This window comes from Notamacropus eugenii, chromosome 4, assembly GCF_028372415.1.
Source record: "Notamacropus eugenii isolate mMacEug1 chromosome 4, mMacEug1.pri_v2, whole genome shotgun sequence".
Lineage (NCBI taxonomy): Eukaryota > Metazoa > Chordata > Mammalia > Diprotodontia > Macropodidae > Notamacropus > Notamacropus eugenii.
Genome location: NC_092875.1, coordinates 227,777,682 through 227,849,770, shown reverse-complemented (window position 1 = coordinate 227,849,770; position 72,089 = coordinate 227,777,682). Strand labels below are relative to the sequence as shown.

The window sequence follows — 72,089 nt, the reverse complement described above, 5'->3', positions numbered from 1 at the left end:
GGACCCGAGTTCAAATCTCACCTCAGATATTTGGCACTCACCAGCTGTGTGACCTTGGGCAAGTCGCTTAACCCCAATTGCCCGTCCTTGGTCATCTCTAGTCATCCTAATGAATATCTGGTCACTGGATTCAGATAGCTCTGGAGGAGAAGTGAGGCTGGTGACCTGCACAGCCCTCCCTTATTCAAAAAAAGTCAAGTGCAAGTCATGTCATTATTTCTCTGATGGCATGGTCTTCTTAGGCAATGAAGGACGAACACACACACGCTAGATGTGTGAACCCCAGTGAATGTTTCTGATTCCGTTAAAGGAACTCTTTAAGATTTTAAGTTGCATTGGTTGCTTCTCTGTAGTAGCAGAAGGTGATGTCACTAGGCAAATACTCCAAAGAGGACAAAGACACAGGGAAACTAATAATATATACAAATATATCTAGAGAAATACTTTCTGTTGTAATAAAGAACTAGAAATAAAAGTTTCCCAACAAATATGCAATGATCGAACACATTGTCTTATATAAATGTAATGAAATGCTATTTTTCCATTAAAATTATGAACATGAAAAATTCAGAAAGAATTAGGAAGACTTAAATGAATTTGTGCAGAGGGAAATTATTAAGACCAGGAGAAAAATTTACATGTTAACCCTAATTCTTTAAAGAAAAACAACTTCGGAAAACTTTAGCATTCTGATTAATGCAGTGACCAGTCATAACTTCAGGGGACAAATGATGAAATTTGCCTGCTGTCTCTTGGAAAAGAGGTGATAGAGTGGAGGTATAGATATGATTAGTTGTTAATTTGCTTTGCTTAACTGTATTTATGTGTTAAGGAAGCAGCTAGGTGGCACAGTGGATAGAATCACGAAGACTCATCTTCATGAGTTCAAATCTAGCCCAGAATCAGGAAGACTCATTTTCATGAGTTCAAATCTAGCCTCAGATACTTACTTGCTGTGTGACCATGGGAAAATCATTGAATCCTACTTGTCTCAATTTCCTTATCTGTAAAATGAGCAGGAAAATGTAGTGGCAATCCACTTCAATATTTTTGCCAAGAAAATCCCAAATGGGATCATGCAGAGTTGGACATGGACAAAAACAATTAAAGAACAACAAAAAACTATGTTTTAAAAGATACGGTTTCTATGTTGGGAAGATAAATTAGTGGAAAGTGATGAAGATGTTAAACGAAAGAAAAAAGCATCAGTAAATATAAAGCAATATATAGAAGAAAATACAAAAAAGTCTAAGAAGGGAAAACAAATGAAAACACTTTGTTGGTATGCTATCAAATTTAATAAGCATTTCAAAAAACACCAACCCCACACATCATGTACATTAGAAAAGTTCACCATTTTATTTATAATCCTTTTGATCATTCTGTGCATATTGAAATTTTTGTATTTGTTAATGATTATTTAATTGATAATAAGAATTAAATATAAAAATAAGGAGAATTTCCTTTTTGGTAGTTCCATAAGGTATTCAAATCATATGTCTACAAACTTCCTTCCAAATACTCAAAAGTAAACCCCATTATCCCTTTTGTTTTTATTTCAGTACATGAATGATTAAAAATTCCATGGCATGTTCACTGACACATATTAAAAAATAAAACTCATGTTTTAGTGGATGGATTTCTACATTTAGGATGGGAGGGCAAATCAGCTACTTGGTGGGCAGTTCTCTGGTGATAAACTTCTCCATATTTACTGAAGCTAGACTTCAGGCACCAGGTATATTGTCCATCATTGACTTTGTGTTTAAAGCCTTTCCATCTTGTTAGTACTTGCCAGTGTCTGCCTTCTCTAGGGCCTTGGACCACTCATTGGATGAAATGAATCATAGAGCTTACTTGTTCATAAAATTTACAACTTGTGGAATGGCATAACCTTTAAAAAGTGGAGTTGGAGATTATAGCAGTGATTTTCTCCCTTGAAACCTAATGTGACCTCAATTTCAGAAAAATCTTCTTGACAAGTCATCTAAAACTGGCATGTGCTACCCCAATAGACACTGAATTCCTCTTTAAGGAAGGTCTTCATTCTGACGCTGGTTGATCACTTCTAGACTATGTTGTTGTTTCGATTCATGCTTCAGATGAGGATTGGAAGAGATGACCAATGAAGTACCTTCAAACTCTAAGGGTCTACAATTATATAAATTCTACAAGATAAAGACATAGAAATAAATAAATGATAGATAAACAAACTAGATAAAGGTATATGAAAAAATATATTATTAAAGAGATGGATAGATAGAAAGATACATAGACAGATTGGCTTATTAAGCACTTACTATGTGCCAGCTACTGAACATTAAAGATACAAATACAAGCATATTAAGCAATCTTACCCTCAAGGATCTTAGAAGTGGAGAAGCTGGAAAAGACATAGAAAAGGGAGTCCAGGAATGAGTGAAGAATGACTGGAATGTTTCATAAAATGGTGGTTCTGCAAAGGGATCCAATGAAGGGCTTGGAGTAGATGGCCTCTGAGGTCCTTTGCAGTTCTAAACCTACGGTTCTTTCGTATGATGCTGAATTCAGACAGACTGGCCTCATGCTATCTCACTGCTATGAATGGTCATTAGAAGAATGTCCTTCTCTAGAGTTTGCTGAAACTGAATGTTCTGATGACTGTGGAACTGCCCCTGAGTTACTAAAGGCAATCCGAAACAACTAGCACTTTCAACTTCAATGCAACCTTGGGCTGCAAGCCATTGCTTATATTCTTCAAAACATGAGGGATGACTTTAAGTAACCTCAGATAGATTAGATCAATAAACTCAGCATAATAAGAATGTGACATGCAAAGCTTGCATTTTCCAACAGAAATGCCAAGAACAAAATTGAAGCCATTGATTTGGTTGTCACCAGACTTAGCCAACAAACAAAATCTTCTGAGTAAGACATTTTCACAGATGACATAATAGAAAACTAAATCAATCAACAAGTGCATTTCACATAGGGGATTTTTGTTTATAGAGAACATGGCCAAGTCTTTGAAATAGATCAGAAGCTACAGAACATTTAATATTGCAAATGCTTCCATTGACATATATCAGGATGTTTAAGCAATGCTTTTTATAAAACAGAACAAATTGAGTTTCTTTAATATTGAAACATGGGCTTACCATCTGTCACCTTGATCTTACAAATGTAGAGACTTAAGGCGTCTGACTCAAACAGCAGATTTCAAATGAAATGATTGTTAATTATAGACCCTAACACAAACCAATAGATGTGAATTTCCTGGGGTGGCGGGGGCAAGGAGTGTTTCCTTTTTGTTTTTATATCACCAGGATCTAACATAATTCTGAGTAAAAAGTGTGAAGTTAATTCATGTTTACTGAACTGAATTCAGTGATCGTGTTTATTTATTTGCTGTCCATACCTTTGGGGAAAACTTACAGATCTATTACAATGCTTTAAAAATGAGTTGAGTCCAAAGGTTTGTCAAATATACTTTTTTATTTTGAAGAAAGCAGTTATTTATAGTGATGTATATTTATAGTTATTACTTTGAGCAAAAGAAGCTATTGCTCAGATAGATTATATCATCAAGAATGATTAGTGAGAAGGCAATTTTAACAACTCATGTACAATAGAGAGAAATTCTTTCACTACTGGCATTATTATAGAGGCAGGAATTTTCAAAGCAGATTTATGGAGTTAGGAATAGAGGATTTAAATGTGTGAATGTCTATACATACACATATATATGCATATATCCAAAATTGATACATATTTATGTATAAGCATATGCATGCATTCACTCTATTGCAAGAAACTTATTATGTGTTTACTGTACTCAAGCAATTATGTTAGGTTTCTGAAAACAGAAAATTAAAAAAAATAAAAATAGTCCTTGTAGAAGCTTCAAGGACACTGACAGTCTTAGCAAATACAGAGATAAGTGAATATAATTTAATTTGAAAAAAGGAGCACCAACAACATGTATATATGTATCACACATATGCTCTAAGCACCAGACTTTTATGTTCTAATCCTCTTACATTTTAAGCTCCAACCACTGATCTACTTGTTATTGCCCATACATGGCATTCCATCTTCAGCCTCTCTGCCTTTGCAGAAGCTCTCCCAATATCAGAAGTTCTTTCTCTCAGTGTTGGAAGCCCTAGCTCAATAAGGATCAAGCTCAAGCGCTACCTCCTTAAAGAGGTTATTCCTAATTCCTCCCGTATTTGGTACTTTGTTCCCCAAATCACTGTGTATTCTTTTTTTTCTTTTTTTGCACACAAAACTGTAAATCTATTATGTACAACTTTCAAATATGTAATAAAGCTATCATATGAATTTCTTTTCTTCCCTATTTTCTTCTCCCCCTCACTCTAGAGGTGACTATCATTAGACACAAAAATATGTATACAAACACACACACATAAAATCATTCTATGCATACTTCTATTTTTCAGGTATTTCTCTGGATGCAGAGATGCATATTCATTTTTTATAAATAACCTATATTTACTTGTCTGTAAAAATGCTGCATTTCCTTAATAGAATGTAATCTCCTTGTAGGCAGAGACTGTCTCCTTTTTCTTTGTATCTCTAGTGCCAGGCAAATTGCATGGTAAAAAAAGATGCTTAATAAATGTTTGTTTACGATTCATTGATTGATATATACATATGTGGTGCATCCACTCTGAGAAGTTAATTGAACACCTCTTGAAAAAAGGGAGGATATCTGAGTGCTCATGTGTAGGAGAAGTATAACTTTCTAAATTGGAGTCACCAGGTAGATAGAGAGGCAGAAGTTAGGACCATGTGGACAGAACTCCCTTTACCTGGAATGAGAGAGCAATAGGTGAAAGCTTTGAGGTGCTTTGGAGCTATGAGCACCATTCCTGCAGAAGATAATTGTTGGCAACAGAAGCAGACTAAGGGAGAATCTGGGTTCTGGGGTCAATGAAATTATCAGGATCCGGAATAGGATGCAGCTACTTCAGGCTACTGCCTGGCCCCTCTCTTGGCTATCATCGACTTTCCTCCAAAATGATCTTATATGGGTTAATTTTGTGACTTCTTTTTATAGCCCTCTAGATGTTGCCTTGACAGTTAGATTGTAAGTTTCTCAAGAGTATTGAAAAGATCAGTACTAACCCTGTACCATTTATTTATTGATCTTATTTACAATTAACTTTGTCCTGTAACTGATTAAGTCATGGTCCTCCGTTTCTGGACTTGGTTCAGAATTCAGTTGGCCTGTAATGGTTTATATTTATAAATACGTCTCTCCTGCTTATCACTGATTTATTCTTGTAAGGAATTTAGCTGACCTTGAGACAAGAGAATCAGATGTAGTATCTTTACACCATCAAAGATGTCTGGTTTACTGTCCAAAAGGTCAGGTCCATTATCTCTAAACCTTGCAGCTTCGCTCAAATAATGAGCAATTTCAGTCTCAGGACAGGAGGGGGTTGTTGCTAGCCACTGTTGTTAGACTTCCAGCCAATCATATTATTTTCTGTGCCTCAGCTCTGTAACCAATGATGTTGTCTTCAATCGATGATGCCATCTACCCTGTTCTATTCTTTGACCTGTAGTCCACCAAACTTTTAAAAGGGGAGCTTTCCTTCTGCTTGAGGTCTTTGGTATACATGGAAGCAAGCCATTGACCCATTTATTGGTAGGCAGTATGCACCTGTTAATAAATGTTATCTTACTCAGGGAAATGTGTCTCAGTTTACCTTTTTGTTAAATCTAACCTGCAACAGTAGGGATTTTTTTTTTTTTTGCTTTTGTGTCCTTGGGGCCTAACAGTGCCTGGCACGTGGTATCAACAAGCATCTTCTATGTGCCAAGCATGTGCTAGATATGGAGACACAAAAACAAAGGTAAAAACAGTCACTGGTCTTAAGGAGCTTAAAGTATACAGGGCTGTAGTGGGAGACAGAATAAGGATGACAATGTGCAGAGATGTGATAGTAAATGCTTAAGAAACCACTTCCAGCCAAGCCAAAAAAAAAAAAAAAAAGAATGCATACATACTTTTAAGCTTAATCTGCATTTTAAGCATTATCCCCAACACTTTCTTAAATCTAGAAAATCAACAAAATAATAAATCAAGAATTGATTTGTAGTGTTTACCAATTTCTAAGCTATAAATCCTCATGCTGAAAGTATAACAATTGACTCAATTAGACCTGGCTCCAGCATACACCACATGTCCTCCAAAAGTACTTTTTATCTACAAAATAAATGAAAAGCAATTTTTGGGAAAAGGCAGAATTAGATTGGGGCATGGGAAGAAGGATCTCAGGAAAACCTTTATGTTGAAGTGGGTACTTGAGCTGAGCCCAGAAGGAAAATACCTATGCATGCATGTATCTGCATGTATGTAAGGATATTTATGTATATATTTGAATGGACCTGTGATTTTCATAATCAGACTTGGAAACTGCACTTAAGGAAAATCCTGCCAATAAAGATTGACATTTGTTATACAACCTATAGTCTTAGAAATCTGCAAATAGATATGCAATACATATATATGTATACATATGAAATTAATACAACATATGCAAATTGATACACAAATTCTCTTCTGTCCAGGGTACAATTGAAAAGCTATCCTGTCTATGAATCTCTGATCTCTATCATCAAAAATGTCATGGCATGATACACTTTATCTCTTTTATATGCTTATTATTTATTTTATTATAGTTTACGTTCTGTATATTCACAAAGTTCTTTCTATTCACAAGAAGGCTGTGCCTAGAATATTGTGCAGTAGGTATCTAATAAATGTTGAGTTGAACTGAATTTAAAATGAACCACGCTGTGTATGAATCCATGTTCCACTTTGTAAAAAAAAAAAAAAATGCTGTGATTAAAATACACCAAAGCATTTCTAACCTTGCTTACAACTCTAAGGTAAATAGAGCTGTGATGACTTCTAGCCATTTTTAGGTATTTAAATACATGTAGATATTGGTAGTAATATTTAAGAAGGTTCACACCTGATTATAGAACTAAAAGGCTTGTGTTTAGATAGACTATTGTCTGATCTCTGCTTAATTACTCCCAAGGACTTTCTGGACTTTTGAGCAATTGGAATAGAACTTTCAACTGTTTTTTAAGGAAAACCTTGAGTTAAAGTGGAGAGAAACCCTCTTTTAATAATAACTCTGCCTTCCTTCTAATGTTCCTATGAAGCTTTGGGCCTTTCTAATATCTCTCTGAAATCAAAACGTTACGGGTTTTGTTTTTTCTTGTAAATGTAAAATTGACATTCATTCATGTATATAGCACAATATTTTAAGGTTAGCAAATTGCTTTTCTCACAACAGACCTATATGGATTTTAGGGGAAATATTTGTATCCCAATTGTACCAATTAGGAAGCTGAGGTTTGGGAGCTTAAATACATCTTGCATGTGACCATGCAAGATTCAAACAAGAGTCAGACGCTGCTCTTAAGGTTCCAAATCAGCCCTTAAACCAAGACATGACATTGCTTCTGGGCACAGGATTTGCCTATTAGCATCTTGGAAGTGAGTATCAGAGCTGAAGATAATGCCTTGGTTTGATTTTTGAATATTTTACTTCCCTTTGTTTCTGTCACAATAGTGGTCTTTTCAATAGTTCTGTCAAGTAATGTTTTTTTTTCTTGAAAGGGATGCAAATTTATTGAACAATAGCTACCAAGATTTCATCACTAAAGAGCTTTCTTTATAAATGTGTGGTATTATTATTTTTTTTATCAGCAAAATAATAACAGCAAAAGATTTATTTATTTATTTTGAGAACAAAAAGAAAATATCTCTGTACTCAGATTAACTGCTGGGTGATTACAAAACTACATCTGTCTGCTTGTTGGCATTTTGCTAGTTGTTAAAATATAACCTTATTTGTTCAGCATTTATTTGCATTAGTTTGAATGGAGAAACTAGAATTGATCATTGATACCACTGCCTGTAACATCAATGATAAACTGAAGGATCTAAATTGATGTAATATAACATCTATAGGAAGCTAGGCTTTTCTTTTTCCCTTCTCCAACTACATTTGAGTTTTCTTTCATCTTCATCTTAAAATTTTTAACATTCTCCTATTTCAAGGAATGTCAATCTCAACTTTTTTTCATGTTTTGAATGAGCCATATCTCCTCTCCAATGACAGAGAATATTTCTGCCGGGCACCTTTGAGGGCTTTGCTTTACTAGCAAGCATTGCTTCCCACACGTGTGTTTTCTCCGACACAGGAGACAAGTCTCATTTAACTTTGGCAGTAGTGTTTTTTGGTAAATGTTTTTGACAACTCACATTCACAAGGCTAAACAAGGCTAAAAATGGCTCAAACCTACAGATTTACACTGTAAGAGATGGTGTGGAAGAGAAGAGAGACAGACCTAGGAAAACTTGGGTTCTTGCTCTGCCTCAGCTACTTACTGACCGAGCGATCCTGGGTAAATCACTTACCTTCTGAGTGTCTCCAGGCGATTCTCTAAGACTTCATTTTGTTTCAAAGGCACTGGTCTATCTTGAAAGAAGAAGTTTTTTACCTGGAACTCCTTCTATGGGCCAAATCAGTGACCTGGTCAAGTAAAACAATGAATTAAACTAGATGTTGTATATTTTTTCTATTTATCCATGTTCATGATTTTCCTCCCATTAGAAAGTATGATCCTTTAGAGAAGGGACTGTTTTGTTTTCTTTCCATCTGCATTATCTAGCACACAGCCTGGAGTAGAGTAGAATCTATATAAATGCTTATTTAATTGAATTTATATATATGTATATCCATTTTATATATATATGTATACATATATGTATATAAAATGGATATATACATACATACATATATATGTATGTGTATATATATATATATATATATATATATACATATATAAAATGGAAACTTATGCTCAAAGACAAATACTTAAGTTATGGTTACCAAAGTAAGAATTAGCTCAATCAGATACCTACTTTGCATAAGGAATTCATCTTTAATAATTTCTGATAGGTACCTGCATTATAAGCAAAGAGGCATCTAACAAAGTGAAATAGGTAGAGCTATGTTCTATGATGAGAAATCACACATGCATGTATGTGCAGACTAAAAAAGGGCAATGGATGTGGAGCTGCCAGCTTGCTCGGAAAGTATCTCCAGAAAGAGTGAAAAGAGTCGTCAGCATCCTTTCTTAAGGCTTTATTGAGTAGGGGATGCTTTGAAATTCAGTTACACAAACAGAATGAGTGTCTTCTAGGTTCTTCTTCCTTACTCCTTACAAAGTGCAAGTTGTCATGTGGGGAAGTTCAAGGAAAAGGCAAAAAAGGGAGCTGAGAAAGATAGAAAGGAAGAGAAGAGAGAGAGAGAGAGAGAGAGAGACAGAGAGAGAGAGAGAGAGAGACAGAGACACAGAGAGAGAGAGAGAGAGAGAGAGAGAAAGGGAGAGAGACAGAGACAGACACAGAGACACAGAGACACAGAGACAGAGACAGACAGAGACAGAGACAGACAGACAGACAGAAAGAGAATCAAGCAGAGAATCAATTCTTTAGCTAAGTTTTGAAGCTAAAAACAAGACAGCTGTAAAAGCCCCTTCAGATATATAAGCCAAGCAGTCTCAGAAGCTCTCTCTCCAAGGTAACCATCCTGCACTTCCAAATCAATCAGCAAGCCACAAATATTAATATAGATGCACAGATATAGATCAAGATCTAGATGTAGATATAGATACAAAGTTATAAACTAGATGATTATGGTTATGGATATTATCAGCATACTTTGCTTCCATGGTAGGGAAACATTACCAATGTTTACTTGTGGTACAGAGGAAAAAGTGGTAGGCCTAGAATCAGAAAAGACCAGATTTTTAATTTTGCCTTTTCTACTTATTAGCCATTAACCACGAGCAAGTCACAACTACTCTTGAGCTTCAGTTTCTTCATCTGAAAAACTGGGGAAAAAATACTCTGTAGGACCTACTTCACAAGATTGTTGGGAGACTGATAGTGTCACCTGAGATAATGTGTGTATGGTGCTTCACAAACTCGAAAATCTTTAAATACCATTTATTGTTATTTGTTCTAACATTTCTTTTTGCTCCATCTTAACATTTGTTTCTTTTCTATGTATACAACTTTGTTAGCTGGATACAGGGGCATCATAAAGGAGTTGTCTGTAGTCTTTAGGGACACAAAAGATTCTCCATGAGATCCAGATAGATGATCTTGAGAGATATTTGGTTGACTGTCTTTTGCACCCTGCTGATTTGTGACTTCACATGTTTTGTTTTACTCTGAGTAAAGCTAACCTGTCACTCCTAAGCCCCTATTATCAATTTATGTTGTTTGATTCCATGCAGCGTGGCCTGTGGTCAACCAGGAGGGGACTATGCTTCTTTAGGAAGGAAAATAATAGGATTCTCTGTTAGTTGCATTTTAGCTTCATATTGTTTCATGCGACCACTTCTCTAGTCCTTCTCACTGCTTCTAGAGATCTACTGCAGATGAGCCTTTCGGGACTTTTATTATAGCTCCCTTATGTCTAGGCCTTTCTCTAGAAGGTAGGAGCTACGTCTTCATCAACCTTTTAACCTCCTCCAACAGCCTTGTACAGGACTCTAATTTTAATAACAGATTACTGAATTTAAATTCTATAAGTACCCCAGCATGCCAAGAAGCAGGTGCCTTTATGGACTTGTTGCATAATATAAGGTCTTCATCTCTCAACAAACCAATCACCTAGCATCTTGTCTGTGCATGCAATGTGCTAGGCAGTGATATAGTACCTTATATCAAGGAGCTGATAGTCTATCAAAGCAAATAACACACATCTTGTGGTTGAGGGTCAGAACATGCAGGAAAGGAATGGAATGTAGTGCTGGAATAAAGTCAAATTATAAAGTATAAAGGCCAAGGAATGTATGTATGTATGTATATACATATGTGTTTGTATGTAAGTAACTTCAATTACTTCTGAGTCACTGGGCCCTCCTAACTATATCTTCATCAATCTCCTTCTTACCTCCATCTCTTAGCACTGTACTACGTCCCCCACATGTCTTGATGAAGGTATAGGTAGTAGGGTCCACTGCCTCAAATGTGATTGAAGGTAGATAAGGACACCTAATGTAGCCCTGGGAAGGCAGTGAATACTTGGTGTTTCTGCTATTTATAGTGACAATGATGACGACCAAAGATATATTTTAAATTATCTAATAAATTCTGTATAAATATCCTTTAACTAATGTGGTTTTACCTCTTAGTTTCCCTAATTTCCTTCAAAGCACACCTCATACATGTAACAGCCACTAGTGCCTCCCCACAAAATCATCTTGTATTTATTTTTTATAGATCTTGTATTTACATACACATTCATATTTATGTACACACATGTATTCATGTATGCATGTGCATATGTGTGTGTATGTGTATATATGTATACGTATGCCTATATATACATGAATGCATCCATCCTATTCAATTGTGAGTCTTCAAATCAGTCAACTCTTCTCTGGTTGGCCAAAGAATATAGCTATAGTATGATTGTTTATGTGTTGTGGTTACATTCTTTTCTTGCACAAAATTAAAATGTCTTGGATAAGTCAGGAAAAATGCCAAGTACTGAATCAATTCTTCAACAGTGATTTATTATCTTCCAGCATCCTAAATACGACATGCCTCTCTCTTATAGACCCATAATATAAAGAATTATTAACACATAAGGCTTTCTAATAATCTTTTTTTAATTAAGAAAACCCACAAGTTCACCATCTCCCATTCATCACCTTCACTACATTTAAGATGTTCTATAATCTAGCAGAAATCAAGAAGGAAACTGAGAGCTTTAACCTTAGTTCTGTTAGGAGTACATAATACATTCAAGTTGTTCTATTCAAGAACATTAGAAAGCAAGTAGAGAGGGTTGGGTACATTAAACCAAGCTTAGATTCAAAAGTCCAAGTTTTAATTTCTTTTTAAATGAAAATCTATTAAATAGCAAGAAGCTGTAGATGAATCTAAATATGGACTCTCTCTGCATTTATTACTGACAATAAAATGTGAATGTCAAGTGTGAATTCTAAAATGAAATTTAAAGAAACGAGAAGCGAGGCAAATAGTCTTTCTACTGAACAGAGGAGAGTTTCACAGACGCAGACAGTAAAGGCAGTTGTCTGCATAGTCATCATGAGAAAAAGTATCATGGCAGAATGGAGGGTCAGAACATGCAGGAAAGGAATGGAATACAGTACTGAAATAGTCAAATGATAAGGTATAAAGGCCAGGGAAGAATGATAGAAAATGTTCTCACTGCAGGTTTTTCCCCTCATTACAAGAGACCAGTGAAAAGTCTAAATTGCCTATATTTGTGTGATCACTTTTAGACCCTCCTCTAATAGCTTCTCTTCCAAAGGCCAGTAGAAAAGAGGTCGGTTTTGAGTTGAAAACCTGAAGCCTTCCTTATAGAAACAGAGGTAGCACTTGGTAGGGAGAAGTGTATAGTGGATTTTAGTTGTGATACTTGAAATACTTTCCTTGTTTCCCAACTCCTTCATGTCCATGTGTGAAATCCAACCATCTGTCAAGAATTGGCTCCAATTCTTCCTCTTCCAAGAAGCCTTCACTGACACACTTCCTCCTCAACCCCCTCTTCCTTAATGTTCGCCACATTTAAGGTGATCTCTCCTTTCTTTGAATTCTCTTAGTTTTCCATTCTCTTAAGCACTTATATAGTCTATTATATGTATTTAAGTATATATCATGACTACCAGCTCCTTGTGGACAGTAATTACTGTCCTACTCAGCTTTGTTTTATCTTTTGAATACAGAACAATGCTTTGCACTCAGAAAATCCTCACTAAGTTTCAGTTAAATTGAACCAAAGATAATTTTTATTGTAGTTTGATCTGAATTCCAAAGACCTGAGTTCAAATTTGATTTCTGTGTTCATAACTCATGATCTTTGATAAGTTATTTAATCTTTGGGGGCGGAGCCAAGATGGCGTAGTAGAAAGACGCACATACACATAGCTCCGAACCCACAACCCACAGAACAACTACAAAGAAGTAACTCACGGCGAATTCTGCACCCAGAGGCCACAGAACATTGGAGCGAGGGAGATTTCTGTTCCGGAGAGACCTGCAAACCTCTCGTAAAAGGTCCTTCGTGCTGCGGACTGGGCGCCGGGACTGGGAGCTGAGTACAGCCCTGCCGTGGCCGCGGCACCGAGAGGAACAGATCCGAGCGGGCTTCAGGGATGGGATCTCCAGTGGCCGCACAAGTACCTCCACCCACAGGTGACGGGGGTCTGTGAGAGAGTCCCTTTGGTGGGTCGAGGGGGGAGTGGGGTGCCCCCATGGCTCGGGCCCCCTCGGGAGACAGAAGCTGAGGGGCAGCAGCAGACCAGGGCTCTCCAAGCAGGCAGGAGCCTGGATCCATTGTTGAAGGTCTGTGCATAAACTCCCTGAGGGAACTGTGCCTGAGAGGCAGCCCTGCCCTCACCTGAGCATCTGAATTTAATCTCACACTGAATAGCAGCCCTGCCCCCGCCCAAAGCCCTGAGGCTGGAAGCAGTATTTGAATCTCAGACCCCAAACACTGGCTGGGAGGATCAGGAGGTGAGATGGGTGTGAGGAGAATATTCAGAGGTCAAGTCACTGGCTGGGAAAATGCCCAGAAAAGGGAAAAGAAATAAGACTATAGAAGGTTACTTTCTTGGTGAACAGGCATTTCCTCCCTTCCTTTCTGATGAGGAAGAACAATGCTTACCATCAGGCAAAGACACAGAAATCAAGGCTTCTGTGTCCCAGCCCACTCAATGGGCACAGGCCATGGAAGAGCTCAAAAAGAATTTTGAAAATCAAGTTAGAGAGGTGGAGGAAAAGCTGGGAAGAGAAATGAGAGACATGAAGTCAAAGCATGAACAGCAAATCAGCTCCCTGCTAAAGGAGACCCAAAAAAATGTTGAAGAAAATAACACCTTGAAAACTAGCCTAACTCAATTGGCAAAAGAGGTTCAAAAAGCCAATGAGGAGAAGAATGCTTTCAAAAGCAGAATTAGCCAAATGGAAAAGGAGATTCAAAAGCTCACTGAAGAAAATAGTTCTTTCAAAATTAGAATGGAACAGATGGAGGCTAATGACTTTATGAGAAACCAAGAAATCACAAAACAAAACCAAAAGAATGAAAAAATGGAAGATAATGTGAAATATCTCATTGGAAAAACAACTGACCTGGAAAATAGAGCCAGGAGAGACAATTTAAAAATTATGGGACTGCCTGAAAGCCATGATCAGAAAAAGAGCCTAGACATCATCTTTCATGAAATTATCAAGGAAAACTGCCCTGAGATTCTAGAACCACAGGGCAAAATAAATATTCAAGGAATCCACAGAACACCGCATGAAAGAGATCCAAAAAGAGAAACTCCTAGGAACATTGTGGCCAAATTCCAGAACTCCCAGGTGAAAGAGAAAATATTGCAAGCAGCTAGAAAGAAACAATTCAAGTGTTGTGGAAATACAATCAGGATAACACAAGATCTAGCAGCTTCTACATTAAGGGATCGAAGGGCATGGAATAGGATATTCCAGAAGTCAAAGGAACTAGGACTAAAACCAAGAATCACCTACCCAGCAAAACTGACTATAATACTTCAGGGGAAAAATTGGTCTTTCAATGAAATAGAGGATTTTCAAGCATTCTTGATGAAAAGACCAGAGCTGAAAAGAAAATTTGACTTCCAAACACAAGAATGAAGAGAAGCATGAAAAGGTGAACAGCAAAGAGAAGTCATAAGGGACTTACTAAAGGTGAACTGTTTACATTCCTACATGGAAAGACAATATTTGTAACTCTTGAAACATTTCAGTATCTGGGTACTGGGTGGGATTACACACACACACATGCACACACGCCCACACACATAGAGACAGAGTGCACAGAGTGAATTGAAGAGGATAGGATCATATCTTAAAAAAAAAATGAAATCAAGCAGTGAGAGAGAAAGATATTGGGAGGAGAAAGGGAGAATTGAATGGGGCAAATTATCTCTCATAAAAGAGGCAAGCAAAAGACTCATTAGTGGAGGGATAAAGAGGGGAGGTGAGAGAAAAACATGAAGTCTACTCTCATCACATTCCACTAAAGGAAAGAATAAAATGCCTACTCATTTTGGTATGAAAACCTATCTTACAATACAGGAAAGTGGAGGATAAGGGGATAAGCAGAGTGGGGGGGGATGATAGAAGGGAGGGCATGGGGAGGAGAGTGCAATTTGAGGTCAACACTCATGGGGAGGGATAGGATCAAAAGAGAATAGAAGTAATGGGGGACAGGATAGGATGGAGGGAAATATAGTTAGTCCTATACAACACAACTATTATGGAAGTCATTTGCAAAACTACACAGATTTGGCCTATATTGAATTGCTTGCCTTCCAAAGGGAAGGGGTGGAGAGGGAGGGAGCTAAAGAAGTTGGAACTCAAAGTGTTAGGATCAACTGTAATGTTCTTACCACTAGGAAATAAGAAATACAGGTAAAGGGGTATAGAAAGCTATCTGGCCCTACAGGACAAAAGAGAAGACAGAGACAAGGGCAGAGAGGGATGATAGAAGAGAGAGCAGATTGGTCATAGGGGCAATTAGAATGCTTGGCGTTTGGGGGGGGAGGGGAGAAAAGGGGAAAAATTTGTAACCCAAAATTTTGTGAAAATGAATGTTAAAAGCTAAATAAAAAAAAAATAAAAAAAAATAAAAAAAAAAAGTTATTTAATCTTTGTGGGGCTCTGTTATTTTTTGTCTATAAAAGGGTTAATTTAGATCATCTTAAAGTGTTCATATTGCTCTAAATCTATGATTCTATCTTCTTTGGAGTTGAAAAATGTATTTAAAAGAGAAAGTCTTTGAACTGCATTGTTTAATGGAAAAAATCAGCTATGTTGCAATGGATTTTGTTTCTGTTTTCAGTGCCAGCCTAAGTCTTTTTACACTTTGGTGTTTTGTTCAGTTTCTGTTGCTAATCCTAGAAGACAACTAATCAGCAAGCTTTGAGTTTCAGGGAGCTACTGTGGTTTGAGAAAATCCTGGTTGATTTTATTAGGAATGTTGTATTAGAAGTCTTTTTTTATGCTTGTTACTTTAATTAGCATGTATATTTTCCTGAAAGTTGAATTTTTCACTTTGACTTTATTACACTGACTGTAGCATTAATTCTTTCTCACATTTTATTCATTATGTCACATATTTAGTTAGTGGTAAAAACTAAAAAGGCAAAAGAATATGTTTGAGCAAACAAATTGCCCCCCTTCTTCCTTCTTGAAAAATTATTCAACAAGGTCACTTTTCCATCAGATGACATCTTGGGACATAGCAAGTCACTTTTGGTGCACAGTGTTTGAATTTTAAAATGTTGTCTTGTTAAAGAAGGGATGCATGCTTTGTCTCTGTTAAGATTGTGTGTGTGTGTGTGTGTGTGTGTGTGTGTGTGTGTGTGTGTGTAATATATGAGATAACCAATTGGGATTGTTGGATCATTGTTGGCAACTATCCAGAGATTACTGAGAATAGGAGATATGTTGCAGAACTGGAGATAAGCAAGAATTTTCCCAGTTTTTGAAAAGGAGGAAGTAGGTGAGTACTATAAATTTTAGGATGATAAAAATGACATTAATTCTTGGCAAAAGTTTAGAATCTTTGACATTTTAGAGCATCTCATTGGCGAAGTAATTTCTCCATCATTGCAAACTATACCTGTCTATACCTTCTTATCTCACATGGGTTTTGTCCTTGACTTTTCATAAATGCATCACAGAGTGTACCCATGGCATGGTAGAGGCATTCTTCTGATTCTTTTATTATATCATTGATTTCCAGTGCAGCACTTCAGTTATCCATCTGTTACCCCTCACGCTGGAAATTTGATTGCTCTGTCCCTTTCCTAGCATGTGGGTCTTTGAAAATTCCGAAGCACTGGGACTCATTCCTTCATACTCTAGTTCTCCCATTTAAAATCTGATAAATCTCTATTAGCTACAATTTGGTCTTTTGTAAAATAAGGGGATGGTTTCCTGAGACCCCATTCAGCTCTAAATTCTGTTTCATACCATTTTCTAAACATAAGTCATCACTGTTAAACATATTGATTTCAGCCTTTCTAACATTGAGACTTTTGACTACTTTTCTCCCAGATGCTTTTATCTCCTTTAGATTTTGTGACACTGTTATCTTATGGTTCTTCTCCAATCTGCCCAACTGTTCTTTTTCTGTTTCCTTTGCTGAGTTCTTCATTTGTCTCCTACTCCCTAGCCATGCGGGTTTTCAAAGGCCCAGTCCTGAGTTCTTTTAACTGGTTGCATGATAGCATAATTCTTCCCTAATTGATATGCTAGTTTCCTCATTGAAAGTCTAGTTACTGGCAGCTAATGGTGGGGGGCAATAGACCAGTATCACAGCTTAAATCAACAGCATTAAAGAAGAAGCATCCCAAGTCTCTCAGTGATAATTATAGAACCCTCAGGGGGAAATGAGGCTAATCTTATTGTGGTAGAGTGAACCCAGAGACACTTGCAACAAGCCACACGTGCACACACACACACACACACATACCTAAGTATATACATATATACTATATATACCTATAAATACAGTCTTGAACTCCAAGCTCTCATTATACCACCAGTGAGACTGTTGTATGTCTCCAAATCTTTCTGTAAAAATTGAATTGATGGAAATTGGCTAATTGATATTTAGAGATCAATGAGTTAAAATGACATTTGAGCAGCAACCAACTGATTAGATAATATTGAGTATATGGTGACTGTTGATGATTATGGGAGAAACACACTCAATGGAGACTTGTGAATGATAGTGCCAGAGAAAACTGCCTCAGCCCTCAGGGTTATCTCCAGAACCCTTAGAAAAATGCAGCTGTACTCCGGAGACCCAACTTCCTAGCACCAAAGGGGTTGGGAGATTTAGCCCAGAGCTGATATGTATTATATGTAGGAATTCATCTGGTCTAAATATTGTATCCACTGCATATTCAAGGACTCACTAGAGAGGTTCAAAGCTTTAGATGCTGAATTCCCTAGTTTGCAAGTCATTGCAGTTTTGTGTACAGTACAGTGTTTAGCACAGGGCTTGGCACAGAGTACATACTTAATAAATTCTGGTAACCCAATGTGGTATCATATAAGATCTATCCTATGTTAACTGCTTCAAGACTCTATTTCCATGGCACTGGGGAAACAAGTAAAAGGTTAATGCTAAGAGCCTCCTCCCACCCTACCCCATATTCCAGAAGACTGTTCTACATTGGGAATGTAAGTAATATGTCCAAGATAGGCTTGGGTAATTTACCAAAAATGAAAGATTTTTAAATGTTGAGAAGAGTGTAACAATGGACTAAGCCAGTAAGAGCCCAATCCTGAAAGCATGTACAATATAATCTTCCTGGTATTAACTCACATGAAGGTTTTGGTGTGTTTGCTTCTAGAAATGAGTGTGTGTGCACATCCTTGTATGTGTGTGTGTGCACGTGTGCACTTGTGTGTGTGATATTGCATATACATGAAAGGCAAGCATGGTATATTGTATGGAGAATCAGTTTCTGAGCTGAGACACCAAGATTCAAATCTTGCCAGTGACATATTGGCTGATTGACTCTAGCTTAATTATTTAACTCCTCAGTGCTTTTCAAAACTTTCAAACTATATGTTATAGAACAGGTACCAGAATACATTGAAAGAGGAATTTCCTCAAAAGGAGCTCCTTATAGCAGGAACTCTCAGTTCTGCTCCCAAAATCAACAGTCCATTCAGCTGCTTATCATAATCTGAACAATTTATATTTTTGTTTTCCTTTAACTTTTACCCTACCTAGCATGCTTGGTCAGAACAGTCTTTCAGATGTCTGTGGAGTTCATGGAGGAGACTTGATTCTGGAACTTCATATATCACCATAATGTCATCTTTGAATCAAACCATCTAGAAAAATCTTACCATTGCTTGGAAACTGAAAGTGTGTTGATATCCAAAATGATCTTGATGGATTAGAATGATTTCAAGAAAATAATAAGAGAAATTTATAGAAATATTTCTAAACTTTGATTAATATATATCTATATCTACACATACACACACATACACACACACATATATCCATCCTTACATGGAGGGTGGGAAGGGCATGGCTAGAAAGTAGTTCATATGAGAAACACTTCAGAGTTCCAGTATTTCTCATGCTCAATATGGGCCAGCAGTGTGATGTGGCAACCAAAAAAAAAAAAAGTAATTTCAAGTAAGGATGGTTTTCCAAAGCACAGTGTACAAAATGACAGAGTTGAAAGTTACTCTGAACTCTGCCAATATTTGACCTGGTCAGGAGTGCTATGTTCAATTTTGAATGCCACATTTTAGAAACTTCATTGACAATATGTCCAGAGGTGAGGGAATTTGGAAGCTACAGGGAAGCAGGATTCATTTCAACATGAGGAAAAACTTCCTAGCAAATAAAGCTACCCTTAAATAATGCACATTAGTTTGGAAGGTAGTAAGTTACTATCATGGGAGGCATTCAAACTGAAGTTGGATGATCACTGATTGCATATGTTGTGTGTAGGATTCATGTTTTAGCAGATGACTGCATAAAGTCACATCCACTCTAGATACTTCCAAATAGACACACATCTTCCTTGAATGTAGTTGTAATTGAAAGCACAAACTTTGCCCTATAGCTTGCCTATCAATTTTTGAATGATTAATACCCTTATCTCATAGTTAATTCATTATTGTCATTTTTGTTTTTCTGCCATTATCCTTTGTTAGCTTTTCCTTGGAGATAATTTGTTTTTGTCTTTCAAAAAAATAAAATGACCAAGTGCTCTGTTGAGTGTGAAACCTTTTGCGTAGTGCTTGGGATACAGAAAAAGAAAAAGAAAAAAGGCAATACTTGTCCATTTTAAAAGGATGGTCATTCTTCTCATCTCTCTCTCTCTCCCATCCTCCCTCCTTCCACCATTTCTGCCTTTGTCCCTCTGTCTCTCCCTCTCTCTCTATTTGTCTGTCTGTCTGTCTCTCCCCCCAGATGTATCTATCTACCTATCTCTATTTCATCTATATCTATTCCTGTTCTATGAATTAGGGGAAGTGCTTTCAATAGTTCTAACAATTAAAGTCCATTTTGTTTCTCACTTTCATTTCAAAAAAGTATATCATCCAGGGAATGACAAGTGGGTCATTTACATCATTAGTCAGACAGATTCCATTCACACACATAAAGATGCACATCTATATATTTATCTGTGAATATATATATGATTTAAATTTAAAAATTGAAATTAAGACGATTGCATACATTTTTTGGATATAAAGTTTTTCTCACACTGCTCCTTTAGCAAAGAAATTAAAAATGCCCAAAATACCTGTTTAATTGTCAATTCTGGAAGAATTTAAATCCTTCAGCCAAATGAAACAAAACTTCCATTTAGACTGGCACTGCTGGATGAGGAATATGGAATACAGTATTAGTTTCCATAAGAATGAATTGGTTTCACTATGAAATAAGGCTTCTTTGGTCTCAGCCCTGCAGAAATATATTGGTTTCAGTTAAAATGTATTGCTATGCTTTCACTAAAACATACAGACATTATAAAACTGTATATTGGTTTCTGTAACAATGTATTCTTTCCAATGGATTCATGTGGCTTTCAGCAAAAATGTATTGATTTCATTAAAATGTGCTCCTTGAGATAAACAAAAATTCAGTTAAAATGCATTGGTTTCTGTTAAAGTTCATTGACTGAAGTGAAGAACATTACACTGTGTTATTGGGTAGCCTTAGGGTCTTTTAAGTATTGGATTGAGAAGTATACATAAGTAATAGTAAAGGTTACTGAACACAAAGTTATTATGAACTGCATAGAGATGTAAATACACAGCAAGCTACAGAATGTATTTTTTCACCTTCCCCACTGCCACGCTGGGTTATACAGGTGCAGGTTACTAAGAGTTTGAGCTACTTCCACTTGTATAAAGAGCAACATTGATAGTCTTTCAGCCTACAATGAATTACCATAGGTCCTGTTTCGTAGGCACCCAATCATCTATGACTATATCAAGTGAGGTTCTCCTGCTGTGTAAACTACTCTCTGGGAGTGAGGTGGGGGATTTAGGAAGCTTTCCAATAGCTTAGTGCCTTGTATTCCATTTATAAAATGACTCTGAAGAGTTAATACAGTTTTTCACCGAGACTTAAATCACTCCAAGAGAACAGTTAAAAAAAGCCAAACAAAACATTTCAACCTTTAGATGTCAAGAGATCTGCTGTCTTGGGAGGTAGTGCAACAGGAATTAGATGAACAATATTTTCTCTGCATCTGTTTTTACCTTACAGAGAATTCCTGGGAAAGTCTAATTCACCTTCTTGTAAATTCAGTCTCCTTTATACAGGTGTGGGGGAGGGAGAGGGAGAAAGAAGGAAGGGGATGGTTTAGATACTAGTTAAATAGCTGCTCACATTTATACAACCTGTTAATTCTCAAGGAAATGGAAGAACTCACAATTATTAGTTACCGACTTTATCTGACATACGAAAGTAGTAGCTTGGTTTCAAGTAAAAAATGAAGATGTACATTTCATTTATTTACCTTTCTGATATATTAAAGCAGCCAAAAGATTTATGTAGTACACTGATAACTTCCATCTCTGCCTCTTCTAACGCCTATCTTTACTTATTATCAGAAACATCCTTTCTACATCACAATAATTTTTGCTTCAGGTTCAAGAACTAGACACCTAACTTTCTTTCAGGTGCTACTGGTGGTGATGGTACAAGAAAAATGGGAAGTACAATTGTCACTATATTAAATGACAAGTCAAGTCAAATTAAGTCAATATGAATTTATTAAGAACTTACTATGTGCTAGACATTTTACTAAGTGCTTGGAATACAAATACATGCAAAAAGACAGTTCCTGCTCTCAAGTAGTTTACATCTTAATAAAGGGAGAAAATACATTAAAGGGAACTGAAAAAGATAGGGAGGGGAAGATCCAAAGAGTAACAATCAGAATGGAGAGAGAAGGAAGAAGTGAGCACAGGTAGTCTGTGGGCTTTCCCAAAACAGTGGTTCCAGGAGGAACTTTCCAATAAAAGAGGGACCTATAAGGCAGAGGTATCCTTTTGAGAGAGAAAGCCACCAGGGCAAAAACTTTCTAATCATAAACATTTCTGATAGTTTTTGAAGCTGATAAAACTGACTCAGAGGGAGAATATACTTAGGATGGGCAGTGGGGGGTGGGAATAGGGGAATACATTAACTATCATGCCATTCATTCATTTAATAAACATTTATTAAACATCTACTTTGAGGAGAAGAATGAGTCAGTCTGCCTAAGAATGCTGAGTGCCAGACCTGGAATCGGGAAGACCTGACTACAGATAATGTCTCTAACACTTGATACTTGATCACAGCCAAGCCATTTAAACTTTTGGACTTGGGGCAACTCTCTGAAAGCATAAGCTATAGTTGTGTGTTAAATATATAGTTATATACAAAACTATAGATTATATAAATTATTAGTTACTTATATACATAATATAAATTAAGTTATATTTAAAACTATAGATCTGTAAATTATGTATGCAAGTTATAGATTAGTTGCTATTTGCATTGATGAAGGGAATTCTCATACTAGCAGTTCCCTCACATTGAGGACATCAGAGGTCTTTGATATGCTAACGTGTGGTCAGTTCTATGTAGGGGCTAAGGAAGATCCAAAGTTTAAAGAAGACATTCCCTACTCTTATGAAGCTTGTTGTCTACTATGGGAATACCAATGATAAAGGTTTCATTCTGCTAAGAGAAGAGTAGATAATTAATTCCTGTGTATTCTTATTGCTGTTCTGGACCTGATTATGTATGAATAAGGAAAATGGAACTGTGAATGGAGTGACCGTACTATGTGATACATAAGGAGGTAATTATGGGGTATAATCTTACTTATGTTATAGCTTTGTTGTATCTTTATTTTAGCAACGTATTTGACAGGTTGTTAACGATATATTTATAAACACAATGATCATATCCCACTCAGGAAAGGCCGTCACATGAAAATCTTTGAGTGAGGAAAGGTGATCCGTCTCTGGGGTCAAGGATCAAAGACTGACTTGAGAGAAAGCCAGGCAGCAAAGCCAAGCAGCACTGGTACCAATGCGCCTATGGAGCAATAGAATCCTAGGAGCAAAAACAAGTAAGAAAATTGGAGTTTTCTTATTTGGATTATTAAGAATGGATATAATTCTCAGAAATTTGGGCAAAGTGGTGGTCTGGAAAAAGCAACATGATTGCTATTATCAGAGCATCTGATATTAACGAGCTTGCTAGTAACATGGAAACATGGAGAAGTGGTGGTAGAGACATTCCTCAATTCATTCCAGCATTTGTTGAGCCTGATGCCATCCAAATCTATCAGGAGCCAGCACTCAGAATGGTTTGGGGATTGGTCACAGAGTGCTGACAAGGCTAAACCTCAATAATTACATAGTTAATTTTGCTCAAGAAAGAGACATAATAGGAACTAGCAACAAAAGAATGACTGAACTTCAATAAAAAAAAAAAACATGAAAATCTAATAATATAGTATCAACTCAATATTCATGAAAATCTATAAAAATCTATAAAATCCATTAAAAAATCTCTTTATATAATAAACAATAATCCTACAATTATTCCTAGAAAAAGGACAGCATTAGAGAATCATTAATGTCTATCCTACTCTAAACAGGAGCTTCCATGACATGAGGCCACATAGAATTTCGATGCCTGGCAGGCACTCTCTCCTCTCCTCTGCCTCTTAGAATCACTAGTTTCCTTCAAAATGTTACCTTCTACATTAGGTCTTTCCTGATCCCCTTTGTTATTAGTGCCTCTCCCAATTATCTTTATTCATGGATTTTTGCATATTTTGAATATGCATATATGTGTGTAGTTTAGACTATTAGATTATTATATGAATAAAGATAATTTAAGTCTAAACTTGGTTCTACCCCAATGGAAGAAATTTAAAATATAGTCTATATCTTCTGTATATCTGTATATGTGTACATGTATACATGCGTATGTAACTGCATATATGTATGAGGGTATGTGTGTGTGTGTGTGTGTGTGTGTATGTGTGTGTGGAGAGAAAGAGAGAGAGAGATGCATATATTGTCTCCCACAATAATATCCTTGAGGGCAGGGATATTTGGGGGGGAATTATATATACCAAGTCTAGGATGACTGTCACATAGTAGGTACTTAGTATAAATACTTGTTAATTACTTGATTCATTGGCCAGAAAAAGAGAAGAGAGAAAAGGGAAAAAACAGACTTCTGATCTTCTTCTGTTCAATGGAAATCTCCATTTCTGACTACAGAGAAGTTGCCCATTGTATCATCCTTCAGAAGAGAAAGACCTCTAGGCCAGAGAGTTAGAAGCAGGACATCATCAGGCTGTTGTTTCCTCATGGCAAACTGGAATAGGAAAGACTGGAGCAATGGAGGGAAGTTATTGCTTTTATTGGCAGCCAGAAAAGATAGGCTAGGGAAAGTCAAATCAGAAGACTCAGCTAAAATCCCTTACTGACTACTTGGGTCCAAATTAAGACACATGCTCCTAGTTATGTATCTTCCTGCTAGTATGAAAGACTACCCTTCTGGTCTAATCAATAGCGAGGCAGCATCCTATCTATACACTAAGCTCTGTCATCTAGGTGATCAGTTTGAAATGAGGGATATGTGAACCTGTTTATTGCCTAGAAAACTGTCTTATTTGTTTTAGCCCTTGTTTGTGGGAGCAGTATAAATAAACAGACTCCTCACATAGAGTACAGTATATAGACTTACAAAGCTTACAGAAATTTTGCAAAATTTCTTGTTAAAATCAGGCTACTCCCTTAATCTGTGACCACCTGATCTGGGTTAACTAGAGCTAAGTGGGAATGGGCAGGTTGTTTTATAATATATCTTTATCCTAAAAAAAAAGATAGTTGGAGCTGAAAAGGCTTCTTTACGTTGAGTTTATATCTATCTCAGTCTACTTATTTTTAAAATTATCCTTTCAATTTATATTTGAATTCTTTATGAATTAGAAAATCATTAATGAACATGAACATTTCCATGTACAAAGTAAGCCATAAAAATCAGGATTATATATGACACACTGGGCACCTAGGTGGTGCAGTGGATAGAATGTCAGGCCTGGAGTCAGGAAGACTCATTTTTCTGAGTTCAAATCTGGCCTCAGAAACTTACTGTATATGTGACTCGGGGCAAGGCACTTAACCTTGCTTGCCTCCGTTTCCTCATCTATAAAATGAATTGGAGAAAAGAATGATAAATCACTCCAGTGTCTCTGCCAAAGAAACCTCAAATGGGGTCACAAGGAGTCAGACAGGAATGAAAACAACTGAACACATATGACACTATGAATCTATTGCATGTAGCTTGTTTTTAATATATTTATGCAATTTACATTTAGTGTATATAATCTGAAATTTGATTATATATCTGTATATATGTGTACATGGGTACATATGGATGTATATATATATATATTATGTATGTGTATGTACACATATACATTCAGTTATATATGTGAAATAATTTAATGTGGTAGTACCAAAATTGACCTGAATTTCTGTCTCTTTCAGAATTTCTGCTTTCTCCTACATATTTTTAAATGTCCTTAATATTTTTCTTTTGGGGGGGGGCAGCACTCCCAATAACTCTTTCCACAAAAATCTCCTCTTCCAAATAAAAAGTCTATTTTGCAACAAAAATATAGCCAAAGAACATTTGCATTATAACAGGTATGTCTGAAAATATCTCATTATGTACCTTTAGCTGATCACTTCCCAAGGAAAGGAAGGAGGCCAACTTATTTATTAAGCAAGTTATCTGATGTTATGAGTGATCATTATATAGATCTGAGTTCTTAAGTTTTTCAAAGCTGTTTCCCTTTGTGATGTTATGATCATATAATTAGTTCTGATTCTGCTCACCTCACTCTGTATAAGTACATTTAAGTCTTCCTGGTTTTTATAAATCTGTTCCTTTCATTATTTATGGTACAATAATATTCCATTAATTCATATGCGATGTTATTGTTGTTCAGTCATTTCAATCATGTCTGGCTCTTCATGACCCCATCTAGGGATTTCTTGGCAGAGATAATGGAATGATTTGCCATTTCCTTCTCCAGTTCATTTTATAGATAAGGAAACTGAGGCATATAGGGTTGAGTGATTTGCCCAGAATCACAAGTAAGTATCAGCTAGGATTTGAGCTCAAGTCTTCCTGACTCCAGACGTGCTGCTCTGTTCACTGTACCACCTAGTTATCCTGCATATACAATAATTTATTCAGTTGATAGATATTTTATTTCCAGTTCTCTGATACCACAAAAAGAACTGATATGAATACTTTTTTCACATTTCCCTCTTTATTTTCATGTCTTGTGGGTGAAGTGGCCTAATAATGAGCTATAGGTCCACATTGCTTTCCCAAATAATTGAAACACCTAAAAACGTTATCAATGATGTATCAATATTGTCATATCCTTGCAGTCTTTCCAACCATTGACATTTTCCTTCTTTGTCATCTTTGGTAATCTGATGGATGACCTCCTTATCCTTTTCTTTGAAGAATCTGAAATTGATTCTGTCCTCTGTCAGACGTTGCAGAATAAATTGGTTTCACGCCTCCTTTATAACCTTCTTATCACTTATCTTAACCCAGGTTGTTAATTGACCCCATACTCTGCTGTCTCCTAGGGTAGCATGTCTGGGTGCTATCTTATTGGTTATTGACCACTGTGGGCTAGTTCTATCCTGACTTCCATCAGATTGAGACCTGGGAAAGACCTTAGCTTAAAAAGACCAAGGTCTCCCACTGCATCCAGCAACATCTCCAGTCACCATGATTCATAGTTTGCCACTGGAAGCAAATGGTTCCAGAGGAGAAAGTGAGACTTTGCACAGTCCTCCTTTACTTAAATCCAATTTACTTGCAAGTCATAGTATCCCCCTTCTGATATCATGGTCCTCATTGAGGATGAAGGACAAACAACTACAACCTGGATTCTATCCCACACCTATGTGTGGCTAAGGCCAGAATCTTTCCTTAGATATCCGATTATTCAACTAGCTAGTGCTAGATAGATACAACTCAGCTTAGAGAACTCTCTTCGGGTTTATTTGCACTGCTTTCTTCCCAATTTCTGATTTCTGAGTTTACTTGTGTGCTCATCGTGATCTCCCTCATATGTTCTCCTGTAACTGCCACTCGTGGCTTTTGATTGTCCTTCTGCTCTGTTCTGGCCTAGATGGAAGTTTTTCTACTTCTTTTCAGATTTGTTTATCATTGATCTTCCTGGGGATTTAACTCTTTTCATGCTGGGGCAAATAAAGGAAGATAAAAATGTAGAAGCTTGACAAGCATCTCATCCAATAAAACATTTTTTTAAATAAACATTTATTAAATTGAAATTTTTAAAAAATTAAAACATTTATTAAGTTCCTACTAAATACCGGACATTCTACTAAGCACTGAGGATTCAATTAATAAAAAGAAAGACAGTCTCTAACTTCAAGGAGCTTGTGATCTAATGGGGAAGCCAACATACAAAAAGAGGGAGAAAAGCAAGGAGTGTGTGTGGGGGTGAGAACCAGGATATCAGTGGGTACCAGGAGTGGAAGTATTTTTTCTGTGGAGTTGAAACCAGGCAGAGCAGCAGAGGCAGCATGAAGAGGAATAAACCACACTAAGCCACATGCCATAGAAAGGTCATCTGGTACAGTGAAATAGCCCCCGTAATCAGAGGCAGAAGACCAGCCCCTTTACAAGCCCTGGTGCCATGTAGCCCCATCTTTACTTCAGACATCTTCCAGACTTCACTCCCGCTGCTGCTGGTTCCACCCTCCAAACTGTACCAAGAGGAGCTATCCACAAGAGGGGACAAGGCACCTGATTCAGCCTTCCCTCAAGATCATGAAGCCTCATTTTCACCATGGTTGCTTTCTGCCCTGATACCTTACAATTTTATCCATCACTCTTCCTACCTACACAACTCTTCTCTGAGAATTTTAATCAAATTAATATTAGCACAGTCTTTGGGAATGGAGTGCAAATCTTTGTAACTTCTTGGACTTTAACTCCCTTCCCTGGCCACCAATCCCATATATAGTCTTCTCCACTAGCCCATAAGGCCATTGAGACCAGAGACTGTTTTGATTTTGCATTTTTATTGCCAGAGTTTAACATAGTATTTGGCACATAGTTGGCATTTAATAAACATTTGTCATTCATTTCTTCATATATTCATTTTTTCTATGTGAGCTCTCTCAAGTTATTTTTACTTTCTGAGTCTCAGTTTCCTCAGATGTATAATTAAGAAACTGGCCTGTCTAATTCCCTACCTCCTTCACTGAATATGTAATTATGGTCTGACACATGTGCAGACACCATCAACTTGTGCATTGATGCAACTTAAGAAGATTCTGAAAATTACCTGGCAGAATAAAGCACTAGAAACTGAGGTCCATTCTCAAGTTGAACTACCAAGTATTCTAAGTCTACTGAAGAGAGCACAACTCTGGTGGTCTAGTCACATAGTTCAATGCCAAACACATTTACCTAAAAGACTATTTTCCAGAGCATTAACACAAGAGAAGTGCACCCATGGAAGTCAGATGAAGCAATACAAGGGACCTCTGAAATTCTCTCCTAACAACTTTAGTATCCCAAGTGAGACATGGAGGGTACTGGCACAGGACCACCCAGGATGGCATATCTACAGAAAGAAGGTGCCATGCTCTATGAGTAAAGCAAAATTGAAGTAGTTCAAAAAATGTGAGAAGCACAAATCTAGAGACATCTCTACTCCAAACATTCATATGGATTATTTGTGCCCAACCTGTGGTAGGATCTTCTGAGCTCATGTTGGACTCATCAACCACCATCAAACAAACTGTACCTTGACCCCAACATCATAAAGTCATTCTTAAAGTACAAAGGACCACCAAAAACAAGATGCAACCTTCATTACCTGGAGAATGTAGGAGTTTGTGTCCTGGAGAACTTTAATTATATATAGGAAGCATCTTGAGAGACTGTTGAGTGTTTTGTAGATGTTACTCATCTAGTTATGGTTGGCTAGCCAGGTGATGAAGAGACTATTTCATTGGTTACAGAGGTATTCAAAAAGACCTTTTAGCACCAGCCTCTTCCCATTTTGAGTCATTCACTTTTGGGGAATTTGGTGACTCTTACGGCATCTAGCGAATGATGAAATGCCTTGGGGCCTTCTTCTCTGAGACCATGTATCCTGGCAAAATGGTTTAAGTTGGTAGCTTTTAAATTTGTTCTTTTCAATTCTAGGTAAAAAAGACCAAGGATTCTAAGACTTTGTGAGTTCATAGATTCCAGAGCATGCCTTGTCAACCTGACATCCCAGAGTCTGAGTTCCATTCCAGTGCGGTATCAATACTTGAGGACTAAAGAATAGCCTTTGCTAACCAAGGCAAGTGGAAGGTAAGAATGAGACAAGGGCTCATCTTCAGTCATAACAAATCTGGGCATAATTTGATATAACTCTGATGCAATTCAGCTGTTATAAGAATTTAATCATGACTTTAAAAAAAAATTTGAATAGAAATGGTTCTCCTGCTCACACTAGAGTGATGCTCTGCTTCTGAAGAGGGCATGGTTTCAAATCATACCTTCCATGTTTACTCTTTGTGTAATCTTCAGCTTAATTCCTTGATCCTCAGTTTCCTCACATGTAAAATGAGGTTGAACTAAATACACTTGGAGTACCTTCTTTTTTCAAACCTCTGGTTCATGTTTTTCCATGTGATTTTCTCTTTTGTTTCCATCCTACAAAGAAAGATCAGGGAATTTTCTAACTCATTTACCTTTTATAAATACATAGCTTGAAAATTTCCAGTGAGATCCACAATGTCAGCCAGGCAAATTATTTTTTGCAGACTGTCACCTTGTACACTGTGGCTGTTAATGTCAGGAGATTAGAGGTGCCTGCTCTTTGTATTTCTACATAGAAAAACTTCACATTGTCACAGAAATATTTTTGTTTCTTAGGCCAAGCGGCCAAGGATAACTGTCATGGTTTTGCTCAGATTTGTGGCCAGAAAGTCGACAATATAGATAGTAGTATTTATCCACTCAGCTTATACAGACTTTCATGAGCCACAGATTCCAGGAAGGTTCAGCAGTTCATGCAAGAGAGCAGGGACATTCTGCCAGTCAAGTGAAACCATCAGGAAAAATTGTCTTTTGCTGCAAAAATATATGACTTATGGGTTAACACAATGAAGGACAGTAAAGTTCTTGGTGCTCTTCCCCTCTCCTTAGCATAAATGGGTCCCTGATCTGTTTTTGTGTAGTAGTTCTGGTGCAAAAAACCTGTCTGCAGTAAGGTGAATTACATACACTCAGTTAATAAGGGAAGAGCCAAAATGATTACCACAGAGGGCAGTGCCATGCTGATGAGAGCTCAAGCTGAGCTTCTCACAACTACCTTAGCCAGTTGTTGTTTATGCCTTGAACTATTAACTGTGAAGAATATGTCAATGATGGGCCATTCCAGTCGGAAAACTTCATCAGAGTCTAAATCCTCCTGAAGTTGACCCCACTTACAATTCTCTGTTTACCCCTAGAATCTTATTTGACAGTTAATTACAGTTTGCCTGAACTGCTGAACTTCATGCCTCACAGACCAGTACAAATTCACCAACAAAATAAATTTAGCTTTGCTTCTTCTGAATTAAAAGGTTGAAGCTTTCATGAGGAAGCTGGACTCTTTGCCCTCTACTTTGAAAAATGAAGGCTCTCCAATGCATGACTTCTCTGTTGAATACCCCCAGTTGTGACAGTGCTGGGAGAGTAGTGGAAAACACGCCTGGGAAAAAGAAACACACCACCAATTGCTCCATACCCTATTTTAAGTTTAAATTCCCAGAAAACTCTCGAAGGCCAGCATTCTTAATGTGAAACAAATTCTATTTGTAATCAGTAAGACATTTTTCCCCTTTAACTTGGGCCTAGAGTTTTTGGTTTTTTTTTTTTTTTAATATGGGATGGCTAGCAAGGTAAGAAGGGTGCTGACGCAGCATTATATTTCTGCTACCCTTTTTAGGTCCCAGGTTCTCATGGTCTAATTAGACTCTGCATGAGAGATGCCATTTGAACGTACTTTGAATTCTCCATTTGAAGGTATGTGGAGAAAAGAGAAAACCTGCTAACAGACATATAGTCCTCTTATAATTTTTGCCTTTAAGGACAGTATTTTTTTAAACTTTTTATCTTCATGGTGTACTTTGAAATTAAGCAAGAATTCAGATCCAGAGTTCAGAAAAAAGGAAATACTGTCACATGAGGCATTTAAAATGGCTTTAAAAGAGCACTTTTAAAAAAAATTGTGGAATGTCTAATTCATTTAGTTTAATCTTTAGATTTATTGCATAGTTCAATAACTTTGACAGTCTCATTATTAAATGTTTGCAACATTATTTGTAGTGTCAGATATGGTCAGGAGGTAAGAAAAAGGGAAGAGGAAACAGCACAGAGACTGTTATCAGGATTGGTACTTGAACCTTAAGTACTTACACTTATAAAAGGGAAGGGAGCAGAGGTAGAAAGGGAAGTATCTAAAATTTTCCTACTTTAAAATAATACAGCACTTTAAAGCTGAGCTCACCAAAAGAAATCTTTTAAATTAGAAGCTAATAAAACTGAAAAGGCCTCTCAAATTGCTCTCTTTTTTGTATAAGCTACAGGAGCTCTAGCTATTCATTTTCTTCCTTCTTTCTCCTCCTTCTTCCTCTTCCTTTTCTTCTTTTTCCTCACTCATTCTCTCCCCTTCCTCTTCTTTCTCTTCTTCCTTTTCTTCCTCCTTATTCTCCCCCTACTCCTTGTTATCCTCATCTTTCTCCTTCTCATTCCTCCTCTTCCTCTTCTCCTTTTTTTTCCTTATCTTCCTTCTCATTTTATTGTTTATTTTTTCTTTCCTTCCTTTCTTTGTTTCTTTGTTTTTTTCTTTCGCCATCAAGAGCCTCTCCTACACAAACCATACCTATTGTTACTGTATCTTTAAAGGACAAGAGTTGGAAAATACAATTATCATTCTCTGAGGAATATGAGTTTAACTGTTATTCTGGAGAGTTAACACTAATGTTTGATGGAATGAAAGAAAAAAAAGTAAAGAGAATGAAGTTCAAGCCATATGCTGTAAAAAAAATATGAAGATAATTCTTTTTTCATTGAATTATTTTATTTGTTTTCAGTGTTCGACAATCACTTCTACATATCTTAGTTTTTTTCCTTTCCCTCCGCCTGATTTCCCCCTCCCTCAGTGTATAGTCTAATTACGTGTTCTACACGTACATTCCTATTAAATGCATGTTGCATACAAGAATTAAAATGAATGAGAGAAACCATAAAACAAAACAAAACATAATACAAAAGAACATGGTCTGTTTCTATCTGTGATCCAATTCCATAGTTCTTTCTCTGGATGTGAAAGGCATTTTGCCTCAAGAGTCCACTGGAAATTTTTTAAGTCCATGTATTTCAATGAAGTACTAAGTCTACCAGAAAAATTCCTCACACATTGTGGTTGTTGCTGTGTACAAAGTTCTCCTGGTTCTGCTCCTTTCACTCAGCATCAGTTCATGTAAGTCTTTGACCAGGCCTCTCTGAAGTTTTCCTGTTCATCGTTTCTCATAGCACAACAGTATTCCATTATATTCATATACTATTGGTCAGCCATTCCCCAATTGATAGGCATGCCTTTGGTTTCCAGTTTTTGGCCACCACAGAGAGAGCTGCTATAAAAATTTTTGTACATGTGGGACTTTTCCATTTCTATGATCTCTTTGGGATAGTCCCAGAAGCAATATTGTTGGGTCAAAGGGTATGCACATTTTTGTAGTCCTTTGGGCATAGTACCAAATTGCTCTCCAGAATGACTGGATCAACTCACAGCTCTACCAACAATGAATCAGTGTTCCAACTCTCCCACATCTTCTCCAACATTTGCCATCTTCCTGTTTTGTCATGTTAGACAATCTGGTAGGTGTGACATGATGAAGATAATTCTTAAGAAGAGAAAAGCATGATAGATTTGCTTGAAATAATGAGCAAAATGAGCGGAACCAGAGAACATCATATACAGTAACAGAGATATTATTTTAAGAACAACTTGGAGTGATTAAGTCATTCTGATTATTATAATCACCCAAATTAACTACAAAGGATATATGATGGAAAACACTATCTGCATCCACAGAAAGAATGGATAAATAGTTGCATGTATCAATTGGTTTCACATATATTATATATATATATGTATATATATGTATATATATACATATATGTATATACATACCTATTGTCTAATGGTAGCTATCTCTAGGGTAGGGGAGGGAAGAAAAAGAAAAAAAGGAAATTTGCCTGATAGCTTTATTATATATTTAAAAGGAATAGCAAGTTGTACATAATAGATTTACAGTTTCATGTAAAATATTTTTTATTATATTACATTATTGAAATACTTGTTTTATTCCATAAATTAAAAAAAAATATTTTTTTTTAAAAAAGAAAAGGCCTTATAATCTTAAGAGTAGCAAGTTGTGAGACTGTTCCCAAAACTGAGCAGGAGTTAGTGGGCAGAATTATGTTTAAAGGTGACTTTGACTGTGATCTTTTCCACAGCTGGTGCCGTATAATCATTTATATATTTCTTTTATTGGTTGTTACCCTGTTAATAAGTAATATTACTAGTAACCCTTGATTTTTATTTAAGCCTGGGAGATTATGCACACTGTATATGTCTCTTATTAGGGATCTCCAATATCTATTTCCTTAGACTTAATCTATATCCTAGAAGAAGTATCATTTGAGGCAGTATAATCAGATTAGACAAATAACTCTCTCTGCTTTAAGGCCTCAAAGTTCTACACTGCAATAATGAAAATGTTGTGTTTATGCAACACCATGGAGGCATATGTGTTGTGTCCTGATGGAGGCCCAGATCTCATCACCATCTCAGACCACTTTACAAAGCTCGTCTATGTCTGGTATTTGTCTTCTTGCTGCAATGTATGTTGTTTTTTCTTCACATAAATAGAGAATAACTGTGTGTTGTAACTTAAGGGGCACTTGTAAGGATTTTTCCCACATAGATACTACAAATATGCCCCTTTACCTCTGTACCTGACATACCACTACTTAAAACCTATTCTTTTGGAGTGTCAGGTATTCTTTAGTGCCTTCAGGACTGGGAGCCTCCAGAAGTCACCTGTTAAAACAGGAAAATTACTGGAATAATGCATGCTATGCTATTATCAGTCAATGTCCCCTTAGAATGTGCTAGTTAATTGTAAATCTTCAAGGTATGGTGTATAAGAAAGACAACTTATGTTCAGAAAAAAAGGCAGAAGCATTTGAGTACAGTGCACTTTCTTAAACATTTGAAAAAAAGTAACAGAGTGTGTCTGGGCAGTGCAGTTGTGGTGGTGGGTAAGTAACAGGAAGGTATTTGACATCCAGTACGTGTATGGCAAAACTTCATGATAGATGTCACTGAAGACAGACCACTCATGTTTGCCTAGGGTGGGTCCTGGTCTTTAATATCAAAATTGTAGTTGAAGTGAAACTTTGGTAATTATTATTTGGGGAAGACCCTACATCAAATCCAATAGGATGGTCTCATATACACCAGGAGACTATTACTGTTGTTTTTTTACTACCAATTCCAAAAAGCTATTGAGTACCACAAAAGAAAAATAAAGTAGAATCACAGAATGTCAGAATTAGTCCAATCACCTTGTTTCATAGTTGAGGAAACTGAGGTCTAGAGAGGTTCAAAATGTCACCAAAGTAACATATCTAGCAAGTTATAGAACAAATGTCAGAAATTATGTGTTTTGACTCTGAAGCCCATATTCTTTCTCGTATAGCACTCTGTAGGCTCATTCATTTTGGCTATTGGCACATATTGTGACTTTCTGAGCAAATTTTACTTCCAAACTTTCTTGCTGTTTAAAATACACCTTTTTACAAGTGAATACCATAAATATGCATTAAGTTCCACCTAAGCAAGGAGAGCTGCAGTAGACCCTGAGGGAAGATACAACATTTACATTAGATTGATCTCTCATATCAAGAAACTATGAGTTTACAGATAGATAAGATAACACACAGTTTTCTTACACTTAATTCCTCTCCATTCACTCTAAGATCCAGCTACATTCATCTCACTGTTACTCCTACAGACACTCCACCTCTCCACTTAGTACTTATTAATTGACCATCCCCCAGGACTACATCTTACATATATAGTCATTTGTGTGTTATTTTCCCTACTGGAATGTGAATCTTTGAAGGCAAGGACTTGGTGTTTTTCTTTGTTTCCCTAATGCTTAACAACATGATGAACATATAATAACTGTTTAAAAAATACTTGTTGAAAAATTGACAAATTTAGATTATTAATGATAGTAGGTAATAAATATAAACCTTATTCTGAAACTACTCTTGTAATTAATTTGAATGTTTTTTCTTCCTCCACTAATGTATTCAAACAACTTTCAGAATAAGAACTAAAAGGGAGCTTGTTTAAAATTTTATTTTCTTCTTTCTCCATTCTCTGATTATTTTGTTGAGTCTATACATGTAGTTGTAAGAAATTTGTCTTTCTAATAGAATCTGTGCTTTCTCATATTTTGTTCCTAGAGGAGCTTGCCAAGGTATTCACAGTAATGGAGGAAGAACATAGAATCATAAACTTTGAGTACTTGTTGACAGATGTTTTCCCCTATGGCCTAAGGCCTAAATCTCAGTAATAACAATAATCATGTTTAAGGGGCAAAGTAATCTCCAAGAGTAAAACCAGTATTTTTTCATCTTAATGGACGCGGCTGTTAGGGAGAGATGTAATATCCCATTTCATTTTCGTGTACCACCTGGGCAATTTGTCTTCTATAAGAATGACCGAGGGTTACTGGCATGAGAAATAGCATGCAAGCATTAGTATGGAGGAATGGAGGAAGACTTACCATAAAAGAGGAAATATAATAAGTTTAAGGAAGAAACATGAAGTAATTTTTTAACTAAAATCTTTTTACAACCTCTGAGAATTGTGACCAGAGGACGTCGTTGAAGCAAATTTTCGAGTATGATTTGAAACAAGTTTCATAATGTGAGCTGACATTTCATAATATTTCCCAGAATGGGAAGCTACATAATAAGTATAAGATTAGTTCCAGAGAGTCAATAATTCTTTTCAATCTTTATATAAAGGGGAACAGGGGACAGTCCCATTGAACCTGATGAGCTTGCCAGGTAGTGAACCTTTGTTTCCAGTATCTCAAGACAGAGATACCCTACCACTATAGAGAGTGAAAGCATGCCCATTGGAACCCTGCTGAGTGGCCAGAAGAGAGCTATTGATTAGGATTCAGAGATCAGGGTTGCCCCCAGGATTATGTGATTTACCAGGATTATGGGCAGAATGGGCTCTGTTGCAAGGGCTGTTCCTCTGTTATAAACTGCAAAAGAGAGCTAGAAGACTGCTCTCATTCTGCTTTTTAAAATCTTTTTCCTTTTTCACTGTGTAGACCAGAAGAGGATGAATCTATGTTATTGTGGAGGTAGAGGAAAGAGAGGGAGGATACATATGCAAAGTATCCTCCTAGAAGAAGTTACTGATAGCTTTGAAAGAGAAGTACATGGGAGTTCCACAGCTTTTTCAGCATAAATCAGAAGCCTAGAAACTGAGAGTAGATTGTTCTGGTCAAAGAGATCATAGCAAATAGGATGATGGTTCATCAAAGCACATGGCAATCTGCCTGTGTCATGGGAGAGGGCAGTTTATGGGCAATATTCCTGATGCCTAGACATCTGTGTAGAGAAGGTAAATTTTTCTAAGTTTCTTAGAATCAGTCTTTTAGACAGATAAGATAAATGTTTTAGTATCAAAGTTGGCATTGTCTCATGACTAATTCCATGTTTGAGATTAGGCTCACATAGAATTAATTTCAGAAGCTGATTTTATTGACATGGAAAATTCCCAGATAAGGAAATTTCTCATACCAGTGCAGGTCAGCATCTTGCTTGCAACTTATAATGTTAGGAGGTTGCACAACTAGTACATGGTAGAGGCAAGATAAGGAGGAATAAAGAAATTACAATTAGAGCTAATCCAAATTGAAATGGACTATCCTTCCTAGAGTTCTTTAAGAAAGGGTGAATGAATAGGTGTATGGAGAGGTTTGTATGAGGTGGGGAGGTGGGGAAGGTTGTAATAGATATAGGTATACTGGATAGACTCTAGGTTTTCTTTCACCTCTGAGAGTCTATGATTCTGCAAATTTTCTCCATTAATTTCTGTATTGGAAAAAGCTTATCTTTCCCTGTGGAATCTATTGTGAGACATAGAAATATTAATCTAAAGAGGCAATATTTCTGAGTAGCAGAGGAAGGAGAGAAATCAAGAGTTTTATTCTAGATCTCTTTCTTACTCATTTTAGTGTGTAAGCCTGGGGGCATTTCTCTGACTGAGTTGTTTTCTTCATGTGTGAATGGGATTGAAGGACTCTGTAATCTTTCCTTGGTTTATAAGTGAGACTCATATATAAGGTGATCTTACTCTTCACAGAAGAGAAAATTTTAAAGTCACAAAATAAACTGAGGGTCACCTAAAGATCAATGGAGGAACACCTTTTGTGTGTGATCAGGCTGCAATACATCAATGATATCATCCAGAAAGGGCAGAAAGAAGTTAATTGGAGAGGACAACAGAAAAAGAAAAGATGGGCCTGCAATGTAATGAGAGTGAGACATATAGGCAATGGAAGCCTGTGTCTACTATTGGAATCCAGTGTTTAAAATTAATGTGAAATCTAGAAGTTTGCTTGCATGTTCCATAGGCTCCCTAACAAGGATGTAGATCATGAACAGGAGGAGCATGGGATGGGGAGGTGGAGGAGGCAGAGGCAAATTTTATTCTGTGTGATTGGAGAGACTACATACATGAAGAAAATCATAGGATATCATAGTATAAAATTAAACAAATGTACTCCATTCCACTATTTCTGTCCCTCAAGCTACCTGACTTTAAAGGAGAAAGAGGGAAGAGGATATTTGGTTTCTTTCCTCATCCTCCAGCTTTTCTATTTATCCTAAATATATGGAGACAATCTGCTACAAAAACAAAACAAAACAAAGAAACCAAACCAAACCAAACCAACCAACCAAACAACAACAAAAAAAACCCGTCTCCAAAGCAATAACCATGAACCAAAGATAAAGAAATTTTATCTGTTGCTGAAGTGACTGATCCTGGATGAGTCTATGATCTAGGATACATAGAATCTGTGACAAGGCAGAAAAATAAAACATGGAAAAAACATGAAAAAAACATAAATTGATGCTCACTGACCCTGAGTTCACTTTACACTCTTCCCCCACTTCCTATGCTATCAGTAGAGAGGCAGCACTAGCAGAGCAGAACCCCTATGACCCAATTCCCCTTCCTTTTCCAATGCTATGGAGATCTGAGCTCTGGAATATGGGAATTTGTACCCTGGCCATGACAGATAGGTGGCTGTAGGCCCTCAAGAACAAAAATCTACTGAGAGCAATAACCCTGTATCACCAGTGCTATAAAATTCTGAAGCACCAGTGCTAGACCAAAGAACTAAGCAAAAAAAAATGATCAGTGTGAAGAAAATATGAAAACAAGAAGACTGAATTTATCAATGATTTCAGAAAGACAAAGATCTTGAACATAAACAAATAGATCAACAGGAAAAACAACGATAACAGAAGGAATAAATCTTCCAGATCTAGTAAATAAATTCAGGTATCTATCAATAAATACTACAAAACAAAGGAAGAAGATCCAATACTTGATGAAGCAAGTGTATAATTTGAGGAGAATAAAGAGCCACAATATGTTGTTCCTAGTGGTTTAAAAGAGAAATGAGAATTATAGAAACAAAATTTATGATATTCATGAAAAAAAATAATAAAAAAGCCAAACAAATAGAAAAACTGGAATCTGCAATGGCAAGCCTAACAAAAGAAACAAATAAGTGAGTAGATTTGGAGCATAAATATACTAATGTGAAGGATAATCTAGAAAAAGAGAAGCAAAATGAAATAACATTAAATGAAAATATGCTGACTGGTAGAACCAAAATGGAAAAATAGTGCAAGCACTCAACCCAGGTCTCCCAACATTTCTCCTTGAACAACTTTGAAAACAATACCCCAAATAAAATTATGGAGTATCACAATTAACAAAAGATCAGAGTGAAACAATTTTTCCCATCCCAAAACAATTTAGGAGGTTAGAAGGAAAGGTCTGTGACACTGAGATAAGGACTGGCCTAGAGTCATGCAGCAGTAACACCAGCTGTGGCCATTGGAGGTAGTGGTAACAGCAGCAGTAATAGCTTTCAGAGCTCTCAACCCAGCTACAGAAGATTGGGCAACTAGTCAGAAAGAAACCCCAGTGTTAGCACTGAGCACAGGAATGGACACTGTTGGGCAACTCCATTGACCATAGCTACTTCTGGGCCTCAGTTCTAGGATAAAAATGCATGCTACTGCTTGCAATCGCAGTAAAGCAAGGCCTCTGTTGAACAACAGTGCTTGTAGTCACAAGAGAGCAGGGCCCCTGAGGAACAATAGTGATTGCATCTCTAAGAGATCAGGGCCTCTTCCTTCATAAGAATAAGATCACAGACCAAGAGAGTAGTGACTACACATCTCTCTGGGTCATGCCACCTTGGAAACACCAAAAACTGACAAACCACTAGAAGCAGGTTTGAAAATAGCAGTACCAATAAACATTGTTTGGAACATTGCCTTCACCCCTACATGAGTATAGCCCAACTTTAACATAAAATTCAAAGTCAAGAAATAGACAGGAAAAGTGAGTAGAAAAAGAACCTGTATATTAAAAAAAACTACTAGGTGACAGGGAAGCTCAAAACATAAACTCAGAAAATAACAATGATAGGAAAGCAGCTATAAGCAAAACCTCCAAAAAAAAAAAAAGGATTGGACATGAGCCTCAAAAGAATTTGTTAAAAATTAAAACAAGGAGCAAAAACGTGATTCAAAAAATCAGAGTAGAAGAGGAAAAATCTGGAAAGAAATGAGTATGATGAAAGAATATTGTGTAAAGAAAATGGATAGCTTGCTGAAATTCATAAAAAATGTTGAAGAAAATCACAACTTAAAAAACAGAATTGGCCCAATGGTAAAAGAGGTTCAATATAGATTGAAGAAAATAATTTCTTTCCAAAGCATAATAAGCCAAATTGGGGGTGGTGGAAGACATACAGAAAATCAGAGGAAAATTATTCCTTAAAAATTAGAATTGGGCAAATGAAATCTACTGACTATGAACCATCAGGAAACAATAAAGCAAAGTCAAAGCAATGAAAAATAGAAGGATACTGAAATATCTCATAAACAGAAAGACACACACAGTTAAAATAATGGGCTGAAACAGAATCTATTATATTTCAGTTAAAGTAAAAAAGGCAGGAGTACAAAGTAGGATATTAATGAAGCAAAAGCAAAAAAAATATACTCAATTGGAAGAGATAATTGGGGAAACTACATCTTGATAAAAGGTACAATAGACAATGAAATAACATTAACACAAAACAGATATGCGTCAAATGGCATAATACCCAAAATCTTAAATAAAAAGCTCAGTGAATTAAAGAGAAAATAGTATCTTCCCCTATCAGAACTAGATAAATCCAATCATAAAATAAATAAAAGAAAACTTAAGGAAATGAACAGAACTTTAGAAAAATTAGATATGATAAACAACTGGAGAATGAATGGGAATTTGAAGGAGTATCCCTTTTTCTCAACTATTTGTGGCACTTTGCAAAAACTAACCATATACTATGACATAAAACAAACACAGAAAAGAAGAAATATTAGATGTACCCTTTCAAAACCATAATGCAATAAAAATTATATTTGATAAAAAGCCTGAAAAGCATGGATTAAAATTAATTGGAAACTAAAATGACCTAATTCTAAAGAATAAGTCAAAGAGCAAATCATAGAAACAATAATGTCATTAAAAATAATGAGAATAATGGGACAACCTACCAAAATTTATGGAATGTAGGCAAAGAAGTACATGGGGGAAATTTCTATCTCTAAACACTAACAGCAATGAAAAAGAGAAAGAACAGATTGATTTGAATGGCATGAAACTAAAAAAAACTTTTAAAAAGCATATTAAAATGCTAAATTAAATACCAAAATGGAAATACTGAAAATTATTTTTGTTACTATATCAAGTTGTTCTAATAAATATCCAAAAATATTTGCTTTATTTTTAAGTAAACTATTTCTTTTGTATACGCTATTTTTCAAAAAAACTTTTGCTTAAATTTTTTGAGCCAAATTCTTTCCCTCTCCAATTCTTTCTCACCCATTGAGAATGTAAGCAATATCATATAAATTATACATGTGAAATCATGCAAAACATATTTTCATATTAGCCATGTTGCAAAAACACACAAGGAAGATTAAATGAAAAAAATACTTCAGTATGCACTCAGAGTTCATTAGTTCTCTCTCTGGAAGTGGAGAGTATTTTTCATCATGAGTCCTTCATTATAGTCTTGGATATTACATTGTTCACAACATTACTGTTTACTCTCTATAATGTTCCCCTGGTTCTGCTTACTTCACTTTTTATCAGTTCACATAAGTCTTGCGATGTTTTTTTTGAAGCCATCCTGCTAGTAATTTCTTACAGTGCAATACTATTTCAGCAAAATCATATGCCACAACTTGGTCTGCTATTCCTCAATTGATGGGCATCCTCTTAATTTTCAATTCTTTGCCCTTACAAAGAGAACTGCTATAAATAGTTTGGTGCATATATATCCATTTCTTTTTCCTTGTCTCTTTGGGATATAGACCTTGTAGTGATATTCCTGGGTGAAAGTGTATGTAAAGCTTTTTTGTCCTTTGATCATAGTTCCAAATTGTTCTCCAGAAGGGCTAAATCAGTTTATAACTTTATCAGCAGTGGATTTCTTTCCCAGTTCTTCCACATTCCCTTCTGCTTCTGTCATTTTCCTTTTCTATCATGTTAGACAATCTGATAGATGTGAAGATGTACCTCTTAATTTGCATTTCTCTAATAAAAAAAAATGATAGGGCTTTTTTTATATGACTACAGATAATGCAGTAGATAGTTCATAATAATTAAGGAAAAAATCAGAGCTATATGATTTATTCACAGAAAGGAATGAGAAAGAAGTCAATGGATTCTCCGAGCAATTTAAAGACTTTGAATACAAAGTGAGAGATTTTTATACATTAAAAACAATCAATTAAATTAAAACAATTAGTTAAAGGAAAAGTACAAAAGTAGGCAATCTGATTTGGAATTGGAGGAAAGAATAGGAATTTTTCAAGTTGGGAGAGGAAGAGCTAATATGTACAGCTCCCTGAAATAAGAAAAAGAGGTGCCCCAATCAATCAAATAAACATGGTAACAAAAACTGATTGACCAGTATAAGGCCAGTTTTCAGATAAAACAAATGAATTGCCTAAGACGCATAACTAATTAGTGATCCTTGTATCAATCTTCCTTCCTTCCTTCCTTCCTTCCTTCCTTCCTTCCTTCCTTCCTTCCTTCCTTCCTTCCTTCCTTCCTTCATCCTTCCTTGCTTCCTCCTGGAGTGTATAAAAAAGGAAGGGGAAGAGGAGAAGGAGGATAGAGAAAAGTGCATGTTTTGCCAGAGTCAAATCCAGGGCTAGTAGTGAGGAAATGTCATAGTAAAAAAAAAAAGAGCTTATAAGGAAATGTGTGAGAAAGACTGGAGAAGAATTATAAAGGGCAGAAGAAGGGAAGTCTTACCTTGATATTGGGAGGGGCTTCCATTGATGAATGCTCCCATGGATGAAGAGAGATTCTGGTTAGTGAAGAGAAATGGGGACCTTACACTAGATGTGACCTGTGGTGTTTGGTACTTGAAAAGCCTACTCATCCTACATGGAGGGGGGACCTGGAACCTCTAGGGTCAACTGGCACCTGAGTGAGTGGGAGATCATGGAATCAGGAGATTTCTGAGGCAAATGAGGAAAAGGTAATCAGGGAAAGGTTTATATGAGTGGTAGACTAAATAAACATGGACATGGTGGAGAATATGCCATCACATGGGACAGTGTCTTCTCTAATGCCTGTAGCAATTAACATTGTTCTAGGACTGAAGCACAATGGAAAAAAGAAAACCATGGTATCGAGCTCTACAAGGCAGTGTCAAAAATACCTAGGGAAGGAAAGTCTAGAATGGATACTTTGGGATCTTTCATTGCATGAGGATAACAGAGAAAATAGGTAGAACAAATAATTATAGGGGCCATTAATCATGCAATGAGAGTCTAAAGTAGGCAGTAAGAGAGGATGAAAAATGAAGAGAGTGAGAGAAATCCTTTGTGAAAAAGGGTGCAAAAATAAAATTAAAAAAATAATGAACAGGACTAGTTGAAGGGAAGGAGAATAAGGAGGAATTAATTTGATTAACTGAGAGGAGAAAAAGTAGGGGAGAGAGGCAAAGAAAGAAAGAGAGAGAGAGAGAGAGAGAGAGAGAGAGAGAGAGACTAAAAAAAATTCTAAAGAGAAATGGGTAACAAATGAGAGGAGGGAAGGAGGGGATTGGGGAAGAGGAATAAAAAATTGTACATAATAGATTTGCAGTTCACATACAATCATCTTTTTGTTTTTTATTCTACTATGTTATGAAAATGCTAAGGGGGTTGGGCACCTCATCAGAGAGAGCGAGTACAATTGACCCTTTGTTGACATTGGGCATAGGAGACACTGACTGGATGCCTATGTACAGTTTAGAGTCATAATTCCAGGGCAGAAAGGAGCACTGAGGGTAAGACCAAGGTAGTAGGGGCCCTGGACATAGTACCAAAGCAAGAAGGACTACTAATGCTTGTATCTATAGGATAGTGAGGCCTTTCTTCTGTAAAGACCAAGGTACAGATTAGAAGAGCAGTGACCATACCTCTCTCCAAATCACACCAACTTGAATACACCAAAAGCTTGCAGATTCTAAGAAATAGTTCCGAACAGCAGTACCAAAAAACCTGAAGACTTGAGACAGTGTTTCCATGCCCCCAACCAGGTGAGCAGAGCACATCTTTAACATCAAGTTCAAGGTCAAAAATAGACCAAAAAATAAGAAAAAAAAAACAAAAAATAATTTGATCATAAAAAGCTACCACAGTGGCTGGAAAGACTAAGACAGACTCAGAAGAACACAACAATGTAAATGCAGGTACAAAGCCTCAAAGAAAGGTGGTAATTGGGCAAGCCTAGTAAGTATTCCTTGAAGAGTTAAAGAAAGAGATAAGAGTGGTGGAAGAAAAACTGTGAAAAGAAATGAGAGTGGTGCAACAAAATTATGAAAAGTGAATTAAATAGTTTGGTAAAAGAGGCACAAAAATTCACTGAAGAAAAAAACTACTTAAAAAACAGAAATAACTAATCAATCTATCAGAAAAATATTTTCTACAGGTAGAAAAAATAATTTGAAAATTAATCTGGAAGAACAAAAGGTACAGAATATCAAGGGAATTAATGAAAAAAAAAATGATAGGGAAGGTGACCTAGCCCTACCAGATCTCACATTGTATCATAAAGCAGCAATCATCAAAACCACTTGGTACTGGCTAAGAAACAGAGACGTAGAACAGTGGAATAGGTTAGGTACTCAAGACACAGTAGTCAATGAATATAGCAGTCTACTATTTGATAAACCCAAGAACTCTAGCTTCTGGGATAAGCGCTCACTGTTTGACAAAAATTACTGAGAAAACTGGATAACAGTATGGCAGAAACTGGGCATAGACCAATGCCTGACACCATACACAAGAATGAAGCCCAAAGGGATACATGATCTAGGTATAAAGACTGATACTATAAACAAATTAAGGGAGCAAGGAATAGTGTATTTGTCAGATTTATGAAGAATGTAGAAATTTATGACCAAACAAGAGATATAGAACATTATGAAATGCAAAATAAATAATTTTGATTTCATTAAATTGAAAAGGTTTTGCACAAAGTCAATGCAACCAAGATTAGGAGGGAAGCAGAAAACTGGGAAAGAATTTTTGCAACTAGTGTCTGTGATAAAGGCCTCATTTCTAAAACATATAGAGAATTGAGTCAAATGTACAAGAATACAAATAATTCCCCAATTGATAAATAGTCAAAGGATATAACCAGGCAGTTTTCAGAGGAAGAAATTAAAGCTAACTATAGTCATATAAAAAAATACTCTAAATCACAATTGATTAGATAGATGCAAATCAAAACAACTCTGAGGGACCACATCACACCTATCAGATTGGCTAACATGACAAAACAGAAGAATGAGAAATGTTGGAGAAGATGTGAGAAAACTGGAACACTAATTCATTGTTGGTGGAGCTGTGACCAGATCCAATCATTCTGGAGAGCAATTTGGAACTATGCCCAAAGGGCTACAAAAATGTGCATACCCTTTGACCTAGCAATCACTTCTAGGACTGTATCCCAAAGAAATCGTAGAAATGGGAAAAGGTCCCACATGTACAAAAACATTTATATCAGCTCTCTTCGTGGTGGCCAAGAACTGGAAATTGAGGGGATACCCATCAATTGGAGAATAGCTGAGCAACTTGTGGTATATAAATGTAATGTAATATTATTGTGCTGTAAGAAATGATGAACAGAAAGACTTCAGAGAAGCCTGGAAGGACTTATATGAACTGATGCTAAGTGCAAGCAGCAGAACCAGGAGATCATAGTATATACTAACAACCACAGTGTGCAAGGAATTTTTCTGGTAGACTTAGCCTTCACAGCTATGCAAGGACCTAAAACCTTCCCAAAGCACTCCTGAAGCAAAATGCTGTCCACATTCAGAGAAATAACTATGGAATAGGAATGCAGAATGAAGCAGAATATTTTCTCTTGTGTTATGTTATATTTTGTTTGGGTTTTTGTCATGGTTTCTCCCATTCATTTTAATTTTTTAATGCAACATGACAAAGGTGAAAATGTGTTTAATAAGAATGTATGTGTAGAATCCATATAAGATTACATGTCATCTCAGGGAGGGAGAGAAGAGGGAAGGATACAAAATCTAAGACTTATGGAAGTGACTGCAGAAAACTGAAAACTAATAAATTAATAATAAAAACAAAACAAAGCAAAACAGAAATGGTCAAATGGAAAGAGATGTACAAAATCTCACTGAAGAAAATAATTCCTTAAAAATTAGGTTTGGGCAAGTGAAAGCTTATGATTCTATGAGAATCAATAAAAAATAAAACAAGTCAAAAGAATGAAAGAACAGAAGAAAATGCGAAATATCTCATCAATAAATCAGTGGTGGTGGCTGTCCTTCATTCTCAGTGAGTACCAAAGTGACTTCATTTTACTAGAGTCAAATTTCAGTGTCTGACTATGTCTAATTAGACCATTACAAGCTCAGAATTCTCTACCATAGGTTGGGCACAGATAGTCTGTGTGAAAATTTAGGTTGATTTTCTAGATTTGCACATCTTCTGTTTCCTTTGAGGTGTTTCAGTTCTGGTTCACTCATGGATCATAGCACCTTCTCTGATGTGGGCATAAATTGTCCTGTGTCAGTGAATCATGTCATACAATCAATTCCAAAGTTCTTAAGAGAGACCTTGATAGTGTCCTTGTATCACTTCTTCTGACCACCATGTGAATTCTTGCCCTGTATGAGTTCTCCATACAATAGTCTTTTTGGCAAGCTTACATTTTACATTTGAGCAAAGAGTTGCTGAAGTAGAGTCTGAATTCTTGGGAGTTTAGTTTGAAAAATGACCTCAGTATCTTGTATCTTATCCTGCCAGGTAATCTTTAGAATCTTCCTAAGACAATTCAAATGAAAGCAATCCAATCTCCTGGAATGGTGCTGGCACACCATCCAGGTTTCACAGGCATACAAAAATGAGGTTAGCACAATGACTCTGTAGACCTTCAGTTTGGCAGTCAGTCTAATATTTCTTCTTTCCCATACTTTCTGTTGGAGCCTCCCAAACACTGAATCAGCTCTGCCAATGCATACATCAACTTCATTATCAATGTGTACATCCCTGGAAAGTGCACTACTAACATAAGTGAAATGCTTTCAATGAAAATGAACATGGCATCAAGGTCAGCTGCTGCACTGATGGCAAATTCTTCAACTTGAAAAGATTACAAACTAAGACCAAACTGGAAGGAGTGTTGGTGCATGACTTTCTGTTTGCTGATATTGTACACTTGGTGTAGCCTCTGAAGATGAGATGCAACAAAGTATGGATCAATTCTCTGCTACTTGTGCTAATATCAACCTAACAATTAACACCAAGAAAACACAGGTGCTCCGTCAGCTATCACCATTCAACTATCAACTATCCATGTGTGGAACCACTGATAGCAGCAAGTGGAGAAATTTTGAATCAGAAAATCAACTGACCTGAAAGATAAATCAGAAAGAAATAATTTAAGAATTACTGATCTACATGAACTCCACAATCAAGGAATAGGCCTAGATATCATATTTCAAGAAATTATACAGGAAAATTACCCCAATATTTTATCTGAAGAAGTTAAATAGACATTGAAAAAATCCACTAATCACCTCCTGAAAGAGATCCTAAAATGAAAACTCCTAGGAATGTCATTTCCAAATTCCAAAGCTCCTGGGTCAAAGAGAAAATATTTCAAATAGTCAGAAAAAAAACAATTCAACTATTGTGGAGCTACAGTAAGGATCATACAAGATTTAGCAGCTTCCACATTAAAGGAACAGAGGTCTAAGAATATGATACTCCAGAAAGCAAAGGAGCTAGGATTATAACCAAGAAAAACCTAGTCAGCAAAACTGAATATAATCCACCAGGGGAAAAATGAAGATTTAATGAAATGAAAGACTTTCAGGAATTCCCAGTAAAAAAAGATCATAACAGAATAGAAAATCTGACATTCAAACACAAGAGAAGCATAAAAAAGTAGATGTAAGTGCAAATAATCACAAGACTTTTAGTAAAGTTAAACTGTTTACATTCCTATATGGGAAGATAACCCACATTAAGTCCTAAGAACTTTATTATTAGGGCAGTTAAAAGGAATTTACATAAACACAAGGCAAAGATATAAGTTGATTATGTTAGAATGATCTCCAAAAAAAGAAATGAAAGGGTGAGAAAGAGGTATGAATTGGGAGAAAGGGGAAGGGAGAGTAGAATGTTAAAATTTTTCTCACATAAAAGAGGCACACAAGGAAGAGCTTTTACAATGGAGGAGAAATTGGGGTTGGGGTAGTTGGCAATATTTGAACCTCATTCTTGTCACAAATGGCTCAAAGGGGGAGGAAATAGACATGCTCAGTTGTATATAGAAATGTAAGTCAACCAATAGGGAAGTAGAAAACTGGAATAAGAGAAGGGAATGAGTGGAAAAAAGAGAAGCAATGGTTAAAAGCAAAATAGACTTTTGAGGAAGGAATAGGATAAGAGAAATAGAGAAGAAAGAAGAAACTTGGATGGAAGGAAAAGCACAGTTAATAATCACAACTGTGAATTTGAATGAAATGAATTCACCCATAAAATGGAAGGAGATAGAAGAATTGATTAGAAATTAAAATTCAACACTACATTGCTCACAAGAGATACCCTTGAAACAGAAAGACACACACAGAGTTAAAATTAAGGACTTCTGAGTGAAATTGATGAAGACTGAGAAAATAATATCCAAGTAAATTGATTTATTAGCAAGTCATACAGTTGCATAACATATTGGATCCAAGGCCCCTCAGTAGGTACAAGGACATTAAATGATAGATAAAATTTTCCTGTAGTTAATATGAGAAACAAATCAGGTTGCATAATCTTGAGAAACAGAAGCATTTCTCCTTTCTGAGTGGCCAGAGTTTGACAAAATCAAAGGGTACTAACTGCAAGTTGTACAGAACATTTTGCAGTATTTTCATGATATCATATGAACAAGGCTTTTGCAGGAATCAAGAAATTTAAGTCACAAAATAGATACTGTTCACAATATGAAATTGATTTGATTCTTTCAATTCCCCTCTTTTATTCTTGGGGACCTTTTTCCCCATGGATTACTTATCAAATGCCAGTCGCATAAGGAAGGTTCATTGTGTACTCAGGATCAATATTTTGAACCATCATCAGATTATTAATAATTAATTTTGAGAAGACTTTGGTATAACTAGTAATGTAACATCTAACACAAACCCCAAAGACAATTATGAAATATAGGCTAATAAGATCCCATTTGACTATGGTAGTCAATATGTCTTCTTGTAACAAAGAGAATAGCCAAGAAAACCAGCAAGAGGGGTCCCATCATGGAGTATCTGTGTCTTTTCTTTTCATCAATTGAGTTTCTGCTATAACCTATTCTATTTAGTTGAGACTTGTTTCAATATCATGAACAATAGGAACAAGAAAATTGATTGATTATAGCACAGACTCCTCCTTGTGAAGCTATAAGAAGGTTTAAGACCATATGGTTTTGTAAGATCATTTGTGCTAATAAATTCACCTCAATGTGGAGAGAGGAGATGGATTCATTTGTGACTTGGACCACATTCTCAATCTCAATGAAGAGATTTCTAGCTGCCTAATCTAAAATGGCAACCCCAGTGTATGGAATTATGGATGAGAGGGTCTTTTTTCCTGGATTATATTCTTTTACAGAGTTACTGATGTTTACATATCCTTATTTTCTTGCTTTTGACACCATGCTCCTCAATTTCTAAATGTTTCTCCACTAGTCCTGTAGAATGATTGACAATTGATACTGACAGGAATAAACAACTGACCCCCACATGTCTCAATTGATATTGACAGGAATAAATAACTGTCTACTAGGAGGAAGTGTGGTATAAGCCTTTCTTCCCACAAATAAAAGAACAGACCAAAAATTCCAACCCTCTGCATGAAGTGTGAGGGCTGGTCATGCCAAAATTTTTGTCATAACTAATAAAACTGAAACAATTTTAAGAAACAGTTGCAAAACTAATATATTTAAGTCTGAAATCTATTCTCTGCTTTATTGTAAGCAACAACTCTGGTACAGGTAAATTTGGGAAAGAAAGATACTGTGTGCACCTCTGAACAGTTACAAAATTTAATGAATGGTGAAAATTCAATGAATGAATGGTGGTTCTGTTTCTCACTATAAAGAATTTGGAAGAGGAGTATCTATTGGTAATGTGACTGTCCTAGTTTTTTGAAGAACTATAGCTCCATTAAGTTTTGCAGTTATATAATCATGATAAAGGTAGGACAAACTGCTTGGCCTTGTTTTAGTATCATTTATAGCTCTATTGGGGCAATATAAATGACACAAAGGCAATATAAAAGGTCTAACGGGTGCAATTATCTTCATAGTTGTCTTGTCTAACTGAGAATCATTTGGAGTAATGGGGAAAGCCACTTAAGAATCAGGTTCACCTTGTTGAATATATTGGTATACCCAGTATCTATGAAGCCCAACTGCTTTAAGATGATAAAAAGCATGTTCTATTTTGACATGAGGCTTACTAATAGAATAAAGACTTCTTTAATTCTCCTGGGAAGGGTGGAATCAAGTGGAAAGAGCAACCAGTAACAGCATCAGAATTAAACAAGGAAATGTGGGAGGTTTAAAACACATGGTAAGTATGATTGTGAGGCATAAGGCAAACATCAGAGTAAAACGTATCCATTTTCCCATAATTTACAAGTTTTCATTTCCAAGATTATTGTTAGGGTTTTTAAGTGGGAAAGGAGAAACACAGTTGATAGTATTAAAATAAAGCAAAGCAAAACATTCCCAGATACATGAAATGGTAAGAAGCAGCTTTTATATGGGCAGAGTATATCTAAGAGTCTTTTCCTCCAAACTTGATTGCAGTTGAGCTGCTCAACAATTCTTGAAATGGGCCTGCTAGGCAGGTTAAGTTGCTAGAAATTCTGATGCAAATGTTATTTCCAGGGTGGGAGTCATGAAGCAAAAATCCAAGGGTCCAATCTGTACTTCAATTCCTGTTTTGTGAATAAGAAGCAACAGATGCATCTCTGTGAACAATGATATGTAGACTAGGGAGAAGGTTTTCACTTTTTTGGGAGGTTGACAAAACAACATTTCAAAAGGAGAGAAGTGTAATTCCACTCCTATCGACAACTCCCACCATCTGACTAGCAGGTAAATCAAGGGGAAGTACATCAGCACACTTTGAGTGAGTTTCAGAGAGTAATTTACCAATAAGAGTTTTAGGTATATGTTCGTATACTCAGCCTGATCTGAATTCTGGGGGGTGATAAAGAGTAAGAAACTTACGAGTATTCTCAAGATAAGAATAAATTTCAGTGTATTGAATCAGTGAAATGACATCCCCATCTGAATTTATATGCACTGCTGGACTGTTCTTGGGCACAATCTCTTTATGAAGGATTTTAGTAATGAAGTTAGTTGTATTTTTAGGACCAGAGAATGTCTCAACCCAATGAGTGAGATGGTTTACATGACAACACAAACTTTATAGTGTCCAGCTTTGGGCATGTATATAAAATCAATTCACAAATGTTCAAATGTGGTATAAGCTAAAGGACATCCAACAAACGCAATTGTTTGGGAGACAAGTTGGTTAAATGCCTGATAAGGGAGGCAAGAAGTATTGATATGAGCTGCAACTGTGGTAATCCCAGAGACAACTCATGCCCACTATATTGTTTAGACTATTTCTTTAGTGTCATAATGCCTCCCTTTACGAACAGATACACATACTGGTGATAGAAGTTCTGGGGGAGGAGTGGCTTACTTTCACAGTCACCAGGACCCTGGAGACCTGTTTTGTCTTAAATCATGATTTCTAATTTTTAACATCAAGGTTTCTGAATACAAGGTGGAAATTATCATCAGCATTAGAAGAAGAGAGGTGAAACACAGCATGTCTTTCTAATGTGGCTAATTTTGCTGGAACATCAGCTTGATATATTATCATGAAACAGGATCAGTAGTACCAGCATGAATAGAACAATAGACAATAGTCAAAGTTTTAGGCAACTGAAGAGCAGAGATTTTTAAGGAAGTTAGCATTAGCAATAACCAAACTAGACAGGGTGAGAAACCTTCATTGCAACCACAGAATTCTATCAGCATGACATCCCAAATACATAAGGAGATGCCGTCAAGATGGTCACACTTTTATTGGTAGCAAGCTGGCAGACTTGCAATCAGCTCATCAGTTCGAGTACTGAGATTAAATGGTAGTGAGGCTGTCTAGATTGTATCATGGTCTGAAACTGCTACTCCAGTATGGACACCATTTCTAACAAAAGAAGATTGGTCAGTATAGAACATGTGGTCTGAGTTCTGAAAGGGAGCATTGCCAAGGTTATCATAGGGTCATTCCACCATGTCCATGATAGAAGAACAATCATTCAATGGCTCCTCTAAGATTGGCAAATCAGGGAGCAATGTGGCAGGATAGAGGATGATACGTCATTTGAGAATGACATTCTCTTTTCCCAATAAGATCACTTCATATTTGGCAAGTCTGTAGTCATAAAAAGACTGAATTTGATGGTGAAGTAAAAAGGCTTCAACCTGATGGAGATGCTACACTGTTAAGGAAGTACCCAGGACCAGATTACAAGCTTTCTTGCCAAAAGATCAGTAGCAGCCATAGCTCATAGGCAAGGTGAAACAGCAGCAGCTACAGTATTAAGCCAAGCATGATAATAAGCTACTGGATGAAAAGCAGAGCCAAATGTTTGGGTCAGGACATTGGAAGCCATCCCCTGTTTCATTCAAGTATAAAGATAGTGATGGCTTACTGTAATCTGGGAATTCCAGTGCAAAGACAAGACCTTTTTGAGATCTGTAAGTATGGAAAGGTGTTGCTGCTCAAGCTGCAAAGGTTCTGGAACAGAATTTTTAGGTAGAGATATATGGTATTTAGTGATCTCCCCAAAGCATGGGATCCCTTGCTGGCAATGTCTGTCCATTCCCAAAATAGCACATAATTATCTTTTGGTTGTAGCAACAGATTATTATTGAAGAGTCTGTACACACTTGAGGGAAACAGAGAGTACCATTAGATACCAACCAAGAAACTCTACTTGTGTAAGGGCACTAGAAGATCTTTGATTTGGAGACTTTGAAGCTTCTTTGATGAAACTGAAAAAGAAGGTGATGGCTGTCATCCTGAGAAATCTCAACATTAGGTGTTTCCAGTAAAGGATCATCAATGTATCAGATTAAAGACAAACCCTTGAAAGTGACAGAAGTTAGATCTTGTTGTAGGATCTGAGAAAACAGGGTAGGACTTTCTACACAGCCTTGAGACAGATCAGTCCATGCCCATTGTATGTTCTTCCACGTGAGGGCAAACTGGTTCTGAGTGTCTAGGTGAACAGCACTGTAAAAGAAAACTGAACACTGTAAAACTGGTGGCATCATGAGGAATGGAAGAGACAGTGGAGGCTCAGTTTGGAACTACTGGATGTCTGGGCATAATATAAATATTAAGGACACATAAATTCTGCACAAAATGATAAAGAGGAAGCCAGGCTTGGCTTCGTTTTTTTGTTTTTTTTGTATTTTTTGTTTTTTTTTTTTTACCAAACAGTATAGGAGTGTTACAAAGGGATTTATATGGAACAATAATACCCTGGTTTCTAAGAGAGTCAGTAATGGGTGAAATACCTTCAATAGATTTCCTTGACAAGGGATATTGGGAAACATATGGTAGTGAGCCTCCTTTGGTTCTAATGGTGATAGGAATAGCATATTTTAACAGCCCTACATATGAGGGTGAGGCAGCATATGTAAAGTCAGGAATGTCAAATGAAATACCTAGACTATCCTCAGGGGTTTCTTGGGTATTTTGAATCAAATAAGAAACAAAGAGAAGAAGTTGTCAGAAAGACATAATGCAATGAATCCCTCAGGGGAACATGAAATAGTGGATCTTGATTTACATAAAGGATCTCAGACTAATAAATTCTTAGAAGATTTAGGCATACTTAGAAAATAATGCTCTACTATTGGAGGACCAATAGTTACCACACTAAGAATCAACTTGGGAATATATGAGAGCTTACCAGAGAGTACAATAGCATTCAAAATCCTCATAGCCATGCTGTTAAAATCTGGTTTTCTTGTTAAAACTGAACTAGAAGTTGCAGTATTTAAAAACAATCATATAATATTTCACCAACTTTAAAAGTGACATATGGTACACCAGAGAAGAGAGAGGAAAAGACTGGGGTAGGGACACCTGAATTGGAAAAAAGTGAAACTTTCTTCAGAATTTAAGTCCTTCTCCCCCAAGGTTCCACACCCTAAGTAGTAGATCTTTCTTGAGCTCTCCCACAGTTCTTCTTATTCTTATTCTTTAAGTTTCACTTTTTATTTCTGCAGTCTTTGATGAAATGTTTCTTTTAGTGACAAAAACATGGTTTTCTGATGCTCCCTGAGCAAAAGCAAGAATAGTCTGTTTTTAGTTTAGATTTTACTTTTGTTTCTTCCTTCATATACATATTGAGAGATGCTTTTAAGTTCACCTATTCCTTTTTTTATTCCAGCCAGGGCAGCTCTTATAAAAATACCATTTTATTTCTGGCAGGGATTGATTAACAAAGACAGAATTAATGATCTTAGAATCTCATGGATCCAGGAGGTCTAACCCTGTAGATAGCTTAGTACTTTTATATAACTTATCCTAAAGGCAGTTAGGAATTTCATTTTCTTCTTGAAAAGTTTCTCAGAATTTGCTCCAATTTTCAGAGCAGATGGTGAATGCCCCATTCCCCTAATTAAAGATTTCTTAGCTTGTAATAGCCCAAAGTAATTGGCTGGTTTGTTGGGGTTCCAACATAAGTCTTGTGAAGTCCAACTGACAAGATTCCCTGGGCCAATAGAAGTGGTACTGGCTGAGATTCTAGCCTCTTTGAAGACACTATTTTCCCTAGGGAAAAGCAAGATTTCCATTAAATCAACCACATCTCCCCAGGTAGAATTATAACCTCTAAATATGACCTGAAATTAAGTTACAACAGTCATAGGATCTTCATTAAATTTAGGATTAACTCCTTCATGTGGAGGGTTCAGAGGAATTAAAAGGTTGATGGAGTCTTAAAGGTAACATATGTCTTGATTGGGTTACATTATATAAAAATCTTTATTGGAGAGGAAAGACACCCATGGTCAATCCCTAAAGTTCAAAAGAAATTTAATCTCCTACTAGAGCAGAAGAGTAAGATGGGGGAGAAAAAGGTATATGGAGAGGAAGTTGAAGAGGGAGAAGGTAGACCAGGATAAATTAAAATGGGTCCTTTAAGAAGTGAAGGGCATGATCCTTTAGCCAAGTCATCACAGCAAAACCAATAGTTAATTTGGTAGGGGTGGGGCTATTCAATGATCAGTCTCAACATCTTTAATATGTACCAATCAAAAGTACGGAATTCAGACCAGAACAATTTATCATGTAAATCCCTTACAATTCTAGACCAAATTTCATGCAATTTAACAGTAATTTTTTTTTTTTTTGTTATTTCCAGGTGAACCAGGAGCTTCCTTGGTCCCAAAACATGAGAAAATTTTCCAGGAGAGTTCCCTTTAGTATGCCACTACTGGATTGCATAATTCCCTTAAGGGGCTTGCCTAAAAATATAAGGGTTTTCCTTAATTTGGAAAGGTTGAGATTGAGACCAAGGGAGAAGTCCAACTTCTGGGCTGTCTACCATGGAGAAGTCCCTCAGTGAAAAATCAACCAAAGTACTCCAGGGCGTTCTTCTAAGATATTATCTTGGTGGCTAGGATCTCTCCCTTGATCTCCTGGTTGACTTGCCAGTTGTTATGAGTGAAATTGATAGACTGAAGAAATAATATCCAATCAAATTGATTTATTAGCAAGTCATGAAGTTTCATAACAATCAGTTACAATACCCTTGAGTAGACCCAAGGACACTGAATGATAAATAACAAAGTTTTCTTAAATTCAGTATATCTATGTGTGTGTATTCATGCATGTATATATTTATCTATTTAATTATCTCTCTACAATGGAAATAAAGGTAGACAGCAAAAGGTGAAGACAAAGAGTGGTATGCTCTGGTAAGATTAGTGTTCTGAGTGCCAAAGCTCAGATCATACTGCACTTGTTCATTTTAGCTTAATTGAGTGCTAAAGCAAATGAACATAACAAAAAAGAGGTTGGGATCAAAAAGGGTTAGAGTATCCATAAAAAATGGACCTCCAGAATTCAATTAATTGAAAATGAATGATCTATTGGAATATTCCAGTTCACTTTGAGGCAGTTTTAAGTATTAAAATAATTCCTTTTTTCCCTCATATAAAACTTAAATCTACCTTTCTTCAATGTCCAAGTATTGCTCCTGATTCTACCCTCCATAATGAAGTAGATCAGATCGAATCCCTCCCTTTTTCAGTAGACTTCAAACTCAACATGTGATAACAATATGCCATAGTAATGAAGGGATTAAAATGGAGTCTCAGTGCCAGCTTCTCGTTGTCTAAAGCTTGAATTCCACATCAAAGGTAAACCTGCATTTTTATCACTAAAGTATCAGAGCTACCCAACTGAGTGACTGTGGCTGAGTTCAACAATCTACTGCAACTCCAAATGGGGCAAGTCCATATAACTGGTTCTGAGATCTCAACTCAATTCAGTAACTAATAGAGCTCAGAAGAAGGTGTTTGGTGGGATGGGGAGATTTTGCCCTAGATCAGACTGATTTGGAGGCACAAAAAGCTAGCAGTTTCCTAGTCTAAGCTGTTCCTGAAAACCTGTAGTAGCACATTTACTATCCCAAGAAAGCAGCAGTAAGACTAGCCACAAAATTCCCTCTAAAAAGGCATAAAGCTTGACCATAACCCTAAGTCCAATTTCAGAATTTAGGCTGGAATTAAAAGCAAACAAAAAAGAACTCCACAATAAAAATCTATAATGGTAACAAGGATAGTCAAGACACAAAACCAGAAGAAGAGAATGACTCCAAAACATCTGTAAGAAAATCCTCAAAGAAAAGTATAAAAGAAATATACATATATATTCATATGTATGAATACATATGTAGGAAAGCCCTGGAGGAAAAGAAATGGAAAAGAAATTAGAAATATAGAAAAAAAATTGAAAGGGAATTAACAGATTTGTACAAATGACACAAACCTTGTATCAAGCAATCAAGCTTGATACCAAGCAACAACTTCCTGAAAAGTAGGAAGAACCAAGTAGAAGCTAACAACTCTTTGACACAATAAGAAATACTGAAACAAACCCAAGAGACTGAAAAATAGATGAAAGTGTAAATTATCTCAAAAGTAAAAGCAACTGACCTGGATAACAGATAAAGGGGAGATAATTTAAGAATCATTAGTCCAACTGACAATGATGAACAAAAAAGAGCTTAGATATGATATTTCAGGAAATCATAAAGGAAAACTGTATAGATCTTTTAAAAACAGAAGGCAAACAAGAGCAAATTCTCCAGGCACTCCCTGAAATAAACTCCAAAATTTAAATGTCCAGTAACATTATAATCCAAATCCAGATCTTCAATGTCAAAGAAAATATACTCTAAGCAGCCTGAAAGAGTTCAAGTACTGAGGAGTCACAGTCAGAATCATGTAGTTTGGCAGCCACCATATAAAGGAGTAAAGAGCTTGGGACATAATACCCCAGAAGGTAAAAAATTAAAGTTTACAATTAATAATAACTTATTCAGAAAAAATTAACATAAGCCTATAAGGAGAAAAACAAATTGGACATTTAATGAAATGGGTGATATCCAAGAATTCCTGATGAAAAGACCAGAGCTACAAAGAAACTTTTAAGTTCAAACTCAGAAATGGAAAGAAGCATAAAAAGATGGATGTAAGACACAAAATAGTGATAACTTGCTTACACTTACCTTGATAACCATTTCTTTCTGATCTTTTATCATCATCAATGATCAGGGAGGGAGCCTAATTAGACAGAATGCCTTGATTATCTCAAAATAAAAATGGAAAAGAAGAGGAATATAGTAGTGGGGCAAAGGCAGATGAAGGTCAGAGAACATTATCTCACAAAATCATTATGCAAGTAGACATCTACACAAACAAGGAAGAAAGGGTGAGGGAAGGGGCTGACACAAACTTTACTTCCATCTTTGTTGGTCAAAGGAATTAAGGATTCCCATAAATGCGAGTATAGAAATATATTTTACTTAACGGAAAACAAGGGAAAGGAAAAGAAAGAGAAAGGGGAATAAAAAGGAAGAGAGATGAATAGAAAGATTAGTCCTAAGTAAAACAAACTTTAAGGATATAAAAATATTTATAGGTCTTTTTATGGTGACAAAAAATTAGAAGGTGAGTGGGGTGTCCCTTAATTGAGGAATGCCTGAACAAGTTGTGGCATCAAAGATGATAAAACACCATTGTGCTGAGAGAAATATTAAAGGAGATAGTTTCAGAGGAATGTGGGAAAATATATGAACTGATGCAAACCAAAATAAGGAAAATCAAGAGGAAATTTTTTTATAAGGACAATAAAGGCAAATAACTTTGAAAGACCTAAGAACTCTGAGCTGAGGACTAGTGATAAAACATTTTCCCCATTTTTTATTAGACAGGGAAAGGATTCAGAATACAGAATGAGACTTTTCTTTCTGGATAATGGACATGTCCAAAACACAGATTTGTTTTTTATAAGTTACACGTATTTTTCTTTCTCAATTAGAGGAGTGAGAGAAAATAGATTTTTTGTTGATTAAAAAATAAAATTTAACTTAAAAAGTAAAGGATGTGAGCAATAAAGAAAAAATATTTAACCAATGTAAAGCACTTAACACTATGATGACACCAAAGGTTGCAACTAGAAAATAATTTCTTTAGTATGTGGAAAGCTATGACAGCCAAAGTCACCACTTGGTAGCACATAAATTTATTTGTAATACTTTATGGAGTATGGTGGGAAAAGGATCTGTTAGAAACTAATCCCTATCTTTTTAAATAACAATATTCTTCTGGTGCAGGTATGTGATTGTAAATCATGAAATCCCATAGACTCCAAAGAATTAAAGTTGCCAGGTCTGATAGGTAGAACTTAGGCTCTAGTCAAAGTATTGCAGAGAGATCCATGGCTATTGTGAAAAGAATGCAAAAAAGAATGAAGCAGTGTAAAGAATGTCATGAGATATATGACCTAAAAAGGAGATGGCAGATAATATCATGTAGTGAGGCAGAAGGATAATTCATGGACAGCTTACCTGCTCCATTAGTATTCCTGCAGCTTCCCCAAATCTGGAAGTTTCAGAGTGCATTGGGTGATCTCTCTGGAGGGGATTTAGTGAAAGAACGTGAAGAAGGGCGATATAGGATAGAGAGATGTGAATAGATTATGATCTGCACTAACTGAGATATTATCTACATTTTTGAGATCACAAATCCAGACAAGTGTAGAAACATGACAGGGGAAAGTTTTCCAAAAGTTGAACAGACTGGTTCAGGAAATAAGGGATCATATAACTGAAGGTCTTCAAGTGAAATCTGAATGATGGGGATATTGATGGCACACGGAAGAAGAGGGTTCATTTTTAGCTAGACGTTGTTTTAGTTGATGTCCAAAGTCCCTTCCAACTCTACAGTTCTAAGGAGTCTGTGGTAACTATGGAGTTGCATGACTATTTCATGAAAATGTAAGCTATACAAATATTCCTTTATCTTCCAATTTATTGATATAGAAGGCCACCATTAGACTTCTACTGTCACACAATTCCAGTGTTTGGTATTATCGAGTTGGCACATAGGAGGTTATACCCTACAAAGTAATACATAAGCTACTTTTCAGGGTTTTCCTAGTAGTTCCATTCCTAAAGAATGCATGGTTTGTGGGATTAGTCTGTAGAGTAGTAATACAGAGAGAATGAATATTATTTTTTCCTTCACTTACTTTGTCTATTTCTCTGCATATAAGGAGGCTTAACACTTGCCCAGCTATCTATCCATCCTTGTCTGTGTTCAGGGTTCATGAGTAAATCTTCAGAAAGTCACGTGAAATCCAGAGGGAAATAAAAAAGAGTTAATCATTTGGAAACACAGAAGAAATACAAAACCATCCATATTTAAGCTTGCCAGTTATCTAGATTCACAGCCTGGGGAAGTGCCCAGAGAAGTAATTTAGACACAGGAAACCTGGAAGCTGGCTGGCCTACACTTTTGCTATATTGTAAATCACCTACTGTCTCCTTTGGGGGCAAAAAACCTAAACATTATATTTAGTACATCCAAAGTTTATAATTGAATGATGAGGGGCAACATAGGAGAGACAAGGTCACCAACCAGAGGAAATGACTCAGCAGTGCACACACACTACAGGCTTTGGGAACGTCACACCATTGGTTCAATGAGGGGTAGGATGGGAGTAACTGCTCAGGCAGGGAGGATGAGGAAATTGACTTGAATTAATATAAAGTCCTTAACACTGGTCTCCCTAGGGAGAAAGTGGTATTTATTTTAGGGAGTGAAGATAAAATCAATAGCCTAATGCATTATGTTAAACAACTAAATTGGAGGAGCTGTTTTAAATAGCTCAAATTGAGGCTTCTGAATGATGTCTTATCTCCTGCATGAATCTGAGAGTAATGGAGCTAAACTGATTTAGCTAATCTTGGGAGACTCTCTAAATCTGATAGGTCCAATCATTCTGATCTTTTCTAAAGCCTCCCCCAGGGGCAACAATTTCACAAATGCCACTCAAAAACATTCAACTGTGATTCAACTTAATTTTTGTTTTATATTTAGTTCAATTAATTGCTAGGCATAGTAAAACTAAACATCAGCTTTTGCTTCACACTTTTTCATGTTTCAGATACAAACGCACCTTTTATTCGGATTGAATCTATTCACATTGTCCATGTTATGGGATAATTGTTTGTAGTTGAAAATCCAAGAATTTGCTTAAGAAATCCTCTAATTGATGATGTCTAAGGGATTTTCCTCAAAGCTTTGGAAATATAGGGCAAAATATCATGGGGGAAACAGAGTTTACCAGTTTGTTGAAAGAATGGGATAACTCAATTCATTCTTTAACATGAAGCCATCTGTGATCACTCATTTTGCAGGGATTTTTCTCTTCTCTTACTTCTTAGCCTGTACTGTCTATATCACTTATTCAGCACTCACTATATTCTGCATCTTGAACTCAGTGATACTGTTGCCTTGAAGTATTTTATCTGTTTGCTATCTGACATTGCATATTGTATGATACTTTACATATATGCAGATATACATGTATGTATGAACATATGCATTGTATATGTATACGTGCATGTGTATAGTTGTATTGTTTTGCCAACTGCAAATTGCCTTATGTTTTTTTCTTTTCCTTACAGCATAAAAGACTAGCAGGGGTGGGGAGCCTGCAGTCTAGCAGACACACGTGGCCCTCTAGGTCCTCAAGTGTGGTCTTTTGCCTGAATCCAAGCTTCATAAAACAAATCCCCTTAATAAAAGGTCTGTAAAATTTGAACTCAGTCAAAAGGCTGCAACCAAAGCCTCAAGACCATAACCAAGGTCACAGGTTTCCTACCTCTGGACTAGACCCTGCCCCAAAGTAGGGATTAATAGGCCTAAAGAAACTTTCCTGTTAATAGCACTATCAGAATTCCTTCTGGAATCTTAACTTGGGAAGGATCTTCAGTAGGATAAATCATCTGGAATTGTCCACATCAAATATTCTCCTTCATTAATTCTCATTGTAGACAATTATAAGACTGTATCTAGCTGCAAATTTTGAGACATGGACCAATTCTGGAAAGGGTTACTGAGTATTATTTTTATAGGTATTTTGATTATGGAAGGCTCAGTAGTAATCAAAGAAAAACAAATATGCAAGCTAAAAGCTGAAGAAATTTCAGCTTTTACTTTGACTCTGTAGCTTCAATTGCCTGTAGGAGGGGCACAGACTCATTTTTCCCCTGGTAGTCTAGAAAAAATACTGAATTTGAAGTTAAAAGTTCTAGTACTGTTTATGATAAAACTACTTGAATGACTGAGCACTCACTAAGCTTGTTTTCTTCATGAGTGTTAACAGTAGTAGTAACAACACTGATTATTTCTATGACACTTAAAAGTTTTCTGAGGATTTTCTTCACAACAGTCCTGTGATTTATGCAGTTTTTTAGTGAGGAATGAGAAAGTTTAGGCTACCAAAGTATACAATGCAAAGAAGTAGAGCAAGATCAGGGAGAAAGAAAAGCAGGCTTTATTGAGAGGAGACACAATAAGATGGGGGCAACCCGGGAGGAGGAAAACATGTCCTTCTCAAGTAGAATTGTGTGTGCCCAAAGTAGTAAAATTTGGTAGGTTTTTATGGGAACAAAATGGGTGGGGATGGAAAAAGTATGAGGAACCTGGGTCTGGGGACCAGGGTTGATTGATAGTAAGTGGGGAGAGGCCACAGAGATCGAGAAGGATTCAGGGAGACTCCTGGTGAATTGGCAGTCATTTGATATTACTGTAGACCTTAATTTGATAGGTGACTTAGAGGGTTTGAGCCTCACCCTAGAGCCTCTTTGTTTAGCAGTGTAGGGAGGGTAGTTACTAAAGTCCATGAAGTAATAAAAGCATTACTGTCCCTATTTTACAGATGAAGAAACTAGGTAACAAAACTAGGTTATCAGCATTTGAACTCAAGTCTTCTGACTCTAAGTCCAGCCTTCCAAATGAATTCACATAATAGAATAAGAAAAAAAGATGGGGGGTAGCTGGATGGCTCAGTGTATACAGCACCAAACTTGGAGTCAAGAAGACTCATCTTCCTGAGTTCAAATCTGATCTTAGACATTTGCTACCTGTGTGACCCTAGGCAAGTGTATTGATAATGAATTTTTGCTTATTGTTAATGTAATTTTGCTTCTTAATGAGAAGATCTTTCCCATCCATTAATGGCCCTTGTGACTTGCTTAAGTCACATGGAAGCCTGAGTCACATAATTCAAATCACATGGAACAGGAAGAGGCAGGCTAGAGCAGAGCTGAAATGAAATTGGTCAGAGCAGTCAGAACTGAGGGAGACAGGCAAAAGCACACAGCTGGCTAGAGTGAAGAAGAGGGCTTGTTTGTGATTTTGTTTAAGTGAGTCTGTTTGTGATTTGTTTAAGGGAACTGGTTTGTGGGAAGCCTAACAGAGGCTTGGGGATGGTAGTGCCCTCTGCATTGTTATTGTGAATAGATTTCTTTGTTACTATGATGGATTTGGCTTTCTGGTTTTGGGATTTGACTTTCTGGTGTCTGAATAAATGTTTTGGTTCTCTCTTCTATGTGGAGAGTCTGTAGTATTTCATGATTCAGAGTTGTGCTGGCATATTCATAGCTACCTCAGGCACTGTGAATATTGCATTGGTGCTACAGTAAATCACTTAATCCTGAGAACAGTTTTCTCATCTCCAAAATGAGCTGGAGAATGAAATGGCAATTCAGTATCTTTGGCAAGAAAACTTCAAATGGGGTCATAAAGCGTTGGATATGACTGAAAGGACCCAACAAGAACAACATCAATAACTGTATACTTTGAGAACTTAGACAAGGTATATGGTATAATGGCATGGTATGCTATGTGATATAATGAAAAACATAATGGACTTGGAATTAGGATTGATCTGAGTTCATATCTTGCCACAGATACTTATTAGTTGTGTGTCCATGGGCAAGATATTTAATTTTACTGAGTCTCAGTTTTATCAACTCTAAAATAAGAAAAGCAGTTATCTGTAGAGCTTACTCTCCAACAGGGAAGATCATATAAAATGTATTTTTCAAAACTTAAAGCACTATATTAAAGTCAGTTATTATTACTCCTTGCCTCACAAGGTTATTGCAATGAAAGCCTCTTGTAAACCTTAAAGTGCTTATGTAAATGCTATATGTTATTATTTTTTTCAGCAGCAGATGCTCAATAAATATTTAGTGCATGGTGAATTAAGGAACATTGATTTCATAGAATCATAGAGTTCTAGTCTAGCTGGAAACCCAAATAAAGTTACACAGGAATCATATGTTCACATACACACATGCAAGCATGGGTACATGTATGCATGGGTCTGTGTGTATGTATGTATGTTGAAGCTGAAAGATCAGAAAATTTAAAATAACTGTGGATGTCCTTACAAGGAAAAACAATTATGAGCCTATTTCTTATTTTTTTCCCTGAACCAATTAATTCTTTTCTAATGAATACAGAGTATAGCCATCATACTATATTATGACAGGGCAGTATTTCATTCAGAGGTAGGCATATTTCACTAATACATTCATGTCCAGCACTAGAATGCTAATATACAAAATTGAAATCACACAAGTAATCATCTCAGCTAGACTCAAGCGAATCTTCCTGTTCACTCCCACTACAATCAAGACTATATTAAAATATTAATGTGAGGATTAAACTGTACAAGGAACAGGTCATGCCAGAGGAAGATTAAAGAGAATACAACAAGATGCCTATTGAGTCACCAGACACAATGCTTCATCTCTGTGGGTTTATTAAAAAGGCTGTAACAGCAGTGTATAGGCTTTTAAGCTCTATTTGTGCAAACCAGAAGATGGAAGGGGTAGGGGGGACCTGAGCTAATATTAGCAATACTCTCTCAGCAGTCATTGTTGCCAATAGAACCGGTGGTTCATTGTGAAATTTAAATATCTGTATATTTAAGTTATTGATAAATCTGCCTCTGTTTAAACTCTTGGAATTTTCAGTGTTGGACACACCATTGAGAGATTCTATGAATTTCAGTTTGAAATTGACTACTATTGTAATTGACAACTACGTGAAATAATGTTAGGTTTTAAACAGCACAAATGGTGAAAATGTTTGTGCTGTCAAGATGGGATAAATGACACAGCCCTTAAAATCCCCAAATTGTGGACCATCCAGGAAGGGATTTCACTATTTTAGATTCAAAACAACACTAGAAATAAGTAAAAGGAAATAAACTACTTGATGGATATGATTATATTTTATTGAAGGATGGAAACTGGTGGGATATCTAGGGTCTAGCATGACTTACTCACCGAATGGTTATCTTTTGACTCCCTGGGAGTTACTTATTGTTTACAAACTGATTTTTGCTGAAGTGTAGGTCATAACATGTTATGACCTCAGCTCTATAAGTTCAGTGATTTTCTCTCACCTCCAAGACTAAATTTAAACTCCTATTTTGGAATTTAAAGCTCTTTATAACCTGACCCTGTCCTCTTTTTCTAGTCCTCTCATACTTTGTTCCTTTCCACATACTGTGTGGTCCAACTACACTGAACTATTTGCAGTTATTAGTATTAGGTGTTAGTATCATTTTACCAATAAGGAAAACAAACCTTTGACAGATTAAGTGACTTTTGCTCATAGTCACACGGTAAATGCTAAAGTTGAGATTTTAACCCAAATTTTCTTTACTCTTTACTCCAAATTCAACATTCTACCCATTTTGACAAATTCAACATACTATCCATTATGACTTAACCTTTACAAGTATAATGCTTGCAATACATGCAAACACTGTATCCCTTACTTGAACACTAGAAATGAAAGGATGCTCACTGTTTTGAGTCATAATATTCTTTTTGGAGAAAACTCTAATTATTAGGATCTCCCTCCATATTTTCAACTGAAAAATCACAAAAGTTCTGGCTACTAATCCTAGCACTTCCAGACCTTCAGATGAGTAGCTATCATATTCCTTGATAATTTATACATTAGGAGACATACATGTACATATATACACATACATACATGCATACACACATATATGTAAAAGAAACTATATATAATATGTATCTATACACTATACATGCATGTATATATATATACATACTATACACACACACATATAGTTTCTCTTAGGCCATGATTTCTAGGGCCTTCACTAATTTACTGTCACTCCAATGAACATGTTCAAGTTTGTCAATGTTCCCCTAAAGAATGTCATTCCTAAAATCTCACTGTTATCATGAACAGGAAGTCAGGACAATTGGTTTATGTAACTGGAAATAGTAAAAGTTCTTTCTATTAGCTGTGATGAGGACAGGGGCTACTTTGCCCGACTGAAATTGCATGTAGCCATTTTGTAAAAGCAGAGTTAGCATACCCTGGGCTTTTCTTCCCATATGATACCTCATTTTTTGACTACAGACATTTTCACTGACTCTCCCCTATGCCTGAGGTTCTTTCCCTCATCTCCAGCTATTGGCTTCCCTAGCTCCTCTCAGGTCCCAGTTAAATCCTAACTTCAACAAGAAACCTTTCCTGGTCCCCCTTAATGCTGGTTAGTATCTTCCCTGTAAGATTATCTCTAATTTATCCTGGATATGTCTTGTTTGTACAATTTTGTGCCTATTATTTCCCTTATTATACCGTGACCTCCCTGAAAGTAAGAACATCCTCCCTCCCTCTCTCCCTTCCTTCCATTTTTTTCCTTTCTTCATTTATTTGTTGATTCATTCATTTAGTCATTTATCTAATCTCTCTCTCTCTCCTCTCTCTCTCTTTCTTTCTCTCTCTCTCTCTCTCTCTGTCTCTGTCTCTCTCTCTCTCTCTGTCTCTCTCTCTGTCTTTCTCTCTCTGCGTGTTCATCATTTGTTTGTGTGTTTACCTCTCTTTTTATTTCCAGAGCTTATCAAAGTGCCTGGCACATAGTGGGTGCTTAATTAATGTTTTCAAGCTTGACCTGAGTAGTTTTCCTAAATTGACCTTCATAATGCAGAGCAAACAGTGTTCTTAGGACAAAATGCAAACAAGAGAGTTAGGTTAAACCTATGTGGACAATACAGTGCCACTCTGAATACTCCATTAGTTGGAAAGTATTCTTTCAGTGTGTAATTTTGTTTGTTTTCTTTTCATAAAGTTTTGTAAACTGGGAAATACAGCAAGCTGCTAGAAGTTTCAAACAACCTTCTATAAGGGTGAGCAGAGGTGATGATGTCTGAAGAAGATCAGTGACAGTGACATGCTTGAAAATAGCTTCTTAGCCCTTATTTATTCTCTTAGGTGTTTCTAAAAGTCACAGGAAAACAAAGGACAGAAGCTGGGGACTCTGCTATTCATTATATTTCCAGATTGGTCTGAATCATTCCATTTTCCTTACCACTCCCTTTTTTTCTTTTATATGTTGTCCATGCACATGTTATATCTCACACCAATTTTAGTAGAATGTAAGCTCCTTGAGGGCAATTAATTATTTTGGCTTTATATCCCAGTTCAGTGCCTTGAAAAGTTTAATGAAAGTTTATGTGTTATCTTAAAGACATCAATAACAAATACTTATTGAGTATGTGTTAGTACATATGGACAATTGGAATGGTACGTAATGTGCCCACAACAGCTTGTGCTCTGCTTTCCATAAGCCTCCAGAAAACAGGTTGTCAACACAATTAATTATCCACAGAGAGTTTAATATGTGGTTTGTCCACTAGATGATGCTATACTCAAGCCACTAGGAAAATGACTCTTTCAGCCCATCCTCCAGTTCATTTGAGTAGGCCTTCTCTAGCGTACACACATACTTTGAGTACTCTCCCACTTTAAATTTTAAATACTTAGAATATTCTTCCTTCTAGTACTCCAAGCTCCATATGGATCTTTGCAGTGAGGAGAGTGCTAGGCCTGAATTAAATATTGACCTAGGCTTTGATGTCTTTTAAAAAAATGGTCCTGAAATTTCAATGTTATAAGGTGCTTCTACTGAGGAAACTCCTTTTACCAAAGAAAATTGGAGCTAGGTCTGCAACCTTTAATTTGGAAAAGGGGTGTTTTTTTTTTTCTTGGAACACTGTAAGACTGAGTGGATTGCCTAGGTTCACATAGGTGGTATATAGCTGAGGTGAGACTTTAACCCTTACCCTCCTTATTCCAAGACAAGCAGTTTATCCACTATGCAATATCGATTTTTTGACTTTGGGGTATGAAGATGAAATACTGCTATAAATTATTAGAAACTTATAGAAAAAAAATTGTTACCCTCACCTCACATTTGGCAATTTCTTGCCACAATCTTGACTCATATTCATAAGGCAAGGTTCTATGGCCAATCTTTTTTTTCTTTTTTTGGGTATATGTATTGGGGGAGATGTGCTTTCTTCCCCATCAGACATATATATATGTGGCAAATACTGACACCAACATATTGTGGAAGAGAGGATAAAGGAAAAGGAAGGTGTGTGTGTGTGTGTGTGTGTGTGTGTGTGTGTGTGTGTGTGTGTGTGTGTGTGTGTGTGGTGTGTGTGTGTCCTGGATGCCAAACGTCAGAGAGGCTCAGGGGGAAATCCGTTTCCCATTTCTTTCTGACAACCTTGTGCTCTATAATAACTGGCAATCTCTGGCATTCCAGAATTCTTCCTGTCAAGTCTAAAATAAATCAAAGCCATGGTTGTTGTCCTTCGCTCTGGAAGAGGACCAAAATGACATCACTGTGATAAAGTGAAGTTTCAGTGTGTCTGACTGTGGCTAATCAGACCAATACAAGCTCAGAATGCTCTGCCACAGATTGGGCACAGATAGCCCATGTGAATATTTGGGCTCCAAATACTGCACATCCTACATTTCTTTTGTGCTATCTCAATTCTGCTTTGCTCATACAGCACAGCACCCTTTCTGATGTGGGCACGTCATGCTGAGTGGTCCTGTGCCAGTGTCTCCCATCTCGCACAGTCAAATCCAAAGTTCTTGAGAGAGACCTTGAGAGTGTCCTTGTACCACTTCTTCTGACCACCATGTGATTGCCTGCCCCATGGGAATTCTCCATGAAAAGGTCTTTTTGGAAAGGGTACATTTTGTATTTGAACAACATGACCAGCCCATCAGAATTGTGCTATCTGAAGCATAGTTTGAATGCTTGGCAGTTCAGCTGGAGCTGAAAGGAATAGCCATTAATTGAGATAACAGGGTAGCATACCTGCTGCCTTAGGGGATGTCCAGTGGATTTCCCAACCAAAGAGACTCATCAAAAAGTTTTTATAGTTTTAGGAAGAGATGGGGAGGAGACAGGTGAGGTAGCAAGGCCTGGTCACCAGACCCCTGTGGCCCTTGACAATTTGGACAAGGAAAACCACTTCATTCTGGCTGTTTTGCCTTTCATGCTATGAATCCTAATGGAAGGGGTCAAAGACATCAAGAGCTGAGATCCAGCTCAAGCTGGGTTTCTATACCAGACAAAATCCCTGGGTGGGAGGACTTAGGGTATGGTTTAGCTCAACCTAATGCACAATAAATAATGTAAGAGTAGGAATGCAAGGACATCACAGAAATTCTGACATTACTAGGATCATTTAAGGGAATAGCAAGTAATATTACATTTGATCTTAACAATTTCTGTCTTTATATTGACAATTTTTCTTCATTGGTAACTGCTTTCCACAATCTCAGCCAGAAGCTTACATCTACTCTCCAGGCATGGATCTCAGGTCTTGAACATGCTGTTCCTGATTACCACAAATTTGGGCCATGCTGCCAGTAAATCAAAAAGTTCAGTTATCAAAGTACAGTACTACTTACTTCATGAAGGGCAAAGTTCCCCTCCTATAGTATGTTCTTTTTCCACTGCCCATATAAAATGGAAGACCCAGAAGTTCTTTTCCTTAGAGCAAAGGATGAAGAAATAGGCAGCCTTCAGAACTATATACCCACATACAATTTTCCCCATTCTCTGCCATCTCACTAATCTATTTCTTCCATCAGCATTTCTGGAAACTCCTGCCTTTTTGCTCTATAGTGATGAAGCACAATTATAGAAATACTTGAGATTTGTGGCCCTGGGCCAGTCTCTTAACCTCCCTCAGGCTCTGTCTGCTTCTGTCAAATATGGATAATTATAGCACCTACTTCGAAGGGCTATTGTGAAGATCAGATCAGATAATATATTCAAAATATTTTCTAAACCTTAAACTGTTATATAAATGTTAGCTATTGTAAGTATTATATTTTTATCAGTACCATCATTAATGTTAGTCATATCTCTAGAGGCATAATTTCAATGAGTCAAGTCAAGGAACAGAAATCTATATATGGTTTGGACTCTTATAATTCTTTTAAACTGCAGGAAATTTTAATTATACATGTACACCAACATATAGTATGCTGAGTTTCAATAGATACAATTGGAGAGAAGGGGAGATATATCTGAAAAAGCCACACAAAATGGCAGGAAAGACTGACAGCAGGGCCTTGCACATAATAGGTGCTTAACATATGTTTAAACTAAATTGAATTAAGGGCAATATGAGAAATCAGAGTGATTCCAATAACTATTTCTTACTAGGATAGGAGTTACTAGACTACACCAGAAGAGAGAAAAGGAAAAAACCCAAGTGTCTTCTTAGAAATGCCCTCTGATCCTGCCTGGAACCCTTCAGGGCTTCATAAACTTTTACTCTGGTGACCCTTTTTCACATTTGGGCAGTGTTTGTGGTATTGTGTAGCCTGAAGGCATGCACAGTGCAAAGTATACATGTTTTATGTTTAGAATGAAGACTGCGGTAAAGTTGGTGATGCAACACGGGTAAGCACTGCCAGAAATACATCAGATTCATTACCCTGTTTTTGATTTTGAATTAACTTTTGGTTGTTACATGTTCAGAAACCTTTTACTGTAGCCAAATTTTTCAAAATCCCATGTGGGGTCTTAAACCCACAGTTTAAAAAGTTTATAAACAACTTGATGATGTGTACTTCCTTGTTTGTTGCTTCAAGGGTAGTTGACCAGTAAGATACAACTAATGAATTCCCTAATAGTTCCTCCCATATTAAATTGTCCTGCTGTACGTGACCACTCAGATGTCTGACACCAAAGGACTACAAGTGTGGCTAAAATCCTGGAATAACCTAGGTTTCCAGGGCAGGAAGATATCTTCTGCCTTGATTACAGATGCTTTTCAAACTTCCTATGATCCTAAATATCATCACATACAAAATTAGGAACCTGTATATTCTGCAGTCTTCAGATAACAGGTAGACTCATCTCACGAAGCTTTTGGCTTTCTCTATCCCTCTTCCCCACTAGGACTGCTAGACCTGTAATCAGGAAGACTCAATTTCCAATTCTGCCTCACATATAGTTACTCTATGTATGACTCTGGTCTCAAATTTTTTGTTTTGTTTTATTTTTCTTCATTTTTAAAATGGAGATATTAGTAACATCAAAGTTACGGGGTTTCATTTTAAATCAAATAAAATAATTTACAGAAATTGCTTTGTCAATCTTTGCACTATATAAATACTGGTTATAATACTATTCCTTATCTTTCCTTTGCTCCCTCTCACGTACTTTTCTAAGTGCCTAAACTGACTCATTCCATTACGTGAGGTGAAAATTCACCGTGCCAGTGCATGTGTGCATGTATGTGTGTGTGTGTGTGTGTGTGTGTGTGCATGCATGTGTTTTTAAATATTTTGGTAGGGTTTTGTTTTGTTTTGTTTCTTGCCGTAGAAATCTCTCAGTCTACCAAATAGCAGCTGAAATGGACAAAGGCATTTACTTACCCTGTTTTATTAAAGCAATAGTAATTTCAAAAGGTCTTTCAAAAAATTACAGGTAATTGTTAGAGGTCAAAGAGGAAGAAGAGAGGATGAGGTCATGAGTGTTGCCTCCAAATATCTGAAAGGTTATGATGCAGGAAGGGAGACTTGTTCTTCATGGTACCATGGATAGGACTAGGAACAATTTTGGTTAGTGATAATAAGAAATTTCCTGTAATTCCCAAGCCTGGCACATAGTAGATGCTTAATTAAGACTAAGTGATTGATTGGAGTAAAGCTATCAATCATCAATTGCAGGTATCAAAGTAACCAAAGTTACTTTATTTTTGTAAAGTCCCTCCATCTTGTCTGCAGTCCATATCGATTTCATGATCTTATTCCCTTGTATGGCTCCATAAATATTGCAACAGTCAAAGCTCTTACTAAGAGATATA

General features: G+C 36.5%; 1 long non-coding RNA gene across 1 annotated transcript; it reads left to right on the top strand.

Moving 5' to 3' along the window:
* Nucleotides 1-29,468: 29,468 nt before the first annotated feature.
* On the top strand, nucleotides 29,469-56,131 carry LOC140501006 (uncharacterized). Its single transcript, XR_011966019.1, has 4 exons — nucleotides 29,469-29,546; nucleotides 31,171-31,247; nucleotides 33,978-34,133; nucleotides 55,686-56,131. It is a non-coding gene; the product is annotated as an uncharacterized lncRNA (long non-coding RNA).
* The last annotated feature ends 15,958 nt before the right edge of the window (nucleotides 56,132-72,089 follow it).